At 47.2% G+C, this 72,089-nt stretch overlaps 1 long non-coding RNA gene across 1 annotated transcript; it reads right to left on the reverse strand.

Annotated features, from left to right (window-relative positions):
• Nucleotides 1-20,371: 20,371 nt before the first annotated feature.
• Nucleotides 20,372-42,111, reverse strand: LOC134925525 (uncharacterized). Its single transcript, XR_010177527.1, has 3 exons — nucleotides 41,873-42,111; nucleotides 23,629-23,690; nucleotides 20,372-21,712 (listed from the first exon to the last, which is right to left on the reverse strand). It is a non-coding gene; the product is annotated as an uncharacterized LOC134925525 (long non-coding RNA).
• Nucleotides 42,112-72,089: the final 29,978 nt, after the last annotated feature.

The raw sequence follows: 72,089 nt of genomic DNA on the forward strand, positions 1-72,089 counted from the left end.
AAGGCACCAGAGCTCCGGCACCTGGACGTCAGCTGGGCGGTGGAGGGCTGTTGTGACAGCGCCGGTAATGGAACTGGTCTCCTGTAGTGGCTCCAACTGAGCCTAACTTCAAATGATGAAACAGGAGTGTCTTTAGGAGGGGACACCTGTATCTTTTAACGCGTTTCAACGCCAGCACAGGTGTACCCTCCTAAAGACACTCCTGTTTCATCATTTGAAGTTAGATTTCATGATATATTGATTCATTTTAATTGTACTCCCGGGAGAATTGTTGTTATAATTTTTTTTAATAAATTTTTTCAATCTCTGATTGTTGAGCGCAACTTGGTTTTTGTTTTATTTAGTGTATTTTCTAGGGATTGGCATTCCCTTTCCAAGTTGATGCTGACAATCATATACACCACCACTCACCGAGCGCACAACTTAATTGTCCTTGCTACAATATGTGGATGCCAATTATGCATATAGGGCAGGATGTGCTAAACGGAAAATGCGGTAAACTCCCGTTTACCGTATTTTTGGAATGTACTAAGCCCCAGCCGCCGGGTCAGCGCCATAGAGGGGTTCACCAGCTTTTGAGCTCTCCACAGCGCTGCGTGAGGGATCAAATCGGATTCCTCCCAGCATACCCCGCGCCTGCACCGTCACTTTGTACATGTGCAGAATGACTCCGGGGCCGAAACCAGGCAGCTGCTGGGGATCATGGAGGACAGCTCTTATCGGAAGAGCTGTCCTCCGCAATGCTAATCGCATATGTTAGCATCGTGGCAAAGGGCGGCGATGTCTATTGGTATTTCCCGCCCATACTGTGTAAGTTATGAACTACTGTATAGGGCTTATATATTTTCTTATAAGGGAGTCTGTGGTCTACTCTTTTGTCAGCATTGATAGATTTAGTACTATATAACATACTCTAGTTCTACTCCAAATCGTCAAGTATGCCAGTGTTAGATCCAGGCTAAGTAAGGAAGATCTGCAGCCTCTTGTGTTGAACCAGTTATTAATGAGGAAGGCACCACTTTACAGGATTTGCTGTTCTCAATGAGTAAGCCTAGGATATGCCATTGAGCTATGCAAAGGATTCACTTTGAACTCTGTGGGAAGTATTTTATTTGGTGCCTCACACCCCGCAGTTAGTAATGCTCCAAAATTTCCTTTGCACCCCATAGAGGTGCATAGACAAATTAGCTATGTTCGGCTACCATATACAGAAAGTCAAACATCATAGTGGAACTCCCTCTTGTGTACAGCTATGGGTTGGCTAGAAACCTTAAACAATGCTACTTGGCCACTTCATTGAAATTTGACATTGACAGCAAGGTTTCAGGTATGAGGCTTCATGCTAAGATAAAGCAGCTGCCATATTAACCGTTTAACTGGAGCGTCACATGGGATGCAATCGGTGCCAGATGGGTTTCCTCTGACACGTCCGGCCTTCAAGCAGTGGTGTAGCTGTCTCTGACTGCTGACATCACATGAGAATTTTGTGGCTTAAAATACCATGCAGCATTCTAGAGTGCATCACCATTCAGCAAAATGAAAATCAAGTACGGAGAGTTGAACTGGGAGCACTGAGATCTGCTAGAGAACTGATGATCAATTGCCAGTTCTAAATGGCATATTAAATGTCGGAGGGATAAAATGTGTAACTTGCTCTGGGCGAGAGGGAGCTAGCAGAAAACTGAAATATGGTGAGTGACCTATCTACTCATTTCCAAGGACACAATGTGGGAAATGCAGCTACCAGCTACCTAATTTGGTTAGTGAATCTTTTTTTTTTTTTTTTTTTGGGGGGGGGGGGGGGGCGGGGGGTTACAACAGGTCATGTTTCCCTAATATATATGAGCAAGAAGACACTGCAACAATCCACGTAGCATCATGGAATAAGTACCAGTCTAAAGGCCCATCCGTACACACTAGGCGATATAGTTAGTGATATCGCTAATTTTTACCCTCCTGAGCAATAGAGTTGAACGGGTTTGGTTCCCTGAGAACAAAACCCCCCTGAACTTCATTACCCGAGCCCGGATCCGAGTCAGGCACGGGTTTTCCCGCCTGTCTCGGAAACCAGAACAAGGCAAAACGTCATCATCCCGCTGTCGGAATCTCGCGGGGTTTGGATTCCATATAAGGAGCCGCGCGTCACCGCCATTTTCACTCCGGCATTGGAGAGTGTAGAGAGAGGACGTGTCTCCGTCCTCAGTGTCCAGCATCAATTCAGTGGTAGTGTCTTGTGCTGTATCAGTCCAGTCATAGTGGTGGTGTTCTCTGCTGCCATATGTCCAGTGCTGCTGTATAAGTCCAGTCCAGTGGTGCTGTGTTATCCTGCATCAGTCCAGTGGTGGTGTCCCTGTGCTGCTGTATATGTCCAGTGGTACTTCCGTATATATGTCCAGTGATACTGCCGTGTATGTCCAGTGATACTCCCGTATATGTCCACCGATACTGCAGTATAAATCCAGTGATACTGCCGTATATGTCCAGTGGTACTGCCATATAATTCCAGTGGTAATGGTGTATAAATTCAGTCCAGTGATACTGCCGTATATGTCCAGTGATACTGTCATATAATTGCAGTGATACTGCCGTATATGTCCAGTGGTACTACCGTATAATTCCAGTGATACTGCCGTATAATTCCAGTGGTACTGGCGTATAATTCCAGTGGTACTGGCGTATAAATCCTGAACAGTGATACTGCCACATATATCCAGTGGTATTGCCAAATACTGTAATTCAAGTGATACTGACGTATAATTCCAGTGGTACTGGCATATAATTCCAGCGGTACTGGCATATAAATCCAGTCCAGTAATACTGCCATATATGTCCAGTGGTACTGCCATATAATTTCAGTGGTACTGCCGTATATGTCCAGTGGTCATGCCGTATAAATCCAGTGGTACTGGCGTATAAATCCGGTCCAGTGATACTGCCGTATATGTCCAGTGGTACTGCCGTATAAATCCAGTGATACTGCCATATATGTCCAGTGGTACTGCCATATAAATCCAGTGGTACTGTCATATAAATCTAGTCAAGTGATACTGCTTTATATGTCCAGTGGTACTGTTGTATAATTGCAGTGATACTGCTGTATAATTCTAGTGGTACTGGCGTATAAATCCAGTGCTACTGGTGTACAAATCCAGTCCAGTGACACTGCCGTATATGTCCAGTGGTACTGCCATATAAAATCAGTGGTACTGCCGTATATGTCCATTGGTACTGCTGTATAAATCCAGTGATACTGGCTTATAATTCCAGTGGTACTGGCGTATAAGTCTAGTGATACTGCCGTATAAATCCAGTCCAGTGGTACTGCTGTATAAGTCCAGTGGTACTGCAGTATACTTCCAGTGATACTGCCATATAATTCCAGTGATACTGCCATATAATTCCAGTGGTACTGCCGTATAAGTCCAGTGATACTGCCGTATAAATCCAGTCCATTGGTACTGCCATACAAGTCCAGTCGCACTGCCGAATAATTCCAGTGACACTGCCTTATAATTCTAGTGATACTGCCGCATAATTCCAGTGGTACTGGCATATAAGTCCAGTGATTCTGTGGTATAAATCCAGTCTAGTGGTACTTCCGTATAAGTCCAGTGGTACTGCCGTATAATTCCAGTGATACTGCCATATAATTCCAGTGATAATGCCATATAATTCCAGTGGCACTGGCGTATAAATCCAGTGATACTGCCGTAGAAATCCAGTCAGAGGTGTAGCTAGATGCCATGGTGCCCGGAGCAAGGGTATGTGTCCCCCCCCCCCCCCCCCTGTACTGAATTGGGGGCCTGGCCAACATGTGGTAGCATGTTATATTCGAAAATAAAAAAATACTTGAAAATTCTAAATTGGTGACAGGACCTTGTAGCGCTCGGGGCGAAAATTCCCTTTGAGCACCCCTCCCCCCACCCACCAAGTTTAAAACAGGGTTGGGGATTCATGGGGAAGGGATGTGACCACAGAATAGTACCAATTCACATTACACCGCACAGTAGTTTCCGTTAATCACTTCGCATCACACAGTAGAGACTCTTATCCAGGTTACACCACAGTAGAGCCACTTATGGAAGTCATTCCGAGTTGATCGCTCGCTAGCAGTTTTTAGCAGCCGTGCAAACGCATAGTCGCCGCCCACGGGGAGTGTATTTTCGCTTTGCAGAAGTGCGAACGCCTGTGCAGCAGAGCACCTGCAAACACATTTCGTGCAAAACAAGACCAGCCCTGTAGTTACTTATCCTGTGTGATGATTGCTGCGACGAGTGACACGGTAATGACGTCAGATACCCGCCCAGCAAACGCCCAGCCACGCCTGCGTTTTTCCAAACACTCCCAGAAAACGGTCAGTTGACACACATAAACGCCCTCATTCTGTCAATCTCCTTCGTTCGGCTGTGCAATTGGAATCGTCGTTAGAACCAGTGCAAAACCACGATGGATTTCATACCCGTACGACGTGCGTGCGCATTGCGGTGCATACGCATGCACATATTAGCTGTTTTTTTCACTGATCGCTATGCAACGAACAACGGCAGCTAGCGATCAACTCAGAATGACCCCCTATATACGTTACACCACAGTAGAGCCACTTATACATGTTACGCCACACAGTAGAGCCACTTATACATGTTATACCACAGTAGAGTAGCTTATACACGTTACACCACAGAAGAGCCATTTATTTATGTTATGTTGCAGCTTTTAATGCAGAAAGAGGTGCTGCAGCATCAATATAGAGAGAGGTTCTGTAGCAGCCAGGTTAGAGAGGGGTGGTACAACAGTTGGAGCAGGGAGAGGTAAGCAGCATCCGAGGCAGAAAGTGGTGCTGAAGCAGCTGGGGAAGAAAGAGGTGCTGCAACAGCTGGGGCAGAAAGAGGCACTACAGCATCCGGGGCAGAGAGAGGTGCTGCAGCAGCCATGGCAGAAAGAGGTGCTGCAACAGTGTGGGCTGCAGGACAAAAGTAACCTGGCTGCACAGCTACAAGCAGACAATGAGACATATAAAGAGGGTGGGCAGAGCTCCGGCATGTGCTGGAGGTCAGTGTCTCCTGCTGTCACCACTGACCTGACCTGTTCACCACCTAGTCTCTGAGTCAGTGTGTGCCCCATCTGCGCACTCTAACTTTTTTGGCGCCCGGAGCTTGTACTCCACTGGAGTCACCCTCACTGCACCCCTGAATCCAGTCCAGTGGTACTGTCGTATAAATCCAGTGGTACTGCCGTATAATTCTAGTGATACTGCCGTATAATTCCAGTGATACTGCCGTATAATTCCAGTGATACTGTCGTATAAGTCCAGTCCAGTGGTGCTGCCATATAAATTCAGTGGTGCTGTCGTGTGCTGTATATTATTTACTCCAAATAAAGGGGTTATTAATATTTAATCCAAATAATATTCACAGGTTTTGCACTGTGTGGTGTAGAGGTACGCTCTCCTGTACCACATATTCTTATATAACTCCAGAAAAATAATGGAGAACAAAAATTTGGAGGATAAAATAGGGAAAGATCAAGAACCACTTCCTCCTAGTGCTGAATCTGCTGCCACTAGTCATGACATGCCATCAACATCGTCTGCCAAGGCCAATGCCCAATGTGATAGAGGGCATGTAAAATCCAAAATGCCAAAGTTCAGTAAAAAGACCTAAAAAAATAAATTGAAATGGTCTGAGGAGAAACATAAACTTGCCAATATGACATTTACGACACAGAGTGGCAAGGAACGTCTGAGGCCCTGGCCTATGTTCATGACTAGTGGCTCAGCTTCACATGACAATGGAAGCCCTCATCCTCCCGCTACAAAAATGATAAGAATTAAGCAGGCAAAAGCACAGCAAAGAACTGTGCATTCTAAGATGGTATCACAAATTCCCAAAAAGAGTCCAAGTGTTACGGCGGTTGCGATGCCAGACCTTCCCAACACTGGTCGGGAAGAGGTGGCTCCTTCAATCTTTTGTAAGTCCTCTGCAAGTGCTGGAAGTAGCACCCACCGTCCAGTTTCTGATATTCAAATTGAAAATGTTACTGTTGAAGTACACCAGGATGAGGATATGGGTGTTGCTGGTGCTGAGGAGGAAGTTGACGGTGAGGATTCTGATGGTGATGTGGTTTGTTTAAATCATAAAATCAGCACCATAATCATTTTACTTCCTCCGCAATTTACGTTGACATTATATAGCATGTTTCATAATGAGGATATGAAAACACAGTGCAAATATTACACCTGCATGTACCATAAAATTATACATTTTTCTATTGATAGGACTATTTGCCCCTGCAATGTGCAAAAAGTTCTGAAAACCCTTATGATGAATGCGTTACACAATGTGTAGGCACAAAAATGCAGTTGCGATCAGTACAGATTGTATTAGAAGTGTTGTGGAAAAGTAATATGTATTTCTGGGCGTGACTGGGTTGTGGCTGGTAGTGCGCATAAAAATGTACTGTTCACCAGGTATTTTATCGGCGTGTCATGGGTGCATTAATGCCAGTGGCTGTGTCATGGGTGCATTAATGCCAGTGGCTGTGTCACACTGAGAGTTCTCAACCCTCTTACAAAAGTTGCTGCTGCAGATTCACTGTCTGGCATGTCTCTGCTGGCCAGTCATCTCAGGATGTTCCTGTTTGTTGCAACTTCAGAAAGATGTTCCTGTGGTCCAGGCTGCATGGGCAGTGGGCACTGCAGCTGACATTATTGCAGCCAGTCACAGAATCTTGCTTCTCACATGACTCCAATATCGAATCCCATTGCAGTGTGCCCTATATAATCCATTCCCCAGCACCAGCTCATTGCTAGTTCAATTTGTCTACAAGCTGCTTCTTGTCCCTGTATCAGTAGTGATTTTCTGATCCCTAAGGTTTATGCTACTTTGTAACAGTTAGTCTTCAGTTATCTACAAAGTGCTCCTAGATAACTATCTGCTTCAAAATCCTGTCTCTCATTATACTAGCATGCTTCTCTGTTTCAGCTAGCGTGCATTCCTCCAAGTCTTCCTGCAGTACCTTAGTCTGCATATCCCTGCATGCAGTTTCAACTCTGTATATTTCTGCGTGTACTTTACTATGTGCAGTATCAACCAATGCATCTCTGCATGTCCTATTCATTACAACCTGGTTTTCCCGTTGTATTGTTGAATCCACAACCTGCATACCTTAGATTAAATTATTGTCTAGCCAGCAGGGTTCTATATTCAAGATCTAAATCACCTGCAGAGGGTGCACATCCCTGGCATGTATTACTTTTTGAACTCATACAGCATGTTCCTGAAACTACAACATAGAGCACCATTTTTATATATAAAATCTAAGTTAGTAGTGTTATATAACACTCCAATACCTTGCCTAGTATAATTCCTGTCCTCCTTTCTCTTTATCTTGAAAGTACAGCTGATTGAGGAATAGTGTCATTCATCAACCTAGTTTCATCTACTCCATTTTCTACCAATCCTACCAGTGGTCCCAGTCCTGTGCCTACAACAAATACTGAATCTGATAGGCTGTGTTCCCAGGAGCAAGCATAGGAGGTCATGATCACATAAAGAAACTGCACTTGCCGAAGGGATGGTGCAAGTTTTTAATGGTGCGACTGATGGTAGTGTATAAGGATGCATCAATTGGTAAGCATGCATGGGCGCTAAAAGTGGGCGTCATTCCTTGCACCTTATGACACAGATGCTGAGTCACCTTTGCAGATCTATTGAGGACAGGTGTATTGATAATCAAGAAGCAGAGGAGTATAAAGGAGCCCATGGGCTTTAGAGGCGGTACTTCTGAGGAAACAGCCCCAGGATTGAGGCTGAGAAACGCGTCAAGCATCCCTTCCGGTACACTGCCCGACATTCTGCCCGGCATCCTGCTGACCATTACACACAGAGACTGATTCCAGCAGCACGTCTCTGACGGCCTCCGCCGCTCAGCGTCTCACCCAGCACTTGTTCGGCATTTGGCTGACCGTACCAAACGGAGATTCAGCTCCTGACAGCCAACAGCACGTTCCTGACGAAGCCTTATGGAATGTGGTGAGAGAGCGTTATAGTGTTTGAATGTTCATGCCGCTCTGAATGAGATTGTGAGCGCTCCATCTATTATCACCTACAAGCCCTGTTCATCTTATAGCAGTATCCTAGAGTGGGCAGCCGGCGCCCTACGGACATAAAGTGACTGTGGTCATACTGCATAAGTTGGGTCAAGCAAAATAACAGACTTCCAAATAGCGGTGTATGCTTAATCTGTTATTGTGCTACTGTAAGCTTCCTTAAGAAAAGCATGCCAAATTCTGGCATCATTGGGAATAAAGGGATAATAGGGATCTCACGAATAATTGAGCGGATAATATCAATGTGAATAATTCCTACATGCACCACGGATGAACTCACAAACCCTCAACCAATATATGGTCTCAAGTGTTTCAATTAGCCCACGCGTGGAGCTTATTTCAAGGAATTCCTTATAACTACAAGAGTAACTATTTATCATTTAGAGAGTAGATTGATACATTGTTCCAAAGGAGGTCCTCAGTGAGGAATACAAATTGCTACATTTATAAATGTTTGACGTTTTGCTGCTAAAGTATTTTTTAAAGTCACAGGATGTTTAGGTTTTCTTATAATTCTTAATAATGTGATTAAGGTATTTTAATAAAATATATTAATACTTCTAGTGTCAGCGCTTCTCTTTGTGGTTTTTTATCATACTGCATGTTCCTGAAACTACAACACAGAGCACAATTTTTATATATAAAATCTAAGTTAGTAGTGTTATACAACACTCCAATACCTTGCCTAGTATAATTCCTGTCCTCCTTTCTCTTTATCTTGAAAGTACAGCTGATTGAGGAATAGTGTCATTCATCGACCTAGTTTCATCTACTCCATTTTCTACCAATCCTACCAGTGGTTCCAGTCCTGTGCCCACAACAAATACTGAATCTGATAGGCTGTGTTCCCAGGAGCAAGCATAGGAGGTCATGATCACATAAAGAAACTGCACTTGCCGAAGGGATGGTGCAAGTTTTTAATGGTGCGACTGATGGTAGTGTATAAGGATGCATCAATTGGTAAGCATGCATGGGCGCTAAAAGTGGGCGTCATTCCTTGCACCTTAGGCTACACAGATGTACACAAGGAAGGCATTGGATGAAGCAGTGGATGAGGCCTTGGCTCCAGCCTAATCCACCATAATTAGATACTGGCTCCCCTCATAGCTCGCTCTAACCCTCAATCAGCCACTTGGTATCTTCCAATCAAGCACCAGAGTCTGACTCTGCACCCACGGATTCAGTCCTTTATATGGCCCTGGAGCTCAGGGAAGCTATATTAGCATGCAAATACTTTGGTGGCTGCCATGCTTCTGGTCTGCATCTCCTCTTACCCTGCAGGCCACACAGGGCCTATTGGCTGTAGCTACTCTTTACTCCCTTGGTCAAGGCCGGCTCGAGGCATGTTCGACTCGAGCAGCCGCGCATTGCACCACCCTTAAATGGCGCCGCACGCTGGCGCCGCCATGTCGGAGTCTGGAGCCGGCCCTGTCCTGTAGCCTGCGCCGCCTCCTGTCTGTAAAGTGATCTGTGCGCGCTATGCGATGCCGGCGTCTGATGTCAGACACCAGCGCCACACAGCGCGCACAGTTCACTTTCAGGCACCGGCTCGCACAGACAGCGCGCACAGATCTGCAGCAGGTACTCTGGGGGCATATGTAGGGGGCATTTTTCTATCTGGCGCTGTGGGGGGCATTAATGTATCTGGCACTGTGGGGGCATTTCTGGCACTGTGAGGGGCATTTATCTATCTGTCACTGTGGGGAGCATTAATGTATCTGGCACTGTGGGGGGCATTAATGTATCTGGCACTGTGGGGGCATATCTGGCACTGTGGGGGGAATATCTGGCACTATGGGGGGCATTTATCTATCTGGCACTGTGGGGGGCATTTATCTATCTGGCACTGTGGGGGGGGGGCATTTATCTATCTGGCACTGTGGGGTCATTAATGTATCTGGCACTGTGGGGGCATATCTGGCACTGTGGGGGGCATTTAGCTCTCTGGCACTGTGGGGGGCATTTAGCTATCTGGCACTGTGGGTGGCATTTAGCTATCTGGCACTGAGGGGGCATTTATCTATCTGGCACTGTGTGGGGCATTTATCTATCTGGCACTGTGGGGGGCATTAATGTATCTGGCACTGTGGTGGGCATTTATGTATCTGGCACTGTGGGGGGCATATATGTATCTGGCACTGTGGGGGGCATTTATCTATCTGGCACTGTGGGGGCATTTATATATCTGGCAGTGCTGGGGGGCATGCTCTGCCTGGCGCAAAGTGTATAACGTGCTCTGCCTTGCGCAAAGTGTCTAACGTGCTCTGCCTGGCGCAGTGTGTATAGGAGGTTCTACCTGGTGCAATGTGTATTAGCTGCACTACTGTGTGGTGTAATGCAAATTGCCACTATTATGTGGCCACGCCCCTTCCCCACGAAGCAATGCGCGCACTGTCCATGATTTCGCCTGCGGAGCACCAAGCATTACGGTATTTACATAACTTTGCCCTTCTAACTTAAAAATGTGCCCTCCTGAATGCAAAATGTGCCCTCCCCGTGATCAGCATCCTGCCCTAAAAAAATCCTAGAGTGAACACTATCATGTGTAGCTGGCACTGCTGGGGGGCATGTCATGTGTAGCTGGCAATGCTGGGGGCATGTCATGTGCATCTGGCACTGCTGGGGGGCATGTCATGTGCATCTGGCACTGCTGGGGGGCACGTCATGTGTAGCTGGTACTGCTGGGGTGCATGTCATGTGCATCTGGCACTGCTGGGGGGCATGTCGTGTAGCTGGCACTGCTGGGGGGCATGTCATGTGTAGCTGGCACTGCTGCGGGGCAAGTCATGTCTGTCTGGCACTGCTGGGGGGCATGTCATGTGTAGCTGGCACTGCTGGGGGGCATGTCATGTGTAGCTGGCACTGCTGGGGGGCATGTCATGTGTAGCTGGCACTGCTGGGGGCATGTCATGTGCACCTGGCACTGCTGGGGGGCATGTCATGTGCATCTGGCACCTCTGGGGGGCATGTCATGTGTAGCTGGCACTGCTGGGGGGTCTGTCATGTCTATCTGGCACTGCACTACTGTAGCCATTATGTGTAGCTGGCACTTTACTGGAGATATTGTGTGTAAGGAACACTACTGTAGCTGTTATGTGTAAGGCTGCTAATTGTGTGCATAGAGGGGGTGTGAAAATATATTTCTGCTGCGGGGTACACTGGTCTCCACAAGGATAGACATAGGGGTGTAGAGTAGGATCTTGATCCGAGGCATCAACAGGCTCAAAAGCTTTGACTGTTCCCAAGATGCATAGCGCCGCCTCCTCTATAACCCCGCCTCCCTGCACAGGAGCTCAGTTTTGTAGTTGGTGACGCAGATAGCAGGCACATAACAGAGGGGCTGCTCTGGGCAGCCCTAAGAAGAGCTTTTTTGAGAAGAAAGTGTGTACATGTCTAGAGACATTCACTGCTGCAGCTCCAGCTCTCCCCAACGGCGCTGTACACTCCCGCGCCCTGGTTGCCGGGTAACTACAGCAGGAGGCTCCGGTTTTCTTCTGGTCAGGCACACACGATGGGGGCTCTCCAGGATCGCGTGGCCGCGCTTCGGGAGGTGGTGAGTGGGTCCCGCTCACGGGACCCGTACTTTATCGCGATCCAGGGCTCGGACGGTGGACACTGTGGCAGTACAGGCGATCCCACTAGATCACCAGGGCATGGGTGCAGGTCAGGTTTTCTCTTAAAACCTTTATGTGTGTAGTCCGCAGTACCAGGTGGTTTTGCCAGAAAAGGGGATAAGGCTTAGACCTGGAGCCCCTCCCCCAGCCCCAGGGCGCCATTTCCAGCAAATGTTCCCGCCCTGGAGCTGCATATCTGTCTCTCCCTCACTCCCTGTCAGTGTTTGGGCGCCATTTCTCTCAGCTACACTGTTCCTGGGACTGCTTGGGCAAATCCTCCGTTGTAAAGCCGCCTGGTTGTCAGCGCTGTGACTTTACATGACACTTAAGTATTCTACATGTCATTAAGACAGTGTTAGTTAAGACAGAGTGCATTTAGTCAGGGTTCTCTGGTACAAGTACCCTGTGATATACATCCAGTTCTTACTGTGCAGTGTTATATCTATTGACTACATAGCTATATATATAAGCTACTGTAGTCCAGTGCAGTATTACTGTTAGTAATAACCTCTGCATTGTATAACTGTGACTATATGTGTGTGCATTAGCTTGCTGAGTGATTTCCATTTCGTGTCTCTCACTCAACTTGCTATCCCTATACTCTATAACCTGAGGGGGCATGGTGCGTCAGGTTTTATAATAATATAGGATTTTTCACAAGATATATTTTAATACGTAATTTTCTCTGTGATTTAGTCACCATATCTCTCCTGTATCTCTGCTTGTGCTGACTACACTGCGCAGGGGTCTGGGCAAGAGGTATTGTGCTGCTGCCAATTGTACTGTGTTACCTGATAGTGCAAGTTATATCATGTCTGCTTCTGAAGGTAACGGTTCTGGGGCTGAACACACTGCCGGTGTTGCTGAAGCCACAGCCATGAGGAGACTATAGCAGCTGCGGGCTCTGGTTCTGGGGACTGTGGCAATGGGGGTATATAATGACATAATGACCCACCGTGGGCTGCTTTCTCCACGCTACATACGCTAGTTACTAAACTAACACCCCCTATGGGACCTCCTATGCCGGTGCAACCGTATGTGGTCCCCGCAGCTAACCCGCCGTGGGCGGATAATTTGTCTGCTCAATTGAAGAAGTTGAACCAGTCCTTGACTACTAAAAAGTCTGACCCTCGCTCGCCCAAGACCAAGGGGTCCTCTAAGCGAGCTCATGTCTCCTCACAATCCACTGCCGTCACTGACACCTCGTCTGATGAAGATGGCGCTTACACTGACCCCACAGATTCTGATACAGATACTGCTGATGGGGAGGGTAGTTCACATGTGGATGTTCCTGATTTTTTGGAGGATATTAAGTTGATCCTACAGATTACGGATGATCCCGAGCCATCCGCCCCTCCTAAGAAACCAGATAGGTTCAAGCGTCAGAAGGTGGTTAAGCAAGTTTTACCTCACTCTGACCACCTAGTGGATATACGTCAGGAACCCTGGGGAAACCCGGGAAAGAAGTTTGTGCCTCAAAAGAAGATGCTGGCTCGCTATCCCCTCGCGCCAGAGCTGTCTAAAAATTTGGAAACGCCTCCTCCAGTAGACTCACATGTGGCTAGGATGGTGGTTTCCTCAGCTCTACCTGTCACTACCATCACGACTCTAAAAGAGCCTACGGATAAACGTGTGGAGGGTTGTCTGAAAGTGATTTACACCCTCATGGGTGCTGCACAAAGGCCCACTATTGCAGCAACATGGGCTGCAGAGGCTATTGAAGCATGGGCCCTAGAGTTGGAAACTGAAATCTCTTCTGACCTTGCTAGACAATGCTGGTCATAAATTGTCACAGCTTCTCACTATATTAAAGAGGCGGCTTCTGATGCTGGTATTTTAGCAGCCAAGGCCTCTACTACATCAGTCCTGGCTCGCCGGATATTGTGGCTGAGATCCACAAGATATATTTTAATACGTATTTTTCTCAGTGATTTTAGTCACCATATCTCTCCTGTATCTCTGCTTGTGCTGACTGCACTGCGCAGGGGTCTGGGCAAGAGGTATTGTGCTGCTGACAATTGTACTGTGTTACCTGATAGTGCAAGCCATGAGGAGACTATAGCAGCTGCGGGCTCTGGTTCTGGGGACTGTGGCAATGGGGGTACATGATGACATAATGACCCACCGTGGGCTGCTTTCTCTACGCTACATACGCTAGTTACTAAACTAACACCCCCTATGGGAACTCCTATGCCGGTGCAACCGTATGTGGTCCCCGCAGCTATACTGTTTGGGGAGGACTTAAATAAGATAGTGGCTGACTTGGCTACTGCCAAAACTGCCTGTCTGCCAAGTACCGCTCCTTCTGTGTCGAAGGCTAAAGGTACTTCCTTTCACCCCTTTCATCCTTCAGGTAAAGCAAAAGGTCAGGCATACCACAAACAGGCCTGCACTTCCAAACCTGGTAAGCCAAAGCCCAAAAGAGCCTGGGCTGCCCGTCAGCCAGCTTCCACGATGGATAAGCCTGCCGGCTTGGGTGATCCCAGGGTGGGGGGCCGGCTTCTAGGGTATACCCAGGAATGGTTGAAGACCACTTCAGATGCCTGGGTACGGGAAGTCGTCACTCGAGGTTCCGCCATAGCCTTCAAAAACCGTCCCCCTCATCGATTTTGCCTGACAGATGTCCTGTTGGAGCAGACAGAGGCAAACACTCTACATTTGGTGGAATCAGGAGTCATAGTACAGGTGCCTCTTGCTCAGAGGTGCCCGGGGTACTATGCTCCGCTGTTTCTAGTCCCGAAACCGAATGGGTTTTCTCGGAAAATTCTCAATCTCAAGGCATTGAACAGGTTTGTGAAAGTTTCCAAGTTCCGTATGGAAACCCTTCGCTCTATAGTTCTGGTTTTGGAACCTGGGGATTATATGGTCTCCCTGGACATACAGGATGCTTACCTGCATATTCCTATAGCAGTGTCACATCAGCAATACCTGAGGTTTGCGATTGGCAACCTCCATTACCTGTTTCGGGCGTTACCTTTTGGTTTAACTAAGGCTCCGCAATTCTTCACCAAAGTTATGGCGGTGATGACGGTGGTACTCCACCGTCAAGGGGTCAGGATCCTGCTGTATCTGGACGACTTGTTAATCTTGGCAAATTCCCTAGAACTTCTCCTACGTCATCTGGTTATGACTGTCCGGTTTCTACAAGCCCACGGGTGGCTCATCAACTGGAAGAAATCTTCCCTGGTCCCTGCTCAGAGCATGGTGCATCTGGGAGCGCTATTGGACACTCACAACCAGCCGTTGTCCTTGTCTCAAGAGAAAGTCCTGAAGCTTCAGGACAGGATTCGTTGCTTCCTTTCTCGTCCGCAAGTGTCGATACAATCGGCGATGCAGGTGCTGGGCCTCATGGTGTCAGCATTCGACATGGTGGAGTATGCTCAATTCCATTCTCGCCCCCTCCAGAGGCTGATTCTAGCCAAGTGGGATGGCCTGCCTCACCGGATCAGGTCTCACATGATCTCATTGACAACGGAGGTCCGTCTGTCGCTACACTGGTGGCTCCAGGACCAACGATTGTGCAGGGGCCGTCCCTTCTGGATGTCCGACTGGGTCCTGTTGATGACAGATGCCAGTCTAAGAGGTTGAGGCGCGGTGCTGGAGCAACACTCCTTTCAGGGTCGGTGGACTAAGGAGGAATCTCTCCTCTCGATCAACATTCTGGAGTTGCGGGCGGTTTTCAATGCGTTGAACCTGGCCCAGCATTTAATTCAGAACCGTCCTGTTCAAGTACAGTCGGACCTCACCACCACAGTGGCTTATATAAATCATCAAGGCGGCACTCGAAGCCGTTTGGCAATGAAGGAAGTCTCACAGACTCTACAATGGGCGGAACGCCATCTACCGACCATATCAGCAATATTCATTCCGGGGGTCCTGAATTGGGAAGCGGACTTTCTCAGTCGTCAGGACGTACACGCCGGAGAGTGGGGCCTCCATCCAGAAGTGTTTCAACTTCTAGTGGAAAAGTGGGGCCTTCCAGACGTAGATCTAATGGCGTCTCGACACAATCACAAGGTTCCGGTCTTCGGAGCAAGGACAAGGGATCCTCAGGCAGCTTTCATGGATGCGCTGGCGGTGCCGTGGAGGTTTTGGCTGCCGTGCGTGTTCCCTCCGGTGTCATTCCTGCCCAGGGTAATTTGGAAGTTCAAGCAAGAAAGAGGAATTCTGCTTCTCATAGCTCTAGCGTGACCCAGACGGCACTGGTTCTCAGACCTGCAGGGCCTATCATCAGAGCGTCCACTTCTACTTCCACAACGCCCATACCTCCTCGTTCAGGGCCCTGTGTCTACCAGGACCTAGCCCGGCTGTCTTTGACGGTGTGGCTCTTGAATCTTCCGTCTTGAGGACTAAAGGGTTTTCTGAGGCCGTCATTCAAACTATGTTGCGGGCCCTGAAACCGGCTTCTGCTTGGATTTACTATAGGGTCTGGCATTCTTACTTTGTTTGCTGCACATCTAACAATTATGACGCTTCCAAGTTTAGTATAGCCAAGTTGCTGGCCATTCTTCAGCAGGGCCTGGACTTAGGCCGCGTCTGACCTCCCTCAAGTTTCAAATATCTGCCTTGTCGGTGTGGTTTCAGAGAAAGATTGCGACCTTACCTGATGTGCATACCTTTACTCAGGGTGTGTTGCGTATCCAACCTCCATATGTCCCGCCCGTGACTCCTTGGGACTTGTCGTGGTTTTGGAGGCGTTACAAGAGTCTCCGTTTGAACCTCATGTTTCAGCTGATCTTAAGTGGCTTTCCCTTAAGGTGGTGTTTCTACTGGCTATTGCTTCAGCTAGAAGAGTGTCAGATTTGGGTGCCTTGTCTTGTAGTTCCCCATATCTGATATTTTACCGTGACCGGGCGGTTCCTAGGACTCATCCCGGTATTTTACCTAAGGTGGTTTCTTCGTTCCACCTTAACCAGGAGATTGTGGTTCCGGCACTTGTTTCTCCTGATCTGTCTCCCAAAGAGCGTTCTTTGGATGTTGTACGGGCTCTCCGTATCTATGTGAAGAGAACTGCTTCTATTAGGAAATCTGATTCTCTCTTTGTGCTGTTTGGATTTCACAAACGGGGCTGGCCTGCTCACACGCAAACTTTGGCCAGATGGATTAGAATAGTGATTGCACATGCTTATGTGAGGGCTGGTCTATCGGCTCCTGCTCACATTACGACCCATTCTACTCGGTCTGTTGGACCTTCTTGGGTGGCCTGCCGTGGTGCGACCCTTGAACAATTGTGCAAGGCGGCTACGTGGTCCTCAGTGAACACGTTCATAAGGTTCTATGCCTTCGACACTGCCGCTTCCCAGGATGCTTCCTTGGGACGCCGGGTTCTTGTGCCCGCTACAGTGCGTCCCCTCCCATAAGGAACTGCTTTAGGACATCCCCTGTATCTATCCTTGTGGAGCCCAGTGTACCCCGCAGCAGAAAACGAGTTTTATGGTAAGAACTTACCTTTGTTAAAACTCTTTCTGCGAGGTACACTGGGCTCCACAAAGCGCCCTGCCTGACGCACTTGGCTTCTTTGGGTTGGTATGGCATTAGCCGCTAACACTTCTCCTGTCGTGAGAGTGTGGTGTATGTGGCTACTAACTGTTGTCGTCTCTTTTCCTGCTACTGCATTGGGCTGGTTAACTAGAAACTGAGCTCCTGTGCAGGGAGGCGGGGTTATAGAGGAGGCAGAGTTATGCATCTTGGGAACAGTCAAACCTTTTGAGCCTGTTGGTGCCTCGGATCAAGATCCTACTCTACACCCCTATGTCTATCCTTGTGGAGCCCAGTGTACCTCGCAGAAAGAGTTTTAACAAAGGTAAGTTCTTACCATAAAACTCGTTTTATAGTTTGATAATATGAAGTTGTGAGGCCCCGCCCACTTTCACAGGAAGCCACGCCCATTTTTCAAGGAGCGCGTGCAAACAGTATGGGAGGGGGCGCTTTGAAATTTTCTCGCTCAGGGTGCTAGTAGGCCTGGAGCCGGCCCTGCCCTTGGTCCCTAGTTGCTGATCATCTGCTCCCCATAATCTGTGGCTTGGATGGGTGACCTGGCTGATCTGCTGGAACTCTTTGCTTTGTACTCTGCTTGCAAAGAGCCCGGTTGGGATTCCTCTGCTCTGCATCCAAGGCTTTTGGCAATGTGCTAGCAGTTGTAACACTGCCAAAAAGGGCATGCATCCAGTTTGCCTTTATACTGTTCTGCTTTAAATGATCAGGACATGCAGGAAGCTATGGAACTTGGCTACTTGACCAGCCATCATATACAGGTCATTGGTGGACCCTCTGGCAATGTATAAATCTTGGCAACTGCATCATTCTGACTCTGCACCTGGCCGTGTTTTCCCAACTCTGAGCCTTTTCCCACCAGAAAGAACTGGCATTTGATGCCTTTGTAATCAACCACCATGCTGTTAATTGGTCCCCATCACCATCTAGTCCTCACGAACAACTAGGCCTCCTCACCGCTCAGTACTTACAATCTAGTCCTTATCTATCCCCATTATACCTATTGTCACAACTGAGGGCCTGAGCTGACAGGAGGAAGCCTCAGTTGTAGGGACTGGGGTGAAGCTAAACTTCTGAGGTTTTATCAGACCCCTGGACATACGAGTAAGTTGTAGAAAGGTTGCCCAAAGGCGTGACCACGACAACCAGGATTAAAAGTCAATAAGTATTTATTAACAGAACTCCATGTAATCACAGCAGTAATAAGTCAATGAAGATATACAGTAGATTTGGTAAAAACAGTTCCTGGAGAACTACGGGTTGGCAACGGCCACAGGGTACTGGTAGCAGTAGGTACAGTTCTTAATGTCCCAGAGATAGAATGTCCTTACCAGACCCGTCCGTAGTATGAGGTATAGCCAAGGAGCACACCAGCAGGTGTTTCACTGGAAGCTGGTAGCACTGTAGTTGAATAGTTGAAGTAGCTGCTGGAGATGCTGGATAGAACCAGCCAGGTGTTAAGACATGGAGTAGATGCTGGATGGAACCAGCCAGATAGTAAAGTGAAACTAGGGAGCGAAGATGTAATAACCGATGGTTTGCAGGTACCGATGGTATGCAGGTAACCGATGGTGTGCAGGTAACCACTGGAAAAGCACCGGCTCTTTAAGATAACTGACCACTGCTGGAAGCTGACTGCTGGAAGCAGGTGATACTGTAGTTGGAGACTGGAGCAAACACAGGAGACTGTGGAGTCAGGCTGCACCGCAAGGTGTTCGGCTGGTGCGGGTCTCTTAGTGGAGTCTGGAAACAGGAGTTGGAAACCTGGAATGGAAACAACCACAGCAGAGAGAGACTGGAACAAGGTTTGACAAACAAAGCACTGACGATTTCCTGGTTCAGGCTCAATCCCTTTATACCCTTAGGTATGCAGGGATTGGATGAGCAATTAGGCAGACTTCAGCGGAGCTATGGATTGAAGGACAGAATTATGTGACTAGAACTAAGATGGCTGCGCCCATACCGGCCAGTGGAGGGAAATCTTGTTTGTAACACCACACGGAGATTCCTCTGTATTGGCGGCGGTGAACTCAGAGAATGCCGACTTGTGTCTCAGACCTCCAGCGCGGACGGCCGCGGCCGCAGTAGATGAAGAGTGCCACATAACCTGTAATGCATTGAGAATACAAAGACGATGCCCGAGACCCGCCGGCAGGTGACGCCACGCCAGCCGCCCGGGCACTGAAAGGACAACATCCACGGATCAGCAGAGATGAGACGTGACATATGAATGTTAGCAACACAGCTGGGAACCGGGCCTAGGACGCTGAGCCAGCCTCAGGAGACACCTGAAAGGTAAATAATGGCGTCCAGATACCCGGATCGTGACACCTATTGTCTATTGTCATTCCCTCCCTTTAGAATGCAAGCTTTCATGAACAAGGTCATGTACATTATGTTTCACATACTGTATGTCCCTTCTCCGTCATCCTCAAATGTCCCTGTCATGTCTATGAGTTTTGCTTTAGCTGCATCCTTGCATCTTATTCAGCATCACTATCATGTTCAGCATTTATGTCTTCCATAACTTAAGCAAAATACTTCTGTCTGAAATGTGATTTTTTTTTTTTTTAAATTGCATCCATTCATTCATATTCTGCCTACTTGTTGTCATTACTTATGTTGTCTCTCAACTACAGGTTTTTGCTTTGCATGCCATGTACTGTACTAATTCTTTGTAATTCTGATATGTCTTTGTTTACACCTTGTTTCATGCTGCAAACACTTTCTGGTTCGTCATAAATAAAAGATTATTTGAGGTAGTCAATTATGGCCGTTTATTTGGCCTAGGCGAAAGGGGATTTGTTCTATTCAATAGCAAGCCCATTTTTTCACTTAGGCGAAAAAATCAGCAGGAGCGAAAAACATGTGGACCGGCGAATCCATGTGTTTTCACACCTGCGCTGGTAAACTGTTTTCACCAATTTTGAGGCACTTTTCGCCAATGACTTTTCGCTAAAAAAAAAAAGTGAAAAGACACTGTCGAAAATGCCTTAAAACTGTCGAAAACGGCCTGCAATTGAATACGCAGGGGGGTGAATTCGAAAGCTCCGAAATTGTCGGAGATAATTAAATACCCCATATATAACGTCACACATATCACATAAACAATATTTCTGTTTGTAAAATGTGTAACTATTTTTATTTCCATCATAAAACTCCAAGTCAAAGAAGCCTCCCTATCCAATGCTAAGACATACCTTTCAAGAGCAATGTTTTTGCACTGCACTAGTGTAGGTCAGTATCTCCCGGCGAGATTATATCGAAGCTCCGTACTTTAAGCAGAAGACGATAGAGAGCATAATAAGAAACCTATTAGTTTGACAGCTCAGCAAGTGTGTGCGCCTGCTTCAAGTATCCTTCTATTTCACTCCAGCTAGCTTGTAATAGACTACAGATAGCAAAGGTAATTTCTTGTTTCACTGCTACATAAAACATTTCATATCTCTCTTGCTTTTTTCTTTTGCAGGTTTCCATGGAAAAAAGATAACATTCACACTTAAGTTCTATTTTCTCTTCAATGTTTCTTGAAATGTTTGATAAAAGCAAAAGGGCAATGTTGTTTTAGGGGGTTATTCCGAGTTGTTCGCTCGCTAGCTGCTTTTAGCAGCATTGCACACGCTAGGCCGCCGCCCTTTGGGAGTGTATCTTAGCATAGCAGAATTGCAAACGAAAGATTAGCAAAACTGCTACTAAATAATTCTGCAGTTTCTAAGTAGCTCCAAACCTACTCACAGATTGCGATCAGCTCAGTCCGTTTAGTTCCTGGTTTGACGTCACAAACACGCCCTGCGTTTGGCCAGCCACTCCCCCGTTTCTCCAGACACTCCCGCGTTTTTTCCTGACACGCCTGCGGTTTTTAGCACACTCCCAGAAAACGCTCAGTTACCACCCAGAAACGCCCCTTTCCTGTCACTCATTCACCGATCAGCAGTGCGACTGAATATCGTCGTTCGAACACCAGCAAATCTACTAAGTTTTGTGTTAAATAACTTAGCGCATGCGCTCTGCATACCATGCGCATGCGCAGTTAGCAACAAATCGCAGCATAGCGAAAATCGGCAACGAGCGAACAACTCAGAATGACCCCCTTAGTACAGAGAGCCTAATTGTATTGTGGATATGTGTTTACTAACATACAGTAAGTGAGTTCAACATATAATAATAACAGGGGCTGATTGGGAGGCTGAGAGACCATGCCATATCCTGGTTAGCCGGTCTGCTACCTCCTCAGTGGGCTGCCTTCCCCCTCCTCCGGGCTGGTTGCCATGATCGTTCAGCTTCGATCGGACAGCATTTGGAAACGGCCCCCTGCAGCCCAGCCTGTGCAGCTTCTGAGTCCGTGTCCGTGAGCTGAGCACTGAGTGAGCGGCACTTCCTTGAACTACTGTACAAGCCCCGCTCCCTGCATGACATCGTTCAGGGGGCAGGGCCAGCACTCGGCACTGCTGCATAATGTGAAAGATAGGCTACAGAAGCAGGAAGAGAGCCTGAGGTACTGTAATAGAGAAATAAGAGTAAGATAATGCAAGAAACATGCAGTACAGTAAGGTACGAGGATGAGGGAGAGTAAAGAGAGGAATGTGGGTAAAGAATGAATGGAGTGAAAGAAAAGGTAAGGCTGAGACAGCATAGAAAAGTAGGTGATTGAGAAAAAGTAAGAAGCTCTAAGTGAGGGATTAGAAAGGACATTTACAATATGTTTTGCGACAAAACGTGAGATATGACAGAAAAAAAAGGAAGACTTAAGAAATTAGAATAAAGGGACCAAAAGGAAAGGTGAAGCTCCAAACTGTGTGCGGTGCGATATGAAGGGACGGGGTCCTGCGTGCAGTGTGATATGAAGGGACGGGGTCCTGCGTGCAGTGTGATATGAAGGGACGGGGTCCTGCGTGCAGTGTGATATGAAGGGACGGGGTCCTGCGTGCAGTGTGATATGAAGGGACGGGGTCCTGCGTGCAGTGTGATATGGAGGGACGGAGACCTGCGTGCGGTGTGATGTGGAGGGACGGGGTCCTGCCTGCAGTGTGATATGAAGGGACGGGGACCTGCATGCAGTATGATATGGATGTGGCGACGGGGACCTGTGTGCGGTGTGATATGGAGAACGCGATGGGGACCTGTGCGCTGGGTGTGATATGAAGGGACAGGGACCTGCGTTCGGTGTGATATGGAGGGACAGGGACCTGCGTGTTATGCGATATGGAAGGGAGAGGGACCTGCGGGCGGTGTGATATGGAGGAGGAACGGGAACTGGCGTGTGGTATGATATGGAGCAATGGGGACCTGCGAGCCGTGTGATATGGAAGAGGAACGGGGACTGGCGTGCGGTATGATATGGAGCGATAGGGACCTGCGTGCGGTGTGATATGGAGGGATGGGACCTGTGTGTGATGCGATATGGAAGGGACAGGGACCTGTGTGCGGTGTGAAAAGGAGGAGGAACGGGGACTGGCGTGCGCTATGATATGGAGCGATGGGGACCTGCGTGCGGTGTGATATGGAGGGATGGGGACCTGCATGTGGTATAGTATGGAGGAGGGACGGGGACCTGTGTGCGGTGTGATATGAAGGAGGAATGGGGACCTGCATGCGGTGTGATATGGAGGAGGAACAGGGACCTGTGTGTGGTGTGATATGGAGGAGGAACGCGGGCCTGGGTGCGGTGTGATATGGAGGGACAGGGATCTGCATGCAGTTTGATATGGAGAAGGAACAGGGACCTGTGTGCGGTGTGATATGGAGGAGGAACGGGGACCTGTGTGCGGTGTGATATGAAGGAGGAACAGGGCCTGTACGCGGTGTGATATGAAGGAGGAACGGGGACCTGTGTGCGGTCACTGCGGTGTGATATGGAGGAGGAACGGGCACCTGTGTGCGGTGTGATATGGAGGAGGAACGGGGACCTGTGTGCGGTGTGATATGGAGGAGGAACGGGGACCTGTGTGCGGTGTGATATGGAGGAGGGAAGGGGCCTGTGCGCGTTGTGATATGGAGGAGGAACGCGGGCCTGGGTGCGGTGTGATATGGAGGGACAGGGACCTGCATGCGGTGTGATATGGAGGAGGAATGGAGACCGGCGTGCTGTGTGATATGTAGGAGGAACGGGGGCCTGTGTGCGGTGTGATATGAAGGAGGGACGGGGCCTGCGTGCGGAGTGATATGGAGTGATGGGGACCTGAGTGCGGTGTGATATGGAGGAGGGATGGTGACCTGAGTGTGCTGTGTTATGGAGTGATGAGGACCTGCGTGCTGTGTGAAATAGTGTGAGTATGTGGTATGAGAGCGTGAAAAGAAAAAATTTGATGGAAACAAAAAATAAAAAGAGAAGTGTAAAAACTAAAGGATGAAGAGTAAAGATAATGAGAATAATATTAATATGAAAAATAAAAAAGCCCCACCCCCTCAACAGACCCTGCCTCCATTAGGGCTGCTTCCAGAAATTTCCCAGGCTGGTTTTCAATCCCATTCCGCCCCTGAAGAATAAAAGAAAAGTGTTATTAGTCACCCAGGTTTAAGGAAAAAATTAGCAATACTTGATTTAATAAAGTCACTAGCTTGCGGTTTGCAGTCCCGCAAAGTGTCTCTCTGACAACGGAATATTGAATTATTTCATGTACAGTAAGATAGCTATGCTCAAAAATGAAGCACAGATGATCTCTGACACTTTCTAGGTGTAAAACTAGGTACAGACTATTCAAAGTAGAGATGTGCACCGGAAATTTTTCGGGTTTGTGTTTTGGTTTTGGATTCGGTTCCGCAGCCGTGTTTTGGATTCTGACGCGTTTTGACAAAACCTCCCTGAAAATTTTTTGTCGGATTCGGGTGTGTTTTGGATTCGGGTGTTTTTTTTACAAAAAACCCTCAAAAACAGCTTAAATCATAGAATTTGGGGGTCATATTGATCCCATAGTATTATTAACCTCAATAACCATAATTTACACTCATTTTCAGTCTATTCTGAACACCTCACACCTCACAATATTATTTTTAGTCCTAAAATTTGCACCGAGGTCGCTGGATGGCTAAGCTAAGCGACACAAGTGGCCGACACAAACACCTGGCCCATCTAGGAGTGGCACTGCAGTGTCAGGCAGGATGGCACTTCAAAAAAATAGTCCCCAAACAGCACATGATGCAAAGAAAAAAAGAGGCGCACCAAGGTCGCTGTGTGACTAAGCTAAGCGACACAAGTGGCCGACACAAACACCTGGCCCATCTAGGAGTGGCACTGCAGTGTCAGACAGGATGGCACTTCAAAAAAATAGTCCCCAAACAGCACATGATGCAAAGAAAAAAAAGAGGCGCACCAAGGTCGCTGTGTGACTAAGCTAAGCGACACAAGTGGCCGACACAAACACCTGGCCCATCTAGGAGTGGAACTGCAGTGTCAGACAGGATGGCACTTCAAAAAAATTGTCCCCAAACAGCACATGATGCAAAGAAAAAAAGAGGCACACCAAGGTCGCTGTGTGACTAAGCTAAGCGACACAAGTGGCCGACACAAACACCTGGCCCATCTCTGAGTGGCACTGCAGTGTCAGACAGGATGGCACTTAAAAAAAATTGTCCCCAAACAGCACATGATGCAAAGAAAAAAAGAGGCGCACCAAGGTCGCTGTGTGACTAAGCTAAGCGACACAAGTGGCCGACTCAAACACCTGGCCCATCTAGGAGTGGCACTGCAGTGTCAGACAGGATGGCACTTAAAAAAATACCCCAATCAGCACATGATGCAAAGAAAAATGAAAGAAAAAAGAGGTGCAAGATGGAATTGTCCTTGGGCCCTCCCACCCACCCTTATGTTGTATAAACAGGACATGCACACTTTAACGAACCCATCATTTCAGCGACAGTGTCTGCCACACGACTGTGACTGAAATGACTGGTTGGTTTGGGCCACCACCAAAAAAGAAGCAATCGATCTCTCCTAGTACAAACTGGCTCTACAGAGTCAAGATGTCCACCTCATCATCATCCTCCGATTCCTCACCCCTTTCACTGTGTACATCCCCCTCCTCACAGATTATTAATTCGTCCCCACTGGAATCCACCATCTCAGATCCCTGTGTACTTTCTGGAGGCAATTGCTGGTGAATGTCTCCATGGAGGTATTGATTATAATTCATTTTGATGAACATCATCTTCTCCACATTTTCTGGAAGTAACTTTGTACGCCAATTGCTGACAAGGTGAGCGGCTGCACTAAACACTCTTTCGGAGTACACACTGGAGGGAGGGCAACTTAGGTAGAATAAAGATAGTTTGTGCAAGGGCCTCCAAATTGCCTCTTTTTCCTGCCAGTATACGTACGGACTGTCTGACGTGCCTACTTGGATGCGGTCACTCATATAATCCTCCACCATTCTTTCAATGGTGACAGAATCATATGCAGTGACAGTAGACGACATGTCAGTAATCGTTGGCAGGTCCTTTAGTCCGGACCAGATGTCAGCACTCGCTCCAGACTGCTCTGCATCACCGCCAGCGGGTGGGCTCGGAATTCTTAGCCTTTTCCTCGCACCCCCAGTTGCGGGAGAATGTGAAGGAGGAGCTGTTGATGGGTCACGTTCCGCTTGACTTGACAATTTTCTCACCAGCAGGTCTTTGAACCTCTGCAGACTTGTGTCTGCTGGAAAGAGAGATACAACGTAGGTTTTAAATCTAGGATCGAGCACGGTGGCCAAAATGTAGTGCTCTGATTTCAACAGATTGACCACCCGTGAATCCTGGTTAAGCAAATTAAGGGCTCCATCCACAAGTCCCACATGCCTAGCGGAATCACTCTGTTTTAGCTCCTCCTTCAATGGCTCCAGCTGCTTCTGCAAAAGCCTGATGAGGGGAATGACCTGACTCAAGCTGGCAGTGTCTGAACTGACTTCACGTGTGGCAAGTTCAAAGGGTTGCAGAACCTTGCACAACGTTGAAATCATTCTCCACTGCGCTTGAGTCAGGTGCATTCCCCCTCCTTTGCCTATATCGTGGGCAGATGTATAGGCTTGAATGGCCTTTTGCTGCTCCTCCATCCTCTGAAGCATATAGAGGGTTGAATTCCACCTCGTTACCACCTCTTGCTTCAGATGATGGCAGGGCAGGTTCAGGACTGTTTGCTGGTGCTTCAGTCTTCGGCACACGGTGGCTGAATGCCGAAAGTGGCCCGCAATTCTTTGGGCCACCGACAGCATCTCTTGCACGCCCCTGTCGTTTTTTAAATAATTCTGCACCACCAAATTCAATGTATGTGCAAAACATGGGACGTGCTGGAATTTGCCCAGATGTAATGCACGCACAATATTGGTGGCGTTGTCCGATGTCACAAATCCCCAGGAGAGTCCAATTGGGGTAAGCCATTCTGCGATGATGTTCCTCAGTTTCCGTAAGAGGTTGTCAGCTGTGTGCCTCTTCTGGAAAGCGGTGATACAAAGCGTAGCCTGCCTAGGAACGAGTTGGCGTTTGCGAGATGCTGCTACTGGTGCCGCCACTGCTGTTCTTGCTGCGGGAGGCAATACATCTACCCAGTGGGCTGTCACAGTCATATAGTCCTCAGTCTGCCCTGCTCCACTTGTTCACATGTCCGTGGTTAAGTGGACATTGGGTACAACTGCATTTTTTAGGACACTGGTGACTCTTTTTCTGACGTCTGTGTACATTTTCGGTATCGCCTGCCTAGAGAAATGGAACCTAGATGGTATTTGGTACCGGGGACACAGTACCTCAATCAAGTCTCTAGTTGCCTGTGAATTAACGGTGGATACCGGACACACATTTCTCACTACCCATGCTGGCAAGACCTGAGTTATCCGCTTTGCAGCAGGATGACTGCTGTGATATTTCATCTTCCTCGCAAAGGACTGTTGGACAGTCAATTGCTTACTGGAAGTAGTACAAGTGGTCTTCCGACTTCCCCTCTGGGATGACGATCGACTCCCAGCAGCAACAACAGCAGCGCCAGCAGCAGTAGGCATTACACTCAAGGATGCATCGGAGGAATACCAGGCAGGAGAGGACTCGTCAGACTTGCCAGTGACATGGCCTGCAGGACTATTGGCTTTCCTGTGTAAGGTGGAAATTGACACTGAGGGAGTTGGTGGTGTGGTTTGCAGGAGCTTGGTTACAAGAGGAAGGGATTTAGTGGTCAGTGGACTGCTTCCGCTGTCATCCAAAGTTTTTGAACTTGTCACTGACTTCTGATGAATGCGGTCCAGGTGACGTATAAGGGAGGATGTTCCTAGGTGGTTAACGTCCTTACCCCTACTTATTACAGCTTGACAAAGGCAACACACGGCTTGACACCTGTTGTCCGCATTTGTGTTGAAATAATTCCACACCGAAGAGGTGATTTTTTTTGTATTTTGACCAGGCATGTCAATGGCCATATTCGTCCCACGGACAACAGGTGTCTCCCCGGGTGCCTGACTTAAACAAACCACATCACCATCAGAATCCTCCTTGTCAATTTCCTCCCCAGCGCCAGCAACACCCATATCCTCATCCTGGTGTACTTCAACAGTGACATCTTCAATTTGACTATCAGGAACTGGACTGCGGGTGCTCCTTCCAGCACTTGCAGGGGGCGTGCAAATGGTGGAAGGCGCAAGCTCTTCCCGTCCAGTGTTGGGAAGGTCAGGCATCGCAACCGACACAATTGGACTCTCCTTGGGGATTTGTGATTTAGAAGAATGCACAGTTCTTTGCTGTGCTTTTGCCAGCTTTAGTCTTTTAATTTTTCTAGCAAGAGGATGAGTGCTTCCATCCTCATGTGAATCCGAACCACTAGCCATGAACATAGGCCAGGGCCTCAGCCGTTCCTAGCCACTCCGTGTCGTAAATGGCATATTGGCAAGTTTACGCTTCTCATCAGACGCTTTCAATTTTGATTTTTGGGTCATTTTACTGAACTTTTGTTTTTTGGATTTTACATGCTCTCTACTATGACATTGGGCATCGGCCTTGGCAGACGACGTTGATGGCATTTCATCGTCTCGCCATGACTAGTGGCAGCAGCTTCAGCACGAGGTGGATCTTGATCTTTCCCTATTTTAACCTCCACATTTTTGTTCTCCATTTTTTAATATGTGGAATTATATGCCAGTATCAATAGCAATGGCCTACTACTATATATACTGCGCACAACTGAAATGCACCACAGGTATGGATGGATAGTATACTTGACGACACAGAGGTAGGTAGAGCAGTGGCCTTCCGTACCGTACTGCTATATATACTGGTGGTCACTGTCAGCAAACTGCAAAACTAAAATGCACCACAGGTATAGAATCTAGATGGATAGTATACTTGACGACACAGAGGTAGGTAGAGCAGTGGCCTTCCGTACCGTATTGTTATATATACTGGTGGTCACTGTCAGCAAAACTCTGCACTGTACTCCTCCTATATAATACTGCTGGTCCCCAGTCCCCACAATAAAGCAGTGTGAGCACAGATATATGCAGCACACTGAGCACAGTTATGGAGCGTTTTTCAGGCAGAGAATGGATAAAACTGGTGGTCACTGATCAGCAAAACTCTGCACTGTACTCCTCCTATATAATACAGCTGCTCCCCAGTCCCCACAATTAAGCAATAAGCACAAATATTTGCAGCAACATTAATAAACGGATAGGACGCCAGCCACGTCCTCTCCCTAACATTTCCAATGCACGAGTGAAAATGGCGGCGACGCGCGGCTCCTTATATAGAATACGAATCTTGCAAGAATCCGACCGCGGGATGATGACGTTCGGGCGCGCTCGGGTTAACCGAGCCATACGGGAGAATCCGAGTATGCCTCGGACCCGTGTAAAATGGGTGAAGTTCGGGGGGGTTCGGTTTCCGAGGAACCGAACCCGCTCATCACTAATTCAAAGGGTGCCGCCATTCTGATAAACACATTGACCTGACAGAGCGAGTGCATACCCATAAACTTTAACTTTAGAGTCACATTTGGTCTTAAACACCCATTTACATTGAACTGCATGTTGTCCTGAAGGTAACTGTAGGATCCCATGTCTGGATTCTCTTTATCAGCAGATTTAATTCATTTTTTGTTTTATGGGTACGCAGTTTCTGCAACTTTTTCCAGGCTTCTTGTTCAGGTTGCGATGCTGTCAGAGCAAGATAAGATAACCACTTAGGTGATGCTGGTATACTCTTGTTGCACCTAGTAAATCTCCCCTCTTTAATAGTAACTTCTAATTAATTTTCCTCTTCCTACAGAGTTGATTTTTGAGCTTCTTACTCAAGCTGTTCTGCTGAGATAGTATCGGAATCACGACACTTGGGATGCAGGCAGTCAGAGTACCGACAGCATCATCCTGATGCACAGTATCTGACACCTGAAAGGTAAGTAGCTAACCCTCACCACCTAACACCCCCCCCCCCCTACCCCACTACAGCCTTACCCTAACCATCCCCTCACAGCCTAAACCTAACTTCCCTCCACCACAGCGGCCTGACCCTAAGGAGCACAACATAATGTTGTGTAGGATGCAATCAGTATTCTGGCACCAGGATGTTGATCTATGGGGTAAATTTACTAAGATTCGTATTTTCCCGTTTCAGGTCAAAGTTCAATCACGAATGACATCGACAGTGTAAAATTGCAACTTTTTGAATTGATTACGTCTAATTTACTAAGCTGCCGTATTTAGCCTTTTCGGGTTTTCCGATGTCGATGTCATTCGTGTTTTTTTTTCTGTTTTTTACGGCAGTGATTAGCAAAACACTGCCGACTTTTTTACAATGAATCTCGGCCGGATCTGTGTGATCCGTGCTGGGGTTCATTTTTTTTTTTTTTTTTTTTTAAAATTAAACACTGTAAATCCCCAAAAAAAATTGCGTGGGGTCCCCCCCTCCTAAGCATAACCAGCCTCGGGCTCTTTGAGCCGATCCTGGTTGCAAAAATATGGGGGAAAAAATGACAGGGGTTCCCCCATATTTAAGCAACCAGCATCGGGCTCTGCGCCTGGTCCTGGTTCCAAAAATACGGGGGACAAAAAGAGTAGGGGTCCCCCGTATATCTAAAACCAGCACCGGGCTCCACTAGCTGGACAGATAATGCCACAGCCGGGGGTCACTTTGATATAGTGCCCTGCGGCCGTGGCATCAAAAATCCAACTAGTCACCCCTGGCCGGGGTACCCTGGGGGAGTGGGGACCCCTTCAATCAAGGGGTCCCCCCCCCCCTAGCCACCCAAGGGCCAGGGGTGAAGCCCGAGGCTGTCCCCCCCCATCCAATGGGCTGCGGATGGGGAGGCTGATAGCCTTTTGTGATAATGAAAATATATTGTTTTTAGTAGCAGTACTACAAGGCCCAGCAAGCCTCCCCCGCATGCTGGTACTTGGAGAACCACAAGTACCAGCATGCGGCGGAAAAACGGGCCCGCTGGTACCTGTAGTACTACTACTAAAAAAATACCCAAAAAAAGACAAGACACACACCGTGAAAGTAAAGATTTATTACATACATGCACACAAACATACATACATACTTACCTTATGTTCACACGAGGGTCTGTCCTCTTCTCCAGTAGAATCCAAGGGGTACCTGTTGAATAAATTCTACTCACCAGATCCCGGGTCCCAGGGTCCTCGGGGCAGCCAACCATTTGTAATCCAGGTACTTGCATAAAATAAGAAAACGGAAAGCCGAGCCACGAACTGAAAGGGGCCCCATGTTTTCACATGGGACTCCTTTCCCCGAATGCCAGAAACCCACTCTGACTTCTGTCTAAGTGGGTTTCTTCAGCCAATCAGGGAGCGCTACGTTGTAGCACTCTTCTGATCGGCTGTGTGCTCCTGTACTGTCTGACAGGCGGCACACGGCAGTGTTACAATGTAGCGCCTATGCGCTCCATTGTAACCAATGGTGGGAACTTTCTGCCCTGCGGTTGACCTAAAGTGACGTCACCGCTGAGCAGAAAGTTCCCACCATTGGTTACAATGGAGCGCATAGGCGCTACATTGTAACACTGCCGCGTGCTGCCTGTCAGTCAGTACAGGAGCACACAGCCGATCAGGAGAGTGCCACAACGTGGTGTTCCCTGATTGGCTGAAGAAACCCACTTAGACAGAAGTCAGAGTGGGTTTCTGGCATTCGGGGAAAGGAGTCCCATGTGAAAACATGGGGCCCCTTTCAGTTCGTGGCTCGGCTTTCCGTTTTGTTATTTTATGCAAGTACCTGGATTACAAATGGTTGGCTGCACCGAGGACCCTGGGACCCGGGATCTGGTGAGTAGAATTTATTCAACAGGTACCCCTTGGATTCTACTGGAGAAGAGGACAGACCCTCGTGTGAACATAAGGTAAGTATGTATGTATGTTTGTGTACATGTATGTAATAAATCTTTACTTTCACGGTGTGTGTGTCTTGTCTTTTTTTGGGTATTTTTTTAGTAGTAGTACTACAGGTACCAGCGGGCCCGTTTTCCGCCGCATGCTGGTACTTGTGGTTCTCCAAGTACCAGCATGCGGGGGAGGCTTGCTGGGCCTTGTAGTACTGCTACTAAAAACAATATCTTTTCATTATCACAAAAGGCTATCAGCCTCCCCATCCGCAGCCTATTGGATGGGGGGGACAGCCTCGGGCTTCACCCCTGGCCCTTGGGTGGCTAGGGAGGGGGGACCCCTTGATTAAAGGGGTCCCCACTCCCCCAGGGTACCCCGGCCAGGGGTGACTAGTTGGATTTTTGATGCCACGGCCGCAGGGCACTATATCAAAGTGACCCCCGGCTGTGGCATTATCTGTCCAGCTAGTGGAGCCCGGTGCTGGTTTTAGAAATACGGGGGACCCCTACTCTTTTTGTCCCCCGTATTTTTGGAACCAGGACCAGGCGCAGAGCCCGATGCTGGTTGCTTAAATATGGGGGAACCCCTGTCATTTTTTTCCCCATATTTTTGCAACCAGGATCGGCTCAAAGAGCCCGAGGCTGGTTATGCTTAGGAGGGGGGACCCCACGCAATTTTTTTTAAAAAAATCATCACTTTCCCACCCCTTCCCACTGATATACATGCACGGATCTCATGGATCCGTGCATGCCTATCCAATCACAAATAAAAAAAGTAGGTCTGTTTTTTTTAAGCACTTTTTTACGAGTTGTAATTTTTCACGGCAGTGTTTTGTTTTTTTTTGCTTTGCACTTCTTAGTAAATGACCGAGATTCATACTTAAACAGCCGCGTTTTGACCGATGGTGTATACATTCGTGATTTTTTTCCTAGGACTTCCAAATATTACGAATGCCCTCATCACTGCCGTGATTTGAGTTTAGTAAATTACCGAGATGACACTTTGATGAAAAAACGGCATCTCGGTCAAAATCGGGACCTTAGTAAATTTACCCCTATGACGGGATCCCAGCATCCGCATTCTGACCAGTGTCAGGATTCCGCCTGTCAGCATTCCGAACGCCAGTATTCTAACCAGATCCCGTTCTGCAGGTTGTCATGATTGCTTCTCCCCAGTAAACAGCTGAATAATGGGGGTAAGGTGCAATCAGGGAGCTTGCTGGTCTATTCACGGAGTCAGGGAAATTGCTGCTTCTTCTGCAGAATGCTATAGGGTAGGCAACTATGTGTGAATGGGATCACAGTCGCAAGCTGTGAAACGCCCCCAAAATGGTGTAACACACCTTTAAGTCACCACCCCCCTGTTACCTCCCACAAACGCCTGACTGTCAATCACTTTGCAAATAAATCCTCCCTGTGACCGTCAATACAAGACCATCGCGGCACATACAGTGTACATGTGCAATTTAGACACATGTGCAGTGGCAAAACAATTGTTCCACTGTATACAAAATCGGCATGTGTCCATCTCTGAATCAGGCCCAAAGTGTTTTGGGAAAATGTCCAAACTTGTTCTTTACTTAAGAAAATTATTCTCAAAGTTTTTCTGAGACTTTTTCCTTACTGTGCAGCAGGTAAAGTGTGAGGAACTTTGAGCGATCATCAACGAATGTGAGAAAATATTTATTTTGTTTTGGAGTTACAATTATCAGGGTGTGGTATAGAAGATCTACACTGCTTCGAAAGAGTCATTAGTTCGACCCCCTATGATCGACATGCGTTAGATCGACAGGGTCAAAAGATTGACAGGGTCAAAAGGTCAACACACTGGAAGCTGCTCAATCAATCTGGCAGCACTTATCAGCAGAGCCGGCCTTAGGCATAGGCAAACTAGGCAAATGCCTAGGGCATTTGGTATGCTTAGGGGCACCAGCAGGTTCTGATGATTAAAATGATATGCGGCATGCCTATATTCTGTGTGTGACTGCGGCTGTATCTGCATACGAAATGCTACGCTGCAGTGTATTCCTGGAAATCACTGTAATGTAGCATTTCGTATGCAGATACAGCCACAGTCGCACACAGAATATAAGCATGCTGAATATCATTTTAATCAGCAGAAGCTGCTTCTGCATCCTAGCCACATAGTAATGCAAATAAGATGCATTTTTATAAACAAAAGGCGCCCGACGTTAGATCTGCCAGCAGACTCATGCCAGGCATCTCCTGCAGAACTAGTGGCAGTGCTAGGGGGCACCGGCCAAAATCTTGCCTAGGGCATCATATTGGTTAGGGCCAGCTCTGCTTATCAGGAGCATGAAAGGGAGGGGTCCCAGCAAACCGTAAATAAAAATGGAGAGGGGGAGTGCTTTTTCCCCCCAGGTATCCCCCTGCACACTAAATAGTACTTGCAACAATACTTGAAAACTATATAGTAATAGAAAATTAGGAGATATTTGTTACAAGCTTTTGCAAATATATGGTAAGCTGCCGAGCTGCTTCAAGGCTTCTCTGATTACTGACAGTCCCTATACTGCATGATAAAAGTACTCACTTAGGGCGATGTAATTGTCTATTGTAAGGCCTCATCTAGCGTACCTAGGAGCCCCCCCTGGGATCTCCAAGTAGCACTACAGGAACCAGCATGCAACAATAACCCCCCCTTCCTTTTTGTTTAGGGTCAATAAGTCAACAGGGAAAAGGTTTACTGTGGGTAAGGTCGACAGGTACAAAAGGTCAACAGGGGGCTGTGGGAGGCCTGCATTCTTGAAAATGGGAGGGTGTCACCACCATATTCTGGGAGGTTAGTGCAAAGGGTTTGTGTGTCACCATGCAGACTTCTTGGCCTCGCAGCCCCTGCTTCCATTGGCCAGCTGTATAAGTTGAGGCTTACTCAGCTGGCCATCTGCATTTAACATCACGACCGATGGTCGCAATGTTGAATCATAGCTTGCAATTTCTGATGCAGTGCTGGGATCACAGTTACATGCAGGAGGCGCCTCCTCTACTGAGACGTCTCCTACATATCCCTCATTTAAATTGGAAAGAAATTCAAAGCTACTTACAAGCAGCATTGAATTTCCATATATCTCTGAATCTCTGTGTTCATAAATTAATACATATATTGTGAACCTTTTATTCTGAGTAGTGGTTGCAACAATATCGCAATAATTAGAGGCGTCACTTGGACTGGTGACACCTGGTGTACACCCTAGATCTCCCCGTATGCTGCAGGCTTTCGCACGGTAAAAAGGGGGGTGATAAAGGGGGTGTGGTTGTATATAAAGGGGTGTGGCCTCACGGGGAACCTGAGATCATCACTCCGAGGGCGTGCTGTGTTGAGCTTTCCCCGGAGACAGTCTGCGCTGTTGGCTCCTCAACTATGACAGGAGCCGTGTGCTGCAAGACAATATCACACTGCAGCACCCAGCTCCTGTCATGAGGAAGTGCTTGTATTTTGGTGTCACCACCTCTGAGTGTGACATCCGGGTGTGGCCCACACTCCCTTCCCCCACTTATGAGGCCACTGCAGTACACTACACTACACTACACCCTAAGTGTATAAGGGCTTTACCTGGCATAATGTGTATAAGGGGCTCAAACTGGCATAACATGTATAAGGGGATATACCTGGCGTAATGTGTGTAAGTGGCTCTACCTAGAATAATGTGCATAAGAGGCTCTACCTGGCGTAACATGTATGGGCTAGGAAACAAAATATGCACTTGGGTTAGCAATTGGTTAGACAAAAGTGAGGTATCTCCATATGCTCCATATACTAAGATAAGCTCAAAAAACTCTTATTTTTAGATTTCACTGTTTTTTAGTAATGTAATGGTCTTATACGTTTTTATGTATCTTATGTACCATTTTTTATAGTCCAATATGCATCTTTTTATGGTCTGTAGACTTTTTAAATGTTGCTACCTATGTATTTAAATGAAAATATTGTTATTATCTTCTACCTAAAAAAACTGGGCTTGCTTTTATCCACATAGAATATCCCCCATCTTTTATTAATATTTTATTCTCCGGACCCTTTTTGCCTTCTAATTCAGAATATAGCAGCATAAACACCGTTGGTCATTTTTTTCCCTATCCCTATACCGAGATAGATAGATAGATAGATAGATAGATAGATAGATAGATAGATAGATTGGGGCAGTACGGATGGTGTAATGGTTAGCATTACTGCCTCACAGCACTGAGGTCATGGGTTTGATTCCCAAAATGGCCCTAACTGTGTGGAGTTTGTATATTCTCCACGTACTTGCGTGGGTTTCCTCCGGGTACTCTAGTTTCCTCCCATAATCTACTAGAAGGGTAATTGGATCACAACAAAAATTTACCCTAGCGTGAATGTGTGCGGTGTACATGTGGTAGAGAAAATAGATTGTAAGCTCCACTGGGGCAGGGACTGATGTGAATGGCCAAATACTCTCTGTAAAAGCGCTGCAGAATATGTGTGAGCTATATAAATAACTGGTAATAAATAATAATAACAAGTTTTATGGTAAGAACTTACCCTTGTTAAAACTCTTTCTGCGAGGTACACTGGGCTCCACAAGTCTGGACAATGGGGTGTAGAGTAGGATCTTGATCCGAGGCATCAACAGGCTCAAAGCTTTGACTGTTCCCAGAATGCACAGCGCCACCTCCTCTATAACCCCGCCTCCCAGCACAGGAGCTCAGTTTAGTTAACCAGCCCAATGCAGTAGCAGGAAAAGAGACGACAACGGTTAGTAGCCACATACACCACACTCTCACGACAAGAGAAGTGTCAGCGGCTAATGCCATATCAACCCAAAGAAGCCAAGTGAGTCAGGGTGGGCACCTTGTGGAGCCCAGTGTACCTCGCACAAAGAGTTTTAACAAGGGTAAGTTCTTACCATAAAACTCGTTTTCTGCTGTGGGGTACACTGGGCTCCACAAGTCTGGACAATGGTGATGTCCTAAAGCAGTTCCTTATGGGAGGGGACACACTGTAGCGGGCACAAGAACCCGGCGTCCAAAGGAAGCATCCTGGGAAGCGGCAGTATCGAAGGCATAGAACCTTATGAACGTGTTCCCGGAGGACCACGTAGCCGCCTTGCACAATTGGTCAAGGGTCGCACCATGTTGGGCCGCCCAAGAAGGTCCAAAAGACCGAGTAGAATGGGCCGTAATGTGAACAGGAACTGACAGACCAGCCTTCACATAGGCATGCGCAATCACCATTCTAATCCACCTAGCCAGGGTCTGCTTGTGAGCAGGCCAGCCACGTTTGTGAAATCCAAACAAAACTAAGAGAGAATCAGACTTTCGAATAGAAGCAGTTCTCTTCACATAGATACCGCTCTTTGGGTGACAAATCAGGAGAGACAAAAGCTGGAACCACAATCTCCTGATTAAGGTGGAACAAAGAAACCACCTTAGGTAAATATCCGGGACGAGTCCTAAGAACCGCCCGGTCACGGTGAAAAATCAGATATGGGGAACTACAAGACAAGGCACCCAAATCCGACACTCTTCTAGCAGAGGTAATAGCCAGCAAGAACACCACCTTAAGGGAAAGCCACTTAAGGTCAGCTTGAACCAAGAGGTTCAAATGGAGGCTCCTGCAACGCCTCCAAAACCACCGACAAGTCCCAAGAAGCCACAGGCGGGACATAGGGAGGTTGGATACGCAACACACCCTGAGTGAAAGTATGAACATCAGGTAAAGTCGCAATTTTTCTCTGAAACCACACCAACAAGGCAGAAATATGAACCTTGAGGGAGACCAGACGCAGGCCTAAATCTAGGCACTGTTGTAGAAAAGCCAAAAGTTTGGCTGTACTAAACTTGGAAGCGTCATAATGGTTAGATGCGCACCAAACAAAGTGGGAATGCCAGACCCGATGGTAAATCCGAGCAGAGGCCGGTTTCCGGGCCCGCAACATAGTTTTAATGACCGCCTCAGAAAAACCCTTAGATCTTAAGACGGAAGCTTCAAGAGCCACGCCGTCAAAGACAGCCGGGCTAGGTCCTGGTAGACACAGGGGCCCTGAACGAGGAGGTATGGGCATTGTGGAAGTAGAAGTGGACGCTCTGATGATAGGCCTTGCAGGTCTGAGAACCAGTGCCGTCTGGGCCACACCGGAGCTATGAGAAGCAGATTTCCTTTTTCTTGCTTGAACTTCCGAATTACCCTGGGCAGGATTGACACCGGAGGGAACACGTACGGCAGCCAAAACCTCCACGGCACTGCCAGCGCATCCACGAATGCTGTTTGAGGATCCCTTGTCCTTGCTCCGAAGCCCGGAACCTTGTGATTGTGTCGAGACGCCATCAGATCCACATCTGGAAGACCCCACCTTTCCATGAGGAGTTGAAACACTTCTGGATGGAGGCCACACTCGCCGGCATGTACGTCCTGACGACTGAGAAAGTCCGCTTCCCAATTCAGGACTCCCGGAATGAATATTGCCGATATTTCCGGTAGATGGCGTTCTGCCCAACGTAGAATCCGTGAGGCTTCCTTCATTGCCAAACGGCTTCGAGTGCCGCCTTGATGATTTATGTAAGCCACTGTGGTGGCGTTGTCCGACTGTACTTGAACAGGACGGTTCTGAATCAAATGCTGGGCTAGGTTCAACGCATTGAAGATCGCCCGCAATTCCAGAATGTTGATCGAGAGGAGAGATTCCTCCTTGGTCCACCGACCCTGAAGGGAGTGTTGCTCCAGCACCGCGCCCCAACCTCTTAGACTGGCATCTGTCGTCAACAGGACCCAGTTGGATATCCAGAAGGGACGGCCTCTGCACAATTGTCGGTCCAGGAGCCACCAGAGCAGCGACAGACGGACCTCCGGAGTCAAAGAGATCATGTGAGACCTGATCCAGTGAGGCAGGCCATCCCACTTGGCTAGAATCAGCTTCTGGAGGGGGCGAGAATGGAATTGAGCATACTCCACCATGTCGAATGCTGACACCATGAGGCCCAGCACCTGCATTGCCGAATGTATCGACACTTGCGGACGAGAAAGGAAGCAACGAATCCTGTCCTGAAGTTTCAGGACTTTCTCCTGAGACAAGAGCAACCTCTGGTTGTGAGTGTCCAACAGCGCTCCCAGATGCACCATGCTCTGAGCAGGGACCAGGGAGAATTTCTTCCAGTTGATGAACCACCCGTGGGCTTGTAGAAACCGGACCGTCATATCCAGATGAAGCAGGAGAAGATCTGGGGAATTTGCCAGGATTAACAAGTTGTCCAGATACGTCAGTATCCTGACCCCTTGACGGCGGAGTACCACCGTCATCACCGCCATAACTTTGGTGAAGACTCGCGGTGCCGTTGTTAAACCAAAAGGTAACGCCCGAAACAGGTAATGGAGGTTGCCAATGGCGAACCTCAGGTATTGTTGATGTGACACTGCTATAGGAATATGCAGGTAAGCATCCTGTAATTCCAGGGAGACCATGTAGTCCCCAGGTTCCAAGGCCAGAACTATAGAGCGAAGGGTTTCCATACGGAACTTGGAAACCTTCACAAACTTGTTCAGTGCCTTGAGGTTGAGAATGGGCCGGGAGGACCCATTCGGTTTCGGGACTAGAAACAGCGGAGAATAGTACCCCTGCCCCTCTAAGCAAGAGGCACCTGTACTACGACTCCTGTATCCAGGAGGGTCTGTACCACTGAATGCAGAGTGTTTGCCTTTGTCTGGTCCGACGGGACGTCTGTCTGGCAAAATCGATGAGGGGGTCGGTTTTTGAAGGCTATGGCGTAACCTCGAGTGACGACTTCCCGTACCCAGGCATCTGAAGTGGTCTTCAACCATTCCTGGGTATACCCTAGAAGCCGGCCCCCCACCCTGGAATCCCCCAGGGGGAGGCCCGCCCCGTCATGCGGCAGGCTAATCGGTCTTGGCTGCTGGCTGACGGGCAGCCCAGGGTCTTTTGGGCTTCGGCTTACCAGGTTTGGAAGTGCGGGCCTGCTTATGGCACGCCTGACCTTTTGCTTTACCTGAAGGACGAAAGGGGCGAAAGGACGTGCCTTTGGCCTTCGACACAGAAGGAGCTGTATTAGGCAGACAGGCAGTTTTGGCAGTAGCCAAGTCAGCCACTATCTTTTTTAAGTCCTCCCCAAACAGAATATCCCCCTTGAAAGGGAATACCTCCAGGGTTTTTCTAGAGTCCAGATCCACAGACCAGGATCTCAGCCACAATATCCTGCGAGCCAGGACTGACGTAGTAGAGGCCTTGGCTGCTAGGATACCGGCATCAGAAGCCGTCTCTTTAATATAGCGAGAAGCTGTGACAATATATGACAAGCATTGTCTAGCATGGTCAGAGGAGATTTCAGCCTCTAACTCCAAGGCCCATGCTTCAATAGCCTCTACCGCCCATGTAGCTGCAATAGTGGGCCTTTGTGCAGCACCCGTGAGGGTGTAAATCGCTTTTAGACAACCCTCGACACGTTTATCCGTAGGCTCTTTTAGAGACGTGACAGTAGTGACAGGTAGAGCTGAGGAAACCACCATCCTAGCCACATGTGAGTCTACTGGAGGAGGCGTTTCCCAGTTCTTAGACAGCTCTGGCGTGAGGGGATAGCGAGCCAGCATCTTCTTTTGAGGCACAAACTTCGTACCCGGACTTTGCCAGGGTTCCTCGCATATATCCACTAGATCAGAGGTTCTCAAACTCGGTCCTCGGGGGCACACACAGTGCATGTTTTGCAGGTCTCCTCACAGAATCGCAAGTGAAATAATTAGCTCCACCTGTGGACCTTTTAAAATGTGTCAGTGAGTAATTAATACACCTGTGCACCTGCTGGGTTACCTGCAAAACATGCACTGTGTGTGCCCCCGAGGACCGAGTTTGAGAACCTCTGCACTAGGTGGTCAGAGTGAGGTAAAACTTGTTTAATCACCTTCTGACGCTTGAACCTATCTGGTATCTTAGGAGGAACGGATGGCTCGGGATCATCCATAATCTGCAGAATTAATTTAATAGCCTCCAAAAGATCAGGAACATCCACATGTGAACTACCCTCCCCATCAGCCATATCTGAGTCAGAACCTGTGGGGTCAGTGTATGTGCTGTCTTTATCAGACAAGGTGTCAGTGACAGCAGTGGATTGTGAGGAGACGAGCGCTCGCTTAGAGGACCTCTTGGACTTAGGCGAGCGATGGTCAGACTTTTTAGTAGTCAGGGACTGGTTCAACTTCTTTAATTGAGCAGATAAATCGTCCGCCGACGGCGGGTTAGCTGCTGGGACCACATACGGTTGTACCGGCATTGGGGGTCCCATAGGGGGTGTTAGTTTATGAACTAGCGTATGCAGAAGCGTGGAAAAAGCGGCCCACGGAGGGTCAGTATGTGCCTCCGTTGCCACAGTCCCACTGGGGGGCAAGGAGCCCCCAGAACCAGAGCCCACAGCTGCTATATTCTCCCCGTATGTGCCTGTGGCTTCAGCAACACCAGCAGTGTGTTCCGCCCTAGAACCGTTATCCTCAGAAGCAGACATGATATAACTTGCAGTATGAGGTAACACAGTACAATTATTAGCAGCACTATATCCCTAAACCCAAACCCCTGCGCAGTGTAGTCAGCACCAGCAGAGATAAAGGAGAGATATGGTGACTAAATCACAGAGAAAAATACGTAATACAGTATATCTTTGTAAAATCCTATATTAAATAACACCTGACGCACCAAGCCCCCTCAGGTTATACAATATAGGGATAGCAAGTTGAGTGAAAGACACGAGATGGACACCACTCAGCTATCAATGCACACACAAATAGTCACAGTTTGTACAATGCAGAGGTTATTACAGACAATAATACTGCACTGGACTAGCTTACACAGCTATATAGTCAATAGATATAACACTACACAGTAAGAAACTGGATGTATATCACAGGGTAATTGTACTATAAACCCCTGACTAAATGCACTCTTTCTTAACTAACACTGACTAAAAAGGCAGGTAGAATACTTAAGTGTCATGTAAAGGCACAGCGCTGACAACCAGGCGGCTTTACATAGGAGGATTTGCCCAAGCAGTCCCAGGAACAGTGAGCTGAGGAGTAATGGCGCCGCAGACACTGACAGGGAGTGAGGAAAAGACAGAGATGCAGCTCCAGGGCGAGAACACTTGCTGGAAATGGCGCCCTGGGGCTGGGGGAGGGGCTTCAGGTCTAAGCCTTATCCCCCTTGCTGGCAAAACCACCTGGTACTGTGGACGATATTAAAATCGGTTTTAAGAGAAAACCTGACCTGCGCCCATGCCCTGGTGATCTAGTGGGATCGCCTGTATCCACAGTGTCCACCGCCAGCGCGCGCGGCCCTCCTCCCACTGACCGCACCAGATCGCGATAAAGACCGGTTCCCGCGAGCGGGACCCACTTACCACCTCCCGAAGCGCGGCCACGCGATCCTGGAGAGCCCCAGCCGTGTGTGCCTAACGTGAAGTAAACCGGAGCCTCCGCTGTAGGTACCCGGCAACCAGGGCTCGGGAGTGTACAGCGCCGCTGAGGAGAGCTGGAGCTGCAGCAGAGAATGTCAGAATACATTCACCACCGCTGCTGCCCTTGAAGTCTTCACTTTTTACCTCATAAAAAGCTTTTCTTAGGGCTGCTTGGAGCAGCCCCTCTGTTAAGTGCCTGCTTACTGCAGCACCAACTGACAAACTGAGCTCCTGTGCTGGGAGGCGGGGTTATAGACGAGGTGGCGCTGTGCATTCTGGGAACAGTCAAAGCTTTGAGCCTGTTGGTGCCTCGGATTAAGATCCTACTCTACACCTCATTGTCCAGACTTGTGGAGCCCAGTGTACCCCGCACTGGGCTCCACAAGAGATGTTTGCGTAATTTCTAAGCAATCTGCTTAGAAATTAAGCACGGATCACTCTGTGTGTACGCCCCATAGTGATAGCGATGTGAAGCCCTGTGCATCACTATCGCTGACTCTAGATTGGCATGCATGCATGCTAAATCTAGTCAAATCGCTCACTTCACCGCAGTGTGAAGTGAGCGGTCCCCCCCCCCCCCCCTTGCTCAGCACACATTGCGCTGTGTTTTCTGAGCGTTCTGTGCTAGATCGCTCAGCACACATCTCTGGGACACATCTCTCCGTGTGTACCCCGCTTAACTCATTGACTGACTCATCACTAATTCTCTTACTTCCCGATATCTTAGGAAGATAAAATTTAGCATAGGTATTCTTCAGGTGGGAAATAGGAAAACTACGTAATTATAATTTTAATAAACCTCACATAAGGGGATGAAAAGGGGCTTGACATAATGACATCAGTGCCGATGCGTGGCTTGCGTTGTGTGAACGATAACGCCCAAACGGACAATTGGATCAAAATTTGGATTGCACCTCCAGTGTGTAGACTTTACTAAACTACAAAAATGGTCCTGTTACTTTTTACCGTATCTGCTACGGGTGCTCCTCGGGTAACGCCAAGAACCATGGATTAATATTTACTTACATTAAGACGTCTCAAATTTACATCTCTATAGAGTAACTAAATTTTTAACACATTTATATTTACAACCGTGAAAATCAGAGATTCCTGTGCGAAGAATGGGTAGAACAGCTAGTAGATAGATAGATAGATAGATAGATAGATAGATAGATAGATAGATAGATAGATAGATAGATAGATAGATGGACAACCTCTGGCACCCACTGTTTCGAGTGGTAATTTGGAGTGCACAATCTTTATAATATTTTACTACTTTTATTTTTTGGGGGATGGAAAGTGCAACTGTGGGTGTAAGTCAGTGGTGTCAGATCATGGATGCACAGTTGAGTCCAGGACTGGCCGGTGAAGTGGTAAAAGTACTCTTACAGCTGCCAGCGAAGAACAACTTATCACTCAGCTGCTGAGTACTGCAGGCAGGGGTGTATCTTACCAATTGGCCAGGATGCACTCGCCAGGGGCGCCAGGCAAGGAGAGAGCGTCATCCGACTGTGCCATCCATGGCCAGGGGGTAAAACCAAGTGGTACTGTCAGACTTGGTGACTGGCTGTTAGTGCCGGCGCCAGTGTCCGGTAGCAGTGCACTGCACCTCGCTTGTAATCAGACTCAACATAAACTACAGCTCCCAGCAGCCACTTTGCCAGGGGCGCTCGGACCCCTAGATACATCCCTGACTGCAGGCAACTATTTTCTTACATTACTGTGACAGTAGATTTTCTATCACTACCATAAGTAACAAAAAATAATCTAAGCTATCACTGCAAAATAATAGACCTATAGGAGTCCAGAGCAGCATGGGTGGCAGCTGCATGGGATCCAGTGGCTACTGTTCCTTCTAATCTTGTAGGTAAGCCACTGCTTGCTATTTAGCAAATATGAATTCATTTGGACTATATATTGTCAGATTCAGAAATAGTTTGAAGCAAATATATTCATATATTTTTTCATTATATTTCCATTTCTTATGAACAATTTCAGACCCTTACAGTTGCAGTTTTTGCTTATTGAAATAACTCTTATCAGGCACAAGTAGGCTGGGGTGTGGTTCAAAAAGCCAGTATTGCGGCAGTACATACTACATACTGCTTATCGCCATCTTCAGTCTTTGAATATATTTTTTAAATGATTAAGGAGGAGAATAGAAGGCTGATACAAACAAAGGGGGAGTAAGACAGAGAAATACATACATAGAAGCACTGTCGGACTGGAGCATGAAGGGCCCTCCGGGGGTATGCAGTGGTAGGGGCCCATGATTAGAGGTGTGTCCAGCCACCACAGAGGTTTGGCTAACCACTACAGAGTACCTGGTCTGGACTCCTTGATAATCTATATAGTAATTAATGCTAGTGCATGCATGATAATGTGCCAGATTAATGACAGCAGTGTACTGTAGAGAATACATCATAATCCTGTGCAGTATAAGGTAACATATGTATAATATATTATTCAAGTGCACAGTCTAGAACCTGATCCCTAGAGGAGGAGGGCCCCCCAGGCAGGGGGGCCTACCGGTGGTTTCCCCTGTACCCCTGTGGGCCAGTCCGAGCCTGCATAGAAGGTGCAAGGGGGCTATCATGATATGAGAAACATAAGAGACATACAAAGAGGAGAGAGATGTGTGCATATGCATACTGTATATAGTATATACATACAATGCGGTGATAGTGGGGTGGGGGCAGAGGCACACATGGAGAGACAGAGGTAGAGAGTTACCTAAAGAGCAATCCTATTTCTACTGACAGTCACAATATGGAATGAGAAAAATAATCTCTGTCAGTGTGCTCTTTCCTATTCTGATGAATACATTCCCAGCTGAATGGAAGCACCTGCTGTCTCACTCTTACATTGTAACAGACTTCGTACTCAGGTCAGATTGTGCAGCAGGTGCTTAGTTAATACGGGATACGGTCATTAGGTCGACAACACTTAGGTTGACAGTCATTAGGTCGACATGGTCATTAGGTCGACATGTACTAGGTTGACATGGAAAAAGATTGACATGCATTTTTCAATTTTTTTTTCCTTTTTTTTTTCCTTTTCATACTTTACGATCCACATGGACTACGATTGGGAATAGTAACCTTGCCTGAAGCATGGCGAGGGGACATGGTGCACTGACTGGGCTTCCCCGTCACTTTACAAAGAAAACTACACCAAAAAAAGTAAAAAACTCATGGCGACATTTTTCCATGTCAACCTTGTTCATGTCGGCCTAATGACCATGTCGACATAGTGACCATGTTGACCTAATGTATGTCGACCAATAGTGGTCGATCTAATGACTGTCAACCTAAGTGTGGTCTACCTAATGACCCACACCCATTAATACAACTCTTCGCACTGTTTCCACTGCTGCATGCAGCAGAGAGGTCCAGGAAACAGTGTCCAACTGCGCAGCTCATCCGGTATTGGGGGACAGGTTCTGTGCTGTGGAGCATGCTGCCATATGCCATCAGAAATTGTGGGGCCTGGGACAGACAAAATAGACAGGGCCCCCTATCACCACACACACGCTGCCCCATAGCCACACACACACTGTTCCATAGCCACATGCACACACTGCCGCCATAGTCACTCACACATACACACACACACACACTGGCATCGTTGGCAAAGACACAAATTGCCCCCATAGTTACACACGCACTCACTGCCCCCATAATCTCTCACACACACACATACATACACACACACACACACACACACACACACACACACACACTGCCCCGATAGCAATACACACAGACACACTGCCCATATGGTCATACACACACACAGTACCCCCATAGTCACACACATACAGTGATTCCATAGTAGTCAGACACATAATACCCCTATAGTCTCACACACACACACACACACACACACACACACACACACACACACACACTGTTCCATAGCCACACACACACACACACACACACACACACACACACACACACACACACACACACACACACACACTGTCTACACCACTCCCTCACAGTTCCAGCCACACCATCTACTCCTTCTGCAGCCCCCACAGTTTCCCATTGTGCAGGCAGGAGGCAGAGATCTGAGAGGGGCCCGGGTGCAGCAGTAAAGATCACAACCTCCTGCAGGCAACCATGTAAGAACACCATGGAGGGAGACAGAGGCAATATTTTGAATTTAGTACTGACAGAGAGCCAATCGAAGCTCCCAATCAGTCGCAGGTCTGTGAGCTCCGATTGTCTTGCGGTCAGCACTACAATCATGATCCTGATCATCACCGCTGCTACCCAGGCCCCCTCTTGGTCCAGGCCCAAGACTGAAGTCTTGCCCGTATTCCCTTGATGGGGGCCCTACATGCTGCAGTCAATAGCAGGAGGTGATGATTGCAGCACAGGGTACTAGTTTCTAGGTGCCCAGAAGCCCCCCTAAGTGCACCACTGCTTATAACTATGAGACATACTCAAATGTTGGCACTGAAAACACTTTGTAATCTTTCGCTGAGTCAGATATATCTTAGATAAACTGCATATATTTATATCTAAGCATCTTTGAACTGTCTGTCATTTTTCTTTTATCCTAGTGACCTAAATTATCACTTACTGTCCATTTGACTGAACTCAATTCCAAAATGCAGTTGAACCTTGGCAGAAATTGGCAATCTAAACTGTGAGATTAAATTCAGATGGAAGAGTCACCATAGAGACATGCACTATGATAACCTTACAGAAGCAGATCACGGCACAAAATTGGATTTTCATTCACCTCCATCTACCATTGTACAAATAAGTAACATTCAGGATTTTAAAATGGTCACTTTGATAATGTGATAATTTACTGTAAATTATAATGTCATACCAGTAATCCATGAGCTCCATTATAGAAAGAAGAAAAAAATGACCTGTTTACTGTATACAGTAGATAGAAACATATCTGAAACTGCAAGTAACAAGTAAACAGTACAAATCCTATGTTGGCTACAGATGAGCTTATTTTAATTAATATTTGTACGTGTATTTTGTACAAATATATAAATGAAAAGATGTTTTGTGACACAGTAGTATAAGGGGCGTGGATCTGTTTTCCTGCTATTATCTATACAATGTATGAAATGGACCCTTAGGGGTATATTTACTAAAGTTTGGGTTTATAGAAGTGGAGATGTTGCCCTTAGCAACCAATCAGATTCTACTTATTTATTTAGCATCTTCTAGAAAAGACTAGCTAGAATCTGATTGATTGCTATGGCTAACATCTGTACTTCTATAAACCTGCATGTTAGTACTGTAAATATACCACAGAGAAACTGCTGATCATACTATTATCTGACCAGTTCCAAAACAACTTTGATTAACAGACTTTTCCAGATATTAATCTGTCTTCACATTATGTTTGTGCACATATTCAGTCACACCATAGGGCACTTCTATCTATTTTCTGTCACTGTAAAATGTGTATTGTTGTTTAATTGCTTGCATGACCTTCAATTCATATTTAATACTTTGAGGACATAAGGAAACATTGGCAAGCATTAAATGATAGGAGATGCACTTTATTTTAACGTGAAATTTTAAATTACTGGTATGAAAGAAAAACACGTTGTAGATATTAACCCTGTCATTTTTCTAGTGCAGTCCACAAAATAAATGCAAATGCTTACTGTAATTTCATCCTCTTCTGTGACTTCATGACTTAAAATATGCTGGGGCAGGGTACGGCAAGGGTCCAGTTCATTGGGGGTCATTCCGAGTTGATCGTAGCTGTGCTAAATTTAGCACAGCTACGATCATAAACTCAGACATGCGGGGGGACGCCCAGCACAGGGCTAGTCCACCCCGCATGGCAGTGCCGGCCTCCCCGAACAAATACAAAAGCATCGCACAGAGGCACGTCACGCAGGCGCTGTGGCCCGCCCCCCGAATGGTCCGGCCACGCCTGCGTTGGCCGGACCGCTTCCAATAAACAGTGGCTTAACGCCGCCGTTCAGCCCCCTCCTGCCTAGCGACCACCTCTGTCTCAGAGGCAATCACTAGGTAACGACGGCTGCCATGCGTCGGCGCACTGCGGCGCATGCGCAGTTCCGACCCGATCACTGCACTGCGACAAACTGCAGCGAGCGATCGGGTCGGAATGACCCCCATTGGTCCTTATTCCGAGTTGATTGCTCGCTAGCTGCTTTTAGCAGCAGTGCACACACTAGGCCGCTGCCCTCTAGGAGTGTATCTTAGCTTAGCAGAAGTGCGAACAAAAGGTTAGCAGAACTGCTCGTAAAAATGTTCATGCAGTTTCTGAGCAGCTCCAAACCTACTCCTACCTTGCGATCACCTCAGTCAGTTTAGTTCCTGCTTTGACGTCACAAACACGCCCTGCGTTCGGCCAGCCACTCCCCCACTCCTGCGTTTTAACTTGTCACGCCTGCGTTTTTAGCACACTCCCGGAAAACGGCCAGTTACCACCCAGAAACCCCCACTTCCTGTCAATCACTCACCGATCAACAGAGCGACTGAAAAGCGTCACTCGCCCTTGTGTAAAACTGCATAGTTTTGTGTGAAAGTACTTTGAGCGTGCGTACTGCGGCCCGTACACATGCGCAGAAATGCCGCTTTTTCACCTAATCGCCGTGCTGCAACCGAAAGCAGCTAGCGATCAACTCGGAATGAGGGCCATTGTACTGAAGTATCCAGTAGAATGGCACCGCTATAGACTACATGCACTTTTTTTCTGTGCATCAGTTTTCATAAATGTTTCCCATGCACTATACAATGACCAGAGTCACTCAACTAAATACACTACTGCAGCTACCACTTGGATTTTGGTTTGTATCTGTTACTACCAAAAGTGGAGACTAGTCAGCACCCTTCGTCAGCGCTCCCCCCCCCCCTGTTCGTCCGTGACCCCCTCATTAATCACCATCGCTATTAGTTGAAGCTTACTGCTGTATCCTGCACGTCTGCTGAACTTTGGTAAAAAGAATAATTGATGTTCATTTTGTGAGCGTAGAGCAATTAAATACACATTCATTTCAAGGGTAATAAAATTTGTTGGTGGAAATGTTGCATTGTGTACTGTCAGATTCTTTATTATAATAAATTGGGTATTTATGGTTTGCTATAATTATTTAGTAAGCAGAGGTTGGTACTAGTAGAGTTTTCTCTAGTATTACAGAACCGTGCTGCATTTGTGACTTATCTGTTTTATATTACTGGTGTAAGGGCAGAGAGCATTGGGCTCACAATGTTATAATGAAATTAGGGGAAAGACGTCTTTATACGCACCCTAAATAATGGGTCTTTGCTTTTCTGTATGTCACTCCTATCATTTCTGCTTTGCTTGACTGACAAGCAACTGACAGATCACTCCAGCTCGCATCATCGATTAATATATTTTTCAGTATAGCTACTAAACGCTACAAATTGTATTTTCTAAGGCTTTCCTATTCTACTTATCTAGTTCCTGAATATTTAGTCCAATATATTCTTCCCTGTAAAATGTATGCACACCATACTGACATGGAGGACATAAAACAAGATTAGGGAAAGAAGACAATAAATTATGATCAGACAGCGCTGTCGCTTTTTCTTTGTTAATAGATGGAGGGGGGAAATTCCCAGAACATTGTTAGCTTTGGGTCTTGACATATCTAATATCCAAGTCATTAATCACAGCCAGCTGGAAAATAGCACTTATCATAAGACACAGCTATAGATTCTTACTGAATGGCAATTTCATACTCTAGGGTGAATACAAAATGATAGCACATCTATGTCTGCCTGGCTCACTGTGCGTCTAAAGCCTGCCATTTATACTAGCCTTTGTTACTCTAGGTATTGCAAGTGGTTTCATGTTAAACAGTCATATTTAAGGAATACATACTGTATATAGAGTACCTCTTTTTGCCTCTGGATCCTCACAAGCCTCCTGTCTGTAAGGTTGGGAATGGGATGATACTTATTTTTTCTTACGGTGGCTGTGCTATGCATAAATGGTAGTATGAGGCAAAGCTTAGTATAAGAAACATAATGTACATATTATTGTAAACACTGCCTTCATGGGTGTAGCTATAGTAGTTGCAGGTGGTGCAGCTGCTATGTGGCCCGGGTCACCTCCAGGGCTGTCTCTAACCCAGAACCGCACTGTCAATACTACTGTGCAGGGAAGATGCTCACCGCCGGATCCCCATGGGCAGCTTCACATTTCGAAACAGTGTGCTGCTGCAGGAGATTGTCCTATCTTCTCTGGGGGCAATTCAGACTTGACCGTAGATGTGCTAAACTTAGCACATCTACGATCACTTTCACAGACATGCGGGGGGACGCCCAGCACAGGGCTGGTCTGCCCCACATGTCTGTCTCTGCCCCCCCCCCCCTACACAGGTACGAAAGCTTTGCACAGCGGTGATGCTTTTGTACCTGAAGAGTAGCTCCCTACCAGCGCATCTCCTGTGCGCTGGCAGGGAGGTACCCGATGCTCTCTCCGGGTCGCAGAGGCTGCATGTGATGTCATGCAGCAGCCGCAGCCCGCCCCACGCACAGCGGCCCAATGCCACCAGCCCGCCCCCGCCCGCCCATCGAATGCCTCTGCCTGTCAATCAGGCAGAGGCGATCGCTGGACTGAGATGCCAATAGCATCTCTGGCATGCGCTGGTGCACTGCGGCTCCTGCGCATGCGCAGTTCAGATCTGATTGCCCCGCTGTGCGAAAACGCACAGCAGCGATCAGGTCTGATTTAGCCCCTCTGTTGCTCCTCGCTGATGCATTATTGGGAGGAGGCTTGGCCATGCTGATCCTGCTGAGATATCCCGGGACTACAGCCATGGCTCCTCCCAGTAATGCATCAGTGAGGAAAGTCAGAGCCTGCCCTGGACAGAGATGGGAATGCAGATGAGACAGCATCCTGCAACAGCAGACTTCTAGGAAAGGTGGTCACAGAAGTGTGTGTGTGTGTGTGTGTGTGTGTGTGTGGGGGGGGGGGGGGTGGAATTAAAATTTTGCTATGTTTCCCCCATAGGTCTAGCTATACCTCTGTGTGGCATAGTCAGATTTTATCAAAAGGGGGGGTGAAGTTGGAAAAATGGGTGCCCCAAGTCTACATCGCCACCACTTTCCATTTCTTCTTCACAAAGCTTCATCACATCTTGATACCTGGCTCCATGAGCTCACCTATCAATTGACCATACTACTGCAGGAGGCCACAGTATCTACTGTGGATACTGTGCTATGGAATTGTCCTTCTTTTTCTCTGCTGATTCGATGCCCAGTAATGCCAGCTCTTATTATGAGCATCATATTTGTGGCTATAAACAGTAAAGCTGCTGAGTAGCAGGACTGTATTGGGTAAACATATTTGGGTAAAAATCACCCTATAGCAGTGTTCCAGACAGTAGACTGAGGGCCAGCTGCAAAGGCACCATTTTCAGTAAGGGCAGCGGTCGTTCACAGTGCACCCCTTGTGATTACATCCCTGACTCTAAACAATAATGTCAGCATAAGAGTCTAACAAAGACTTTTCGTCGTTTTTAAAAGAACTATCTAAAAAACGCATTTCAAAAACATGCAGAGTCATTAAGGAAAAAAGTAACAAGGAGACTTTGGTTCACCTGAGGGATAGCATGTAGCAGTGCCTTTAAGCTGGACCAGTGGAAATACCCTGGACAACCATGCAGGCACCCTGGAACATGGACATATCTGCAGATCGACTGATCTGCACATATATTTATAGGCAGATCGGGCAGTGTGTTGTGCATACACACTGGGGGTAATTCAGACCAGATCGCTAGAGTGCGTTTTTTGCATCCCAGCGATCAGGTAGTCGCCCCCTATAGGGGGAGGGTATGGAGTGTGTGCAGGTGTGCGATCGCATTTGTATCAGAACTGCACAAACAGAAGTTTGTGCAGTTTCTGCTCAGCCCAGGACTTACTCTGCCGCTGCGATGATCGGAGGCCGAAGCTGTCGTCAAAACCCTCCCTCCAAAAGCCGGGTCCCACCTGCATTTTCCTAGGCACTCCTTGAAAACAGTCAGTTGCCACCCACAAACAGCCTCTTCTTGTCAATCACCTTGCGATCGCCGGTCCATTCAGAATTTTCGCACCATCTCATCGCTGACCGGCGATCCCCGCTGCTGCGGTCCATCGCACCTGCGCATTGTGGTGTATACGCATACGCATTTCATATTTGATCACAGGCTGTGATAAAATAATCAGGTCTGAATCGGCACCACGGTCCGATCCGTCGTGACTGACATCACAAACAGGGCGGGCATTTACATGTGCCCGCCCAGTTGCACTGTCAATCACCGCTGGCATGTGCAGCGAGTGTACGGGCAGTTGGCTGATCGCCCATACTGTAACCCATACTGTAACTATATATCAGCCATCGGCTATGCTGCAAGACCGATGTGATATGTCTGTGAATGATGTTGTTCACAGACATATCGCTGGTATGCACTGGCCGATGGACCAATTGAACGGCCGATATATCAGCCAGTGTGTACGCACCTTAAGTGTGTTTGTTGGTAAAACAATCACATATATAAATTCAGGTCCAGATGATATGAGATATACAGGACCTATGTCAATTTAAAAAGCTAGGGCAATATGTAATAGAGTGAGAGTTTCAGAAAATGAGAGATTTGGTAAGGTTTTTAAAAAATTTTTAAAGTGGCAATCATTTAAACGCAAAACCAGGTTGATCTTGCTGTGTAAATGATTGCCACTTTAAAAAAAAACTGCAAAACCTTATCAAATCTCTCACTTTTTGAAACTCTCACTCTATTACATTTGGCCCTAGTGTCATGTAGTAATACAGTGATCCATTGTGTTGGATAAACCATTACAGACAGTGAAAATATGAGAAGTCCAACATATTGCTTGCCATGATGTTAGTATTGTTAATGTACAGGCAAAAGAGGTTGTATTTTGTATAAGTCCTTCGTGATGTGGCTCCCTGTCCACATCTAGAAAACTCTCTGAGTTTCCGCTGTGACGGTGGGTGTAGACATATCAGGGGCCTATAGGACAACGTCAGGTAAAAATTCCTGATCTGCAAAGTACTTCTCTGACAGACATAAATCAAGAAGTCTGGGCTGCAGCATGAAGATTCCAGTCCTACCGGGTGCATAACTGCTGCACAGATGTCAGTCCGGAGCTTACAGCAACAGGTTTCATTCACTGACGTCAACTTTATCAAGCTTATTACTACATGACTGTAGCTTGTTAAACAGTCATAGGTATATCCATATCATCTGGACCTGAATTTATAACATAAAACAATCACATAAATAACTGGATATCTTATTTTATGCTTCAATATTACATAGTTACTTGTTGGTATGATATTATAAAAAAAAAATCTTATTTTTCCTTTATACAATATATTTATATATTTTTATTTTATACTTTGATAAGCTGAAGGCTGCATAAGCCTGAGGCCATATAAGCGATCAACTTTTTGTGATTGGTTGTTAAATGACTAAGCAGTTGCTAGGCAGATCAGTTTTCCCGGTTGGTTTTTTCCTATTGGATTAGAGGTTTGTGCATCAAGATGAAGAGGAGGGTCTTAGGTTAGTATATAGGGGGTGGCCATCTTGCTAGACTTCCTCTTGCCTTTCAGTTTATGCCCAGGAAGGATAAGTATACTTTTACTTGTACTACTTGCATAATTTGGACATTGCATTTGCTTCACTGGGCATTATATAGCATACTATTGCCCCTTCTCTGTGCGGTGCAGCTGTGTTGCCCCCCTTTTACCGACGTCTCCCTCCCGCTGTCATGACCCGTCCAAGACGTTCAGCTCCCCCCCCCCGGCGCCTCGTGGATGCGGGGAGCGCCTTCCGCTCCCGCTCCCCGAGCATTGCGCCTCAGAGAGGCCTTTCCCCTGCTGCAGACAGGCGGCGGGGGCGGGCAGTTACAGCCCGCTCCCCTGCCGCACGGAGACGGGCGGCCAGCGGCCGCTCGTCACGTGGTGCCGATGCGCGCGGCTCGGCCGGGCCGCGCGCCCCGGCGCTCGCAGCGGGACGGGCCTCTCCTCTCCCTCCTGCCTCGGGCGCCTTTGGTAATCCTCCTCCGGCGGCCAGCGGCCGCTCTGCACGTGGCGCGGGTGCGCGCGGTCCGGCTGGGCCGCGCTCCCCGGCGCCTCCCGCGGGCGAACCAACCACTCTCCCTCCTTCAAGAAGTGCCTCCGGCCCTCCTCCTCCGTCCCCGCGGTCGGCTCTCGGCGGCGTCCTGGGGGCACAAGCTGTGCCGGACGGCCGCGGCAGAGCTGCGGGGGGCGAGGGGGGGGTCAATATTCAGCTAGGGGATATGAGCCCAGGGCGGCGGGTAGCGGCTCCCGCTGTCCCCGGGACAATACAGGGCCCCATACTACCCCCCTCCAACGAGGGGATTAGCACACATCAGGGCAATTTAAATAATATTGGAACGTTTGGGCTTAGTGTGGCTGGGGCGGGGGACGGGGCAGCGGCTGCCACCGCACCCGCACCGGCGGCAGTCACATGGCAGGGTTTCCCCCCGGCCTCGGGGGCCTGCTCGGGCTCCTCCTGGGCGTCAGACGCCCCGCCGCCGTTAACGGCGCCCCCGCTTGTCGGTTTTCAAACCCCTCTCCACGCCCTTCCCGGTCCTTTTCAGTTTGGGTCCACACAGACATCCGTCTCGGCGGCTTATATGACGCCCGGCGGGGCGCTTTCGGTAGCAGCGCAGCAAGGCTTCGCGGGGAGCCAGTCCCTCCCCGGGGGTTTTGCGTGGCCTCCGGCTCCAGCATTCCCCTTAGCCGCCAGCATGCCTTCCATGGGCTTCATGACGGTGTCCGGCACACAATTTTCCCCGCACGGGTACAGCGCGGGCGCCGGCGTGCAGTCCACGTGGTCGGTCGGTGGCCCCCGAGTCGCGGTGCCCTCGCCGGCCTTTGCGGGCCTGCAGTCAGGACAGGCACCGGGCGGTGGGTATCAGGTGGCACAGAGTTGGCCCCCTCTCACGGCGCCCCCTCAGTTCCTTCCGGCGTCATACGGATGGGCGGGGGCAGGCGTCTGCCCGCCGCATACGGCGTGGCGGCCGTCTTACCCCGCGAGTTTTGGTGCAGTGAGCGGGTCGGCCTTTACGCAGTCGATCGGGTACACCTCGGCGGGGGCCCCCTCCCTGCAGCGGCCGGGCGGCCATCCGCCGCGGAGCGGAGGGGCGGGCCCTCCGCAATTGCGGCCAATTGTTAATGATGTTCTGGTTCCCCCTGTGCCTGTTGTCCCCTCTTTTTCTCCCTCACAGGTCCCGTCTAATTCAGGGGCTACGCCCGACACGAGGCGAAGGTCGCGGACGAGCGCGACGGCGAACGTGGAGGTACGGCCATCAGCGGAGGCGGGTGCAGCGGATGACGCGGTTCCGGGTCCTTCGAACTCCGGTGAGCTAAACATTCCTTTACACGTTTCAACTTGTAGTTCCTCGTCTTCTAGCAGCGTATCATCCGGCTCTCCGCGGCGCCCGCGTAAATTAGCTAGGCTCATCGCGCGCGAATGGCTAAGGAGGCGCATAAGGTGGCCGCTCCTGCGCAGGTGGTCCCCTCTGACCCACCCCGTTACGGCGAGATGGTACATTGCGCCAACACGGCAGTTACAAGGGGGGTTCGCAAGCGCATGCGGGAAAAAATCCGTAAGGGGAAGTATGTAGACATATTCACCCTTACGGAGGAAATGCGGCAAGGTTTTGACGCAGCCAAGAAGCCGGGTGGTATGGGGGAAAATGCGTTTCGCAATTTTCACCAGTGGCTGCGTGGTTTTTTGGTATTCATGGCTTGCTACACGGAATCGCGTCCCTCGGAGTATGCCAACTTGGTGAAATATTTGTTTTTAGTACACGATATGTACTTGAAATCCAAGGGTTCCGCGTGGCGGGATTACGACGAGAAGTTTCGTCGCAATCAGGATGGCAACCCCATCCTGCCCGCGGGTTTCAAGGATGTTGAGGTGTGGTTGGAGGTCACGCAGCAGGTCAAACCCACCCCGGACGTCACGGCCAAGAAGCCCGGGGCGGCCGGGGCGGCGGCTTCCCGATTGGCGGGGAAAGGCAAGTGCTTTGCCTACAACGACGGCAAATGCGTCAAAGGAACGAGTTGTCGTTTTCGCCACTCATGTAGGTTGTGCGGAGCAAGTCACCCGGCCAAGGAATGCACCGCGGCGACAGGCAGTAAGCCTGCCGCTTCCACCGAGGCCGGTGGAGTTGGCAAGTAAGGCCTTCTCCCCGATTATAGTTCCCGAGTTGCAGCGCTGGCTTAGCTTGTACCCCGATGAGGCGGCGGCATCGTTTCTCTTGGAGGGTTTTCAGCACGGTTTTCGTTTGCCAATTCCGGATTCGGTGTATGTGGTTGCACGCCAGAATTTGAGATTGGCTCGGGAATTCCCGCAGGAAGTCCGGCGGAAGGTTGACGGGGAAATTGGGCTGGGGCGCATGGCTGGGCCCTACGCCCTTTCCCCGTTGCCCTCCTTGTGCATTTCCCCAGTAGGGGTAGTGCCCAAGAAGGCCATAGGCAAGTTTCGTTTGATACAGCACTTGTCGCACCCGCCGGGGTTGTCGGTCAACGACGCTATCCCGGAAGCCCAGTGCAGAGTTCAATATCAGTCGTTCGACGACGCGCTGCGCTTAGTGCGGGATTGTGGTCCGGGGAGTCTGTTGGCTAAATTGGACGTGGAGTCGGCCTTTCGGCTACTCCCGCTACACCCAGATTCCCTGCGGTTTCTGGGTTTCAAAATAGGGGGCGAATTCTACGTCGATCGGTGTCTCCCCATGGGTTGCTCTGTCTCCTGCGCCTACTTTGAGTGCTTTAGCACATTTTTACACTGGTGCGTCCAGACCGCCTCCGGGCAACTGGGGGTGGCTCACTACCTGGATGACTTTCTTTTTGTAGGGCCCGGGGACAGTTCGGTCTGTGGGGACATTCTCTCGGTGGCCAGGTCGTTATTCTGCGCTTTAGGGGTACCGGTTGCGCAGGATAAGTGCGAGGGTCCTTGCACTTGTCTTAGCTATTTAGGTATCGAAATTGACACGGTAGGGGGGTGCTGTCGCTTGCCCGAGGATAAGGTGCGGAAACTATTGGGTTTGATTACAGACTGTTTAGGAAAACGCAGGGTTCGGCTTAAGCATGTGCAGTCCTTGCTTGGTTCTCTCAATTTTGCATGTCGGATTATCCCCATGGGTAGGATTTTCTGTCGCAAACTTGAGCGGGCCACCGCGGGGACGGTTCGGCAGAATCACTCCGTGTACCTTTCCCGCGAGATCAAGGATGATTTGCGGATTTGGGTCTCGTTCCTGGTGTCTTTCAACAGGGAAGTGTTGTGGCCCGCTCCTTGTTGTTCCAGTAAGCAGCTGCAATTGTTCACGGATGCTTCCGGCAGTCTAGGGTTTGGCGCGTTCTTCGCTGGCGCATGGTGCGCTGCGGCCTGGCCGGCATCTTGGGTAACGCGTGGGTTTACCAAGAACCTGCTTTTGCTGGAATTGTTCCCGATCTTAGTGGCGCTTGAGTTATGGGCCGGACGGTTCGCAAATAGGGACATTTTGTTTCTTTGCGACAACTTGGGGGTAGTGCATGCGATTAATAATCAGCGTTCCTCCTCTCCGCAGGCGCTGCGACTGCTAAGGCATTTAGTGTTGGTTTGTTTGCAGTGCAATATTAATTTTAGGGCTCGCCACGTTCCTGGAGTTGACAATGGAATTGCGGATGCATTGTCCCGGTTCCAGTTTGACAAATTCAGGAAGTTGGTTCCGGGAGCGGAGGCAGAGGGGTTACAGTGCCCACCTTCTGTCTGGCAGATGGTCGAAGCGGTTTAACGGCATTAGCCAGGTGTGCACTGGCTCCCTCCACGCTACGAGCGTATGATGCTGCATGGCGGGATTGGTCAGCCTTTCAGAGTAGGTACGGGGTAGCAGGTGAGTCCTCGGCCGACGCCCTGTTGACCTTTGTTTGGGAGCATTACCAGAACGGCAGGTCAAAAGCGGCCATGGCTACTGCCCTTGCGGGCATCGCCTTTCACTCGCGACTCCACGGGACGGCGGACCCCACGGGGTCGTTTGTCCTTTCCAGAGCGCTGAAAGGCTGGGCTAGGTTGCACCCGGCGCCTGCGGATTCGCGTAGGCCTATAACGTTGCAGCTGCTAGCAGATTTGCTGCGTGTGCTACCTCAGATTGCGTCCTCGGAGTTTGAGGTGGCATTGTTTAGTAGCGCGTATGCCCTGGCCTTTTTTGGGGCTTTTCGGGTGAGCGAGTTAGTGGCGAGCAGCAAGGCGTCCCGGGAATCGGGTCTGCTCTACGAGAATGTGCGCCTGCAGGAGGGCCTGTTGCTCTGTAGGATTGTGCGGTCCAAGACAGATCAAACAGGTCGGGGTCGCTGGTTGTCCTTGGAGGCTCAGGGAAGTACGGGCGTTTGCCCGCTGCGGTTGACGCAGGAGTATGTGCGGTTAAGACCTCCGGGGGGCAACCAGTTGTTGGTGCACGCGCAGTCGGACCCTCTGACAAAGTTTCAGTTCTCATCAGTGTTCAAGAAATGTTTGACGGCATTGGGCTTACAGGAGGCGGACTTCGGTACTCATTCCTTTCGGATTGGGGCGGCTACCCATGCGGCGGCCGCTGGTTCATCACCGGCGGCTATTCGGGAGTTGGGTCGCTGGAAGTCGGCCTCCTATAAGTCTTATGTCCGTATAGATAAGTTATAAGTGCGCCTGTTGCGCTAACCCAAAAACATGTTTACTCGTCGGTTTTTGAACGCTTACCGTTCAGGAATCGAGGGTGTGAAGCGAATTTTTAAAATTTTTCCTCCGAGGGGGCCTAATTTCAATTGGCTGTTCTATCAAGGTCCACGGGAGGTTTTTTGAGTTTTCTCCTTCACTTGGGTTTAATTGGTTACGTTGTGTTTAAGTTACAGATTATGTGCATAATCTGACATTAGGATAATTTCTTTTACAGCTGTCATCAATTTCGGAGACCACATATGGATGGTTGGTCATTCATATGTTTTTTGGGCGGAGAAACATCCTATGGCGTCTAGGGCGACTGAGATTTTTGGGTCCAGGCAATTTAGATGGTTAGGTTTCAGGGGCATGTTGTGGGGTGATCTGTTGCGCGTCCTTTTTTCTAGGGAGCGCCGCTGGGGTCGCCCCAGTTGTATTATCATTCATTTGGGTGGTAATGATCTGGGCCGAGTTAAAGGCATAGACTTGATTTTGTCTATAAAGGCGGATGTGGTGGCGATACGTTGTCACTGGCCTGGGGTATGCATTGTCTGGTCGGAAATGGTGCCCCGTTTCCATTGGCGTGGTGCGGTGCGTTTCTCGGCGCTGGAGAAAGCACGCAAAAAGGTGAACTCGACGGTGTCTCTTTTTGTCAAGGCCATAGGCGGAGTGGCAATTAAGCATCCTCTGCTGGTGCTGCGGAACAGGCAGTTCTATAGAGACGATGGGGTTCACCTTTCGCCGGAAGGAGTGCAGTTTTTTCTGGAGGATATTTTCGGTCCTTTTCGTTAGAGCTAGTTAGTTTCTGGTTGATGTTCTGTTTGCGGATGGCGGTGGCGGTTTGGTAAACCTTGGTGGCGGGAAATCGCTGCCAACCAGCTGTCACACAGGCATAAGTGGTCATTGTGGGGCTCCCTCTTTAGAAGGACGGCAGGTGTGTCCTTTTCTTGCGGTTGGACATTTAGACGTTCCCCTGCGGGAACCGAACGTTTGCCAGAGAAAGAGGGGTAAGGCCAGCACAATGCGGGTTATGCGGGAAGGAGGCGGGGTATGTGTACTCCCCTCCTTGGTTTGGTGGTTTTCATCTAGGTGACGGGTGCTGGTGTTTGGCAGCGGTTTTCTGTTTGCCATCCTCCAAACTAAAGTTAAATATATACTCAATTCAATTCTAATTCGGCCTCAATTATTAGTTTAAAGAGTTGGTCAGCGATTAATAAACATCGTCTGACCTTTAACTCCAGCTACTGTGTCCGTGTCTTTATTTCAGGTGTGGTGTGGTTTTATTTAGTGATAAGCTAGCTTAAATAAAAGGTTTATGTAATCACAATAAAGTTATGAGCGGCTTAGATAAGCTGAAGGCTGCATAAGCCTGAGGCCATATAAGCGATCAACTTTTTGTGATTGGTTGTTAAATGACTAAGCAGTTGCTAGGCAGATCAGTTTTCCCGGTTGGTTTTTTCCTATTGGATTAGAGGTTTGTGCATCAAGATGAAGAGGAGGGTCTTAGGTTAGTATATAGGGGGTGGCCATCTTGCTAGACTTCCTCTTGCCTTTCAGTTTATGCCCGCCCGCCCTCCCAGAATGCGTCTACGTTTTTGTTCTTGCTGTGGGCTATTGAAAGCCAGATTGGCGGGAAATCGCTGCCAACCAGCTGTCACACAGGCATAAGTGGTCATTGTGGGGCTCCCTCTTTAGAAGGACGGCAGGTGTGTCCTTTTCTTGCGGTTGGACATTTAGACGTTCCCCTGCGGGAACCGAACGTTTGCCAGAGAAAGAGGGGTAAGGCCAGCACAATGCGGGTTATGCGGGAAGGAGGCGGGGTATGTGTACTCCCCTCCTTGGTTTGGTGGTTTTCATATAGGTGACGGGTGCTGGTGTTTGGCAGCGGTTTTCTGTTTGCCATCCTCCAAACTAAAGTTAAATATATATTCAATTCAATTCTAATTCGGCCTCAATTATTAGTTTAAAGAGTTGGTCAGCGATTAATAAACATCGTCTGACCTTTAACTCCAGCTACTGTGTCCGTGTCTTTATTTCAGGTGTGGTGTGGTTTTATTTAGTGATAAGCTAGCTTAAATAAAAGGTTTATGTAATCACAATAAAGTTATGAGCGGCTTATATATTTTTACTTGATACTTTTTGTTAATGAATAAATACATTTTTAGAATACATTGCTTTAGCGAACATATACAGTATGTATTTAGAGCATATGGTATTAATGTTCTTGTTAATGTAATTTCAGTGTTAACCATAACAATTCTAACTGGATTTCTGCACCGACAAATGAAAGATCTAGGGGGTCATTCTGAGTTGATTGCTCACTAGCAACTTTTTGCAGCGCTGCGATCAGATACTCGCCGCCTATGGGGGAGTGTATTTTAGCTTTGCAAGTATGCGAACGCTTTTGCAGCCGACGGCGCAAAAAAAGTTTTTTGCAGTTTCTGAGTATCTCTGGACTAACTCAGCCGCTGCGATCACTTCAGTCTTTTAGGTCCCGGAATTGACGTCAGACACTCGCCCTGCAAATGCATGGATACGCCTGCGTTTTTCCAAACACTCCCAGAAAACAGTCAGTTGAGACCCACAAACGCCCTCTTTCTGTCAATCACCTTGCGTTCGGCTGTGCGAATGGATTCTTCGTTAAATCCATCGCCCAGCACCGATCCTCTTTGTACCTGTACGACGTACCTGCACAATGCGGTGCATACGCATGCTCAGTTTTGCAGAGAATTAACCTGATCGCATCGCTGCAAAAAGTTGCTAGCGAGTGATCAACTCGGAATGACCCCACTAGTACAGAAGCTCTATACCGGCTTTGCTACTGATTACCCAGATTGTAGTAGTTGGTTATTTCTCGAGACAGACATGTTTTGGGTCTGCGTTTTCACCACTATCTCTTTTGGTTAATTAGTGTGTTTTATAACTCTACTAGGCAGGATATCAGAAAAGAAACACTACTGTATTAATATGAAAATGTACAGAATTTTCAATGTGGTACGTACAGTACATCACAATCAAATTATGTTATATGCATTGAAGTTGCTAAACACTTATACAAAATATCAGCAGCTATACTTAGGCTGTTCGTAACTGGCAATGCTAATTGCAATACGCTGTGCACACGCAGTCTGGGATAGTGATAATTTTATTTTCAATAAGTCTGTAGAAAGCCAAGTACATACAGTACTTAAAAATGATGTAACAAATCGATGGTCGTTCCAGTTTCACTTACAAACATGCAATCCCAGAACATATGAGCAGGAGTAAATGAATCCAGAACAAAATGACAGGGGGGGCAGCATGACAGGAGAAGAGAGGGCGGTTATGTGCACGCACCATGGTGCACTCCTGAAAAAGTGGGCATGGCTACACAACAAGGGATCCACAGGAGATTTCTGTCCTCCGTGAGCTTGCCATAGGATACCTGTGTTACGGTTTGACAGGTACACCACCTCAGTAAAACTGGCTTTGCCTCAAGAGGTGTGGCCTCAAAGGAAATGCTGCATCCATATGAATGGGAGCAGGTTATGTCCGGCCCCCAGCATGTGCGCAAAAGCAGTTGCAGATTCTGCTTTTTAGCACAATCTGCAACTGAAGCTGAATAGGGTCCTAAATAAAAAGAAATTTAGCATTTTGGAATGGTACAGAACTTGATCTAATAGAACTGTCAGTTCTGAGTGTTCATGAAAGAAAGCCCACCAACATCTATGGGTTGAAGCAGTTCTGTAAGGAATTCCTCCAAGCTGTTGTACATACACAGAGGGTTAATGGTAGTTATTGTTGCTCATGGAGGTTACACCAGTTCCTGAATCCTAGAGCCCCAAATACATTGAAAAAAAAAAAAAAGTACATTAGAGAATCTTGATCAAAGAAATGAATGTAAATGTTTTTTGGGTATTTAATTTATTGGGTATCTATTTTTATAACTTAATGAAGATCTGAACACATTTATGCAGAAATTCCGAGAATTTTAAAGAGTTCAAAAAATGTACCGTAGAAGTGACCTAATTACTATGGAAACTCTCCTTGAGGCTAATACAAAGATTTGTATACTGTAATTAACTTTGCTTTCCAAGCACCTCACAAAGGGAACATTACTAGTAAATGTATAAATGGTTAGGCTTAGGAAAAACTTAAATATCTTCAAGAATTCACATGGGATGGTGCTGGGAAATTCTCTAGCAAAATGTAAGAATGAATTGAATATCTTTCTTATGACAAATGGTAGCATCAACTATAATTGGTAGAGATTATTACAAGGTGATTTATCCAGAGAATTTATCTGAGGGCCATTTTTGTGGTCAATAAGGAATTCCATTAAATCAGAAATCTTAAGTAAATGGTGAAATACTTTTGAAAAATAATAAAATTTATTATAAGAGTGAGTCCTAAAACTGTTACAGTGATTAATGGGTTAATGCTGGAGTTGCAGACTACAGATGATGGGATGATGGTTACACAGATAAAAACAGGAGTTGCACAGATGACAGGTGATGATGGTTTAAAATAAAACTGTATTGAAGCATAATTCCAAATAAGGCAAACAGGATAACTGAAGAAACATGACATAGGCATACAGAATCAGGTTAACTTCACCTGAACATATGGATAGCAAGGAAAACAGTCACTGAAATTAGGTGCAGGCAAGGTTCAAGACTTCGGCTACAGCAGGGATTCCGGCACAGGACCAAGCAAACAAGGACTCCAAAACTGTGACAAATAAACTGGCTAGGTACAGACTAGGAACAACATAAGTTAACACGAGCTGGAACAAAACTATAGCTGGTAGAAAGGACATGTGGCGCTACCATAGATTTTAACACCTCATAAACAATAATAAGGTCCCAAAAATTCTCAAATAATATACTTAATATGAATGCATCCTTTTGAGATGGAGATCTATAAATATGGACCAGGATTATATTTCGCATATCATCCACATATAGCTGTTTCTTCTTAATCCTGAGATCCCACTCCGTGATACTAAAACTTTAAGCAGATGTACATAGTGCAATAGAGTCTGGATAAAATTGAACAGACTTTAATAGACAATTACACTCACATTTAATAATTAAAAACAATGCATGCATCACCACAATGCGGTGTTCACCCAAAATGGAATCCCACTGTTCACCAGTCCCAGAAGCCTGTCAATCCCAGATGGAAAGGGTCAGGATAAATCTTTCAGAGTCCTGGTGCAGGGTCACAGCGGTCCAATTGTGGATATGAAGTTGCTCAAACGCGTTTTCGGTCATACGACATATTTATAGATCTCCATCTCAAAAGGATGCATTCTTATTAAGTATATTATTTGAGAATTTTTGGGACCTTATTATTGTTTATGAGGTGTTAAAATCTATGGTAGCGCCACATGTCCTTTCTACTTGGTGTGAAAAATTTGTGTTTCTAAAATCTTGGACTGTAATTAGCGCGGTTTTGGAATATAACTTTTGTCTTGGTTTAAAACTATAGCTGGCCCTGACTCTCAGAACTAGATCATACTTAACATAGGTCAGGGCCAATCACAAGAGCACACACAAATACACACAATGTGCTGCAGCTGGAAAAGGTAATAAGGAGAGAGCATGTTCCACCTGATTACCCCAGCTGGGACTGTTCTTCCCATAGCAGCACCCCTGGCTGCTCAGAGGTACTGCAAGTGAGAGACATAACAGCAGCAGCCCTGGCCGCCCAAAGGTACTGCACTCCAGAACATGAAAGATGGCAGCGTCGTAGCAAAAACAAGGGGTCCTAAACAACAGAACATTGCTTAGCTATGCATATGGCAGGCTAGGTATTTGACCTCATAAATTGTGTGGCTCATACAGTAGGGTCAACAGTAACTAGGTCGACAGTCATTAGGTTGACCACTATTGGTCGACAGTGACTAGGTCGACACCTGAAATAGGGCAACATGGTCATTAGGTTTGTGTTGTTTTCTTCGTAAAGTGACCGGGAACCCCAATTAGTGCACTGATTCACTTCGCTCACCATGCTTTGGGCAAGGTGCCTCGCTCCGCTATTGCTGCACTTGGCACAGGATACTATTCCCAATCATAGTCCACGTGGATCGTAAAGTATGAAAAAGTTAAAAAAATAAAAGAATGTGAAAAACTCTTGTCAACCTTTTTCCATGGCAACCTTGTCCATGTTGACCTAGTGACCATGTTGACCAATAGTGGTCAACCTACTGAGTGTCAACCTAAGTGCTGTCGACCTAAAGACCGGATACCCCTAAACTCAAGTGGGAAACAAGAACTCTCCAGTTCAACCAGCGTCTGTATTATTTAGGTAGATACAATATTTTGAAACAGCTACAAAGAAGGCTAAGAAGGGGCAACTTACTCTACCTTTTTACAGTACACAACTACACCCAATGGACTAGGAAGAGCTTTGTGACCACAGGTCACAGGGTTGATTATGTGTGCTCTTACCCACCATGCCTGTTCATTTTCTCTTCAGTTCTCAGATTGGAAAAAGCCTCTGGCCAATAAACCTAAACAGTGGGTAGTACAAAAGAGCTAAGCTTTCTATTACTGTACATATGATGCAGTTCCTTTTTTCCTTACCAGCTCCCATATAGGAACAAACAATTTATATATTTAATGTTCCACTCTAATTTTTTATGCTCTAATGCAACAGTATCACTTTTATTAAATTACGAGTGTTATCTCATGACAGCATTATTCTTTAGCAAAATGGCAATTATGTTTTATTGGGGTGCATGTGAGATATTGTAGAAGAGATAAGGATCATCTTGCAGGTTGTTAGCACATACTGTGGTCAGTACACATATTTATTTCAAGACACATTAGTTTTCCTCCAAACAATCTATATTCACCATACATTCTTGTAAGTTGCAAGTGTGTACTGCAAGAGATAACGTGAAGTCATTAGGCATATTTCCACTGCATATGTTCAGGGCAGATGGGTCTGCTCTTGGTCTGTAAGCAATTAACTCTGAATTAATTGGGTATAAACTGCTGCTACTTTCATTTGAATGGTCTTTTTCTAATACATTAACTGATTTATATTACAGGTTTACATGAAAATAAAATAAGAAACCGACAGAATAAAATATTATTTAGTATGACTTTGTAACAGGGTGATATTTTTTGAAAAAGGTAATTATTTTCAAATGTAAAATAATATAACACTATATAACTACTTATCACTACTTATAACCCAAGGGTGGTCTTCTGTTTGCTGGTGGCTGGGCTCCCGACGACCAGCATACCGGCGCCGGAATCCCGACCGCCGGCATACCGACATCTTTTCTACCTCTTGGGGGTCCACGACCCCTCTGGAGGGAGAATAGATAGCGTGCATAGCGCGCCACCGTGCCCTCAGTGTGGCGAGCGTAGCAAGCCCACAAGGGGCTCATTTGCGCTCGCCCAGCTGTCGGTATGCCGGCGGACAGGATTCCGGCGCCGGTATGCTGGTCGCCGGGAGCCCGGCCGCCGGCATACCCTACTACACCCATTACCCAATAATCTATGGGTACTATTAAGTAGATGACTATTACAGGATGTTGCATTAAAATGGTTTTTCATGTTTTGGATTTTGCTTGACTTTAAGGGAGGGATGTACTAACATGAAAATGTGGCCAAAGTTTAGGCTGCAGTCCCCATATGTACCAAGCTCCAGGATGCTATACTTTCTGGAGCATGGACCCAGTAGGCAATGTAGATGGCATTGCCTACTAGAAGCCTATGGACTTCTTTTCACATTCTTCCTGAGAGGGATGCAATCAGATCCCTCCCAGTGTCCCTGCGTACGTCATCAGGTGAATGTGCAATAGGACCAGATCCAGATCTTAAACTCTGAATTCCTTGTATCTCAAAGCACAGCTCTTATCGGGAAAGCTGTCCTTTGCAATTTTAATCACAATTCTAGGTACATACCGGTATTATTAACGGCAGTATGTATCCAATAAGTGGCAGGATGTATTGCATCCACAATGCAATGTGTTGTACATCCTGCCCTTAAAGTGAATTATAGCCAGCACTATCCAGCACTGTATGGAAATGCAGAACATACTACTTATTTTTATCTGCTTTCTTTTTATATTTAAGAACAAAATCAATTGTGTCAAAAATTTTTAAAAGGAGTGAATCCAATAAATAACCACTAGCTTATTCATATACTGTACCTCAGTTACATTCCTCACAAATGTCACGGCATTAAATTGTTCAACAAAGCAATAAAGCTAGAGCCATTTAAATGCTGTAATCAACAATAGGCAGTGACATTTACAGCGTTTTACTTTATGAATTCACCGGTCACTTCATGAACTGCTATGCCACTACAATGAATCTGTCAACATCCATTATACAGACAAAATCACAATGTTGCAGTGTTATTTCTTATACACTTCATGTATTTATTTTTATCTCAGTATAGAAAGTGCTGCCTGTTAGTAGTGCCATAAAATTCAATCAACCCCAGATTACAAAATGTTCAATAACATTCATATTAATATTGTAAACTCACATAAAAAAATGTTTTATTAATAATAGCATATTAAAATGTCTTTCAATATGAAATTGCTTAAATAAAGTTTTTCAAGGGAAGTTCCTTCATTTTTAATTTCTATGCTTTAATCTCACATATTCTTGCCATGTATTACATAGTTACATAGTTATTGAGGTTGAAAGAGGCAAAATGCCCATTGGGTTCAACCTGTATTTTGTGATCAGCCGTTCATATTATAATGTACCCGCTGAAGTAATGGTTTAGCACCAATTGACAACTATGATTCTTACCACTCCCAGATTAATGTCACTATGTTAAATGCTATAACCCTGTATACCTTTTCAGTTAGAAATTTGTCCAATCGGTTTTTAAATGCATTTACAGAGTCTGCCATTACTACCTTCTGTCAAAGTCGAAAAATATCCTCTTACAAATGCCTTGTACTAACCCCAATGCACATGCCCGCTGCTCGTGCACCCACTCCCCCGTGCGTACGCATCCCCTCAGGTTGCGTAAGGGACGCTCCGACGTCTCCTGCGCATGGAGATGTGTATTTACGGCGGAGTTTGTGAGCGTCTAGCGAGTGACTCGATCGCAACATATTTAACCTAAATAGTGTGTTTTATAGATAGTATTTCCCTTAACAATGTCAGCAAGTATGTTTAGAGTAAATGGTTCGTGGACATGGGGATCCCTCTTTGCATGATATGAAGGGTCAGACAAAGGTTGAACGGTGGTGTTTAGTATCCAGCTGTAGAGTATTTTAATAGTAACATTTCAGTGTTGGTTAGGAAGAGATTGTTCGCTCCTGCGTATAGTTATGTTTAAAAGTAGTTTATGGACATTTACTATATTTGCGGTTCATTATCCATGCGGCGGGAATCCTGAGGATACCTCCCACCTGAGCAGTTGGAAATAGACACAGCCCACCTGTTCGAATCCACCTATGACCTTTTGTTATAATGCAGAGACACATTCCTGTGTCCAATGAACAATGAGATTGTAGGGACCATTGTATCGTACTGTATGCTGTGTATATAAAGGCCACCATTGCTGGACCAGCACTCACTCTCTCTACAAAGGTTTTCACACTGAAGGCTGAGGGCTGGTCCAGGACGCGCTTGCAAATCATTCCCACGTGTGTAAGTTTCTCTGTAGCCATTTTGTTATTCTTTATGTACGCCATTCGTTCTCATTTTGTTATCCTTTAAGTGTTTGCCATTTTATTCTCTTTGTGTTTGTTCTGTTTGCGATCGTTCGCTATTGTTCACATTTATTTCTTGTTATTCTGTTTAGATATTGATGTTAGGTCTGTAGTGTATAAGCTGTAACTGTTTTTTCCCTTTTTATACTAAAGAATCTTCTACAAAGGTGTTGGAACCTTACCAGGTCTTGTGTGTTTCACCAGTTATTGTAAATGGTTTCTGAGCGTCTCAATCGCTCAAGCAGCTTTCATTTTATCAAGGTCAATAAGCGTTACATTGTGGTAATATTACAGTACTAAGGTTTACAGTATAAGCATACCCTTACAGTGTGTTGTTAACAAGGTTTACTGTGTGTCATTCAGTGAGCGTCAGCGCCGCTCGTGTCTCACTCTCACGGCACAGCGTCCGCTACGCCAACAGCGTAGCAGTACAGTACTCGGGCCGCCTATAGCGTGCTCTATACCAAGCGTAAGCCCGTGAGCGTACGTGCCGCTAGTGCGTCGCGCCTACGACCTAGCGTCTGCTACGCTAAGTGCGTACCCTTACGGTACTCTGTGCGCCAATTGCGTACTTAGTCCATAATAAGTATATAGCTTATGTTCAAAGGTAAGATTTGACTTTATCACTTCTCTGGCAGGAAGTTCCAAATTTTTATTGCCCTTACCATGAAGAACCTTTTCCTACGTTGTGTACGGAATTTTCTCTCCTCTAGCCTCAGCGAGTGCCCACGTGTCCTATACAGAGTTCTTTTAATAAACAAATCCCCAGTTAAGTCCTTGTAATGACCCTCTACATATTTGAAGATATTAATAATGTCACCTCTTAGACGCCTCTTTTCTAGTGTATACATATTTAACCTAGTAAGCCTTTCCTCGTACTCCAGTGTCTTTAACCCTTTAATCAATTTAGTAGCTCGCCTTTGAACTCTTTCTAGTTCCCCGATATCTTTTTTATAATATGGTGCCCAAAACTGAACACGATATTCCAGGTGCGGAAGTACCAATGATTTGTACAGTGGCAGGATTACATCCTCGTCCCTTGTCTCAATGCCCCGTTTTATACCTGCAAGCACTTTACTTGCCTTTTTTGCAGCATTTTAACATTGTGTACTGTTAGTATGCCTATTATCTATGAGCACCCCCAAATCTTTTTCCACCACAGTTACCCCTATATTTTCCCCATTTAGAGTGTACGATGCTTGTGTTTTTTGTCCCAAAATGCATAATTTAGCATTTTTCTATATTGAACCTCATTCCCCATTTAGATGCCCAGGCTTCAAGTTTAAATGAGTCATTTTGCAGAGACTCCACATCGCTATCTGAATTAATTACCTTACACAGGTTAGTATCATCCACAAAGATTGACACTGTGCTTTCCATGCCTATTCCTAGATCGTTGATAAATATATTGAGCAGTAGTGGGCCAAGTACGGACCCTTGTGGTATTCCACTGACTACTGGTGCCCAGCTGGAGAACATCCCATTGACCACTACTCTACTTGTACTCTGTTATCCAGCCAATTACCTATCCATGTACAAATAGTATATCCTAGACCAAGTTCCCTTAATTTGATGATCAGTCTCCTGTGAGGCACTATATCGAAGACTTTTTCAAGATCTAAATACACCACATCCAATGCTTTTCCCTGATCAAGATTCTCGCTCAATTCCTTGTAGAAGCTAATTAAGTTAGTTTGACATGATCTGTCCCTTACAAACCCATGCTGACGTTTGCTAATAATCTTATTAACCTGCAGATAATCCTCTATGCTATCCCTCAATATACCGTCCAATATTTTACCCACTATAGAGGTTAAGCTAACTGGTCAATAGTTACCAGAATTATTTTTAGTTCCCTTTTTAAATAAAGGCACTACCGACGCATTACGCCAATCCTTAGGTACTCTGCCTGATCTGATTGAACTATGGAAAATCAAGTATAGCTACCTATGACCTAAGCTCCATAATAACCCTCGGATGAAAACCATCTGTGCCTGGTGATTTATTAATCTTTATTTTACTTAGTCTCTCCAGGACAACTTCCTCACTTAAACAAGCATCCAGCCAAGAGTCATTACCTTCACTATCATTATGCACTATTCTCACCGACTGATCCTCCCTGATGAATACTGAGGATAACAAATTGTTCAGTATTTCCGCTTTTATTTTATCATTGTTTATCAAAACTCCCAATTCATCTTTTATTGGGCCTACATTCTCCTTGTCAGGAATCGGCGCTCTGCTACATCTCACTTACCAGCGCGCTGGTGTGCGGGCCTCCGGAGGTCTTGGCCCCAGTTGCGGCTGCGTGGGTGTAGTATCCGCGAGCGTTCTATTTCACATTGCTGAGTACTCCTGAGTCTGGTCCTGTGTGGGTTTTGCGGCGTGCCGAAGTCCAGCTTGTGTGGTCGTTACCATGGCACCTGCACGCAGCTGATTCTGATGTTCAATCCAGCTTGTATCTCCGCCTGCAGTTTGTGTCCAATCACTGTTGGGCAGGAGGTATAACTTCCAGCGTGTGGCTCTCTCACATTGCCTCGGACAACAAGTCACACACCGTGTTTCCTGCTTGAACCTAGTAAAGCTATCTGGACTTGTGTGCTTTATAGAGACTGAGAGTTTCTTTTACATACCGGAGTTCTGCCTTTCAAGTTTCTTTATCTTACGTTATACCGAGACTGTGTGCTATCAAGTACTATTGGACTTTAGTTATATCATCTGCCTTCAGTTTTGTTGTTTCACATTTCATTTGCAAGAGACCTCTGCTATTTAAATCCAGTTATCATCTATTGTCATTCCATTACCGGTTTTCTGTTTATACTGTGTTATCCGATCTGCTCAGTAACAATAAAACATCAGCGCCTATGCGCAGGACTATTATATTGCCTCCACGTTTTATCCATCAGACCAACACTGACCCACTAGCGCCCCCGCCGGGGATAGACAAACCTAGAGATCGACAGTTTGTCCGAGGCCCATGGACCCGGACGGTGGTCAGAGTGTGGGGGTCAGGGACACTCCAAGATCTAGTGTCACGACTGGATGGTCAAGAGGCTGCGCAGCAGCAGGTTATGCAATTCCTGTAAGGAATGTCTTTACGATTAGATACTTTGCAACAATCACTTCCAATTCCAGTTTCCCCAGTGTCCTCTTCAGTTACAGTTCCTGCTCCAGGTTCCTCAGTTTCCAGCTCTCCAGTTGCTCCTGTTTCAATGTCTCGCATCCATCTTCCTACTCCGAGTAAATTTGATGGTAATTCTAAGATGTGTCGTGGGTTTCTAAACCAATGCGAAGTTCAGTTTGAATTGCAGCCACAGAACTTTCCAACACCTAGAAGAAAGGTTGCTTATATTGTTTCTCTTCTAGCTGGCTCTGCTTTGAACTGGGTCTATCTGCTGTGGGAGCGAGCAGATGCAATATTGAACAACTATACTGAATTTGTTGCCGCATTCCGACGCATCTTTTACGAACCTGGGCGTACGACCTCTGCTTCTTTTGACCTCCTTCAGATCCGCCAGGAAACACGTACTGTGGGTCAGTACGTTATCCAGTTCCAGACATTGGCATCGGAGGTGAAGTGGAACAACCAGGCATTGGTTGTCACCTTCTGGCATGGTCTGTCTGACCGCATCAAGGATGAACTGACTACTCGAGATTTACCAGAGCAACTGGAAGCTCTAATTTCCCTATGTGTCAAATTGGATCTACGTCTACGCGAGCAGACCTGTGAACGCTCCCGAGGTGATCTTCGCAAGCACTGAGCTATGCCTCCTGTACAGTCTCTACCTATT

This window comes from Pseudophryne corroboree, chromosome 1 (genome assembly GCF_028390025.1).
Source record: "Pseudophryne corroboree isolate aPseCor3 chromosome 1, aPseCor3.hap2, whole genome shotgun sequence".
Taxonomy (NCBI): domain Eukaryota; kingdom Metazoa; phylum Chordata; class Amphibia; order Anura; family Myobatrachidae; genus Pseudophryne; species Pseudophryne corroboree.